The 61,904-nt window shown below is 38.8% G+C and overlaps 4 protein-coding genes across 8 annotated transcripts; all 4 read left to right on the top strand.

Annotated features, from left to right (window-relative positions):
• Nucleotides 1–1,224: 1,224 nt before the first annotated feature.
• LOC120478832 (uncharacterized) lies at nt 1,225–22,195 on the top strand. Of its 4 annotated transcripts, none has more exons than XM_089121260.1 (32): nt 1,229–1,648; nt 2,438–2,655; nt 2,887–3,042; nt 3,371–3,559; nt 4,536–4,653; nt 4,743–4,853; nt 4,933–5,104; nt 5,194–5,356; nt 6,560–6,748; nt 6,834–7,008; nt 8,326–8,465; nt 8,744–9,045; nt 10,034–10,191; nt 10,440–10,667; nt 11,696–11,857; nt 11,935–12,309; nt 13,285–13,455; nt 13,529–13,686; nt 13,780–13,917; nt 14,088–14,247; nt 15,578–15,711; nt 15,944–16,069; nt 16,869–17,049; nt 17,127–17,192; nt 17,283–17,423; nt 17,504–17,563; nt 18,356–18,472; nt 18,711–18,862; nt 19,791–19,877; nt 20,142–20,288; nt 20,367–20,525; nt 20,653–22,195. In XM_089121260.1, exons 1-32 carry the CDS (start codon nt 1,441–1,443, stop codon nt 20,809–20,811), a joined length of 5,220 nt encoding a protein of 1,739 aa, XP_088977386.1. In that variant the 5' UTR covers nt 1,229–1,440; the 3' UTR covers nt 20,812–22,195. The 4 variants fall into 4 exon arrangements, with proteins under 4 accessions (XP_088977385.1, XP_088977386.1, XP_039526921.2 ...); XM_039670987.2 differs by having other exon boundaries at nt 11,522–11,857; XM_089121259.1 differs by lacking the exon at nt 18,356–18,472 and having other exon boundaries at nt 1,225–1,648; nt 11,522–11,857.
• A 352-nt stretch (nt 22,196–22,547) lies between these two features.
• On the top strand, nt 22,548–34,498 carry ttc12 (tetratricopeptide repeat domain 12). Its single transcript, XM_039670863.2, has 21 exons — nt 22,548–22,668; nt 22,861–23,024; nt 23,259–23,289; nt 23,521–23,598; nt 23,701–23,822; nt 23,943–24,002; nt 24,899–24,970; nt 25,105–25,165; nt 25,567–25,755; nt 27,078–27,147; nt 27,407–27,495; nt 27,837–28,005; nt 28,667–28,756; nt 29,422–29,485; nt 30,827–30,958; nt 31,207–31,299; nt 31,490–31,558; nt 32,166–32,267; nt 32,776–32,875; nt 32,980–33,205; nt 34,029–34,498. The coding sequence occupies exons 1-21, from the start codon at nt 22,611–22,613 to the stop codon at nt 34,096–34,098; spliced, it is 2,109 nt and encodes a 702-aa protein (XP_039526797.2). The 5' UTR covers nt 22,548–22,610; the 3' UTR covers nt 34,099–34,498.
• A 1,189-nt stretch (nt 34,499–35,687) lies between these two features.
• On the top strand, nt 35,688–43,455 carry LOC120478507 (uncharacterized). The gene is made up of 6 exons (XM_039670424.2): nt 35,688–35,727; nt 36,417–39,498; nt 39,965–40,198; nt 42,351–42,507; nt 42,841–42,970; nt 43,072–43,455. Exons 1-6 carry the CDS (start codon nt 35,688–35,690, stop codon nt 43,215–43,217), a joined length of 3,789 nt encoding a protein of 1,262 aa, XP_039526358.2. The 3' UTR covers nt 43,218–43,455.
• A 2,409-nt stretch (nt 43,456–45,864) lies between these two features.
• On the top strand, nt 45,865–53,021 carry ankk1 (ankyrin repeat and kinase domain containing 1). 2 transcript variants are annotated; one of them, XM_039670470.2, is made up of 8 exons: nt 45,865–46,167; nt 46,557–46,836; nt 47,101–47,252; nt 47,361–47,410; nt 47,745–47,900; nt 48,465–48,556; nt 50,787–50,811; nt 50,919–53,021. In XM_039670470.2, the coding sequence occupies exons 1-8, from the start codon at nt 45,971–45,973 to the stop codon at nt 52,172–52,174; spliced, it is 2,208 nt and encodes a 735-aa protein (XP_039526404.1). In that variant the 5' UTR covers nt 45,865–45,970; the 3' UTR covers nt 52,175–53,021. The 2 variants fall into 2 exon arrangements, with proteins under 2 accessions (XP_039526404.1, XP_039526403.1); XM_039670469.2 differs by having other exon boundaries at nt 48,465–48,565.
• The last annotated feature ends 8,883 nt before the right edge of the window (nt 53,022–61,904 follow it).

The raw sequence follows: 61,904 nt of genomic DNA, 5'->3' as shown, positions 1-61,904 counted from the left end.
GTGAACTGAACTGCATGAAATTTGGCTTAGTTTTATCAGTCGTGTTGAGTCCTACTTGGCTTTCCACACAGAAATGACATACACAGAGAATGAGCCCTTCAGCCTGTGGTTGCTTCATTATCTCTCACTCTGTGAACAAAGGTGCTGTTTGTTTTTACTTTACTGAATGGATCCTGTTAGATTTGCTTTGAGTCTACATGGCCAAAGCTAGTGATAAACAAAGCCAATAGCGGGATACTTTGAACATTTGATTATTTCAGTTTACACCTGGCCTACTTTCTCGCAGCTGTTTTTCTATGTAATTTTGTGAAAGTCGTTTTACACTTGTATGCTGCACAGCGGGTCATCTTAAGTTAAAAGTGCCGTCGGAGATACCGATGTCTGTACGACGGCCATTGGAGCCCTCTTCTGGTAGGGAATCGTAAGATGGCCGCTCTAACACTTTAGGTGGCTTCACTGCATGGTGGCAGTTTAGAACGTCATGAGCTATCCAGTCATTATATAGATTCTAATGAAGGAATTGCAGGACAACTCTCCATGTTTGGAAACACGATATTGCAAGGTGTCTTGCAGGATAAGAGTACATCAAATGTGCAATAAAAAATTGCAAAAGGGTGTTTTGTGGAATTGGGTATCAGTTAGGCTTACTAAATAAATGTAATTCGAATGTCTTTATTACATTTTGCAATTGTAACACAAACTGCTTTGTCATTTGAGTTCATACTTGCGTCTAAAAGTGTGTGAAATGTTAAAGTATAAAGTCACCATGAGGTCAAAGTCCACACAAACTCTGCTAAGTATTCAGGGTCCAAGTTCATTGATTTTGAAGCACTATAAAAAATAAAAATTTCTGAGGTCATTATAGCATGTGTGTAATCTGTTCACATTCATGCTTTCTAAATTTTATACAATTTTATGACCTGTTTACATATTTTATTCAGTTGCACAGTTCAACGATTGTAACAATTTTAGCTTATGTAAGTGTTTTTTTTTTCACCTTCGTTAATTCACCTTTGTGTTGTGAGATAGGGCTCTGATCCTGCAGATTCAACTTTAACCCAGATAAAGCAATTGGTTTACTAGGCTGACCATGGCCTTCTCGCCTATGGGGTGCATCAAAGGAATGAATGCAAGTAATGTGAAAAACAAGGTTTGTTGTTTTAGTGACCGATTGCTTGTTTGAATACAGAGCGCCTGCAATGTTCACTTCTCCTGCCAAACTATTTGAGAAAGTGTACACTAGTAGAAACTGTCTGATGGGACTTGGATTTTTCTCATAAACTTGCAACTTGTAAATGATTGCTGAAAGACATTTAAAGCACTGCCAAAATTAATCAGTTTCATAGTGACACTGTGGCCCGGCCTGTAATCTAAACTGGTAGCATCAGGTTGCATCTTTCTACCTATTGGCATGTGTGATACTTTATCTCTAGACGGTTCATGAATCATTTAGCGTGGCAGGGAAAGAGCTTCCTGTATGCCTCCGGGCTGTCTCTGAGCCCTGGACAGCATAATGAAATGATGTTCTCTTTCAGGGTTTGTCTCTGCTGGCCTTCTGTACTTTGCTGGTTCTTCAACCTAAGACTGAGCCCTGCTGATGGATCAAACATTACTCTAAGACTTCCGGAAAGATCTTCCTGCAAACCAGGTAACTTGCACTTTTCTGGGACATGATGAGGTGAAAGTTCATCAAATGGGTGTCTAGTCCCAGAGGTTATTTATTTATTTGAATGAACATCACATTAACTGTCTTGATCAATGTGTTTTGGCTACTTTTTAAATACTATTTATGTATATGTTTTATTATTGTTATTATTAATATTGTATCCTTGTTCTAAACCCAATCTTTCAATGTTAAACTGTAAAAATGAATTATAAAAATTATTACTGGAATTACGATGATTTAAAATAGTAAAATAATGTATTATTTATTATTTATGATTATTTTATTTTGTAATTATACAGTACCAGTTATGGAATTAATCAAGACAAAAAAGTAATTTTATCCCAAATTATTTTACATATTATTCCACCATGGTTGACAATGTCAGAAGACAAATTAAACTAGTAAAAAACTCATTGTCTACACTGTAAAAAAATATTGTTGGTTTAACTTAACAAAGTAAGTAACCTGGGTTGCCTTAAAATTTTAAGTTCATTGAACTGGAAAAAGTGAGTTAATGCAATGAAGGAGATTAATTTAACCATCAGAAACTCAAAATGATATGTTATCTGAACTAAATCAATTATTTAAGTTGATTTGACAAAAGAAATAATGTTGTGATAACAAATCTTGAAAATATTTTTTACTGTGTAGAAGTCCACTGGGTCCAATTTACATAGTTGGAAAAAACCTTAAATATGAAATGTAAGAGTTTGGTGTAGGAGAAACCAAGATTATTGGTTGGAGAACCTTCAATTTGTATGCACTGTGAAGGCTTTTACTGCCCGGAGGGAGATCCAGTTCCCTGTCCCAAAGGAACATTTGGACCAAGTTTCTGGGCCACAACCATAAACAGCTGTATCAGCTGCCCACCACATCACTATGGACCTAGAGAAGGCATGAGCAGTTGCCAGCCTTGTGGGCCATGGTCACAGCAGCCTCTGCCAGGACAGGACAGCTGTACCTGTCAGCAAGAGGGTCAAATCTTCCAGGTAAGAACTTATTGCATCGTTTACATAAGTTCCCAAGCATTAGCTAATTGCGTCCATGTAAAAAACAATCTGCAGACCTCTGCTCAGACAGAAGCTCATGTTTCAGCCCAGTGGGAATCTAGTTACCACTCTCACTGACTGATGAATGATCTTTTCATCAGTTACAGTACTAGGGAAATAGTCAGGATTTGTTGTGTCTAACTGCTGACATCTTCCCAATCCTGAATATAGGCAAGTGACGGACAGTGTCCTTGTAGTTTAGGATACACACAGAAAGGAGAAGCCTGTCTGTTGAAGGTCTATGAGATCTGCAAGGATGGAAGAACACGTAACCAGCATGGAGAATGTCTGGACCACAAGCAATGGAAGCAGTATTGCTCACAGCAGGTGAGCGTCCACATAAACGGAGAAATTTGAACTACAATCATGCTGTTTGACATATATGCTTATTCGGTCATCATCAGCATTGAAAATTTTATGAATGGTGCGACATTCTTATTTTGTTCATGAAGGCCATCCAATATGGGATGTTTTCTTAGTGTTGAATGGTTGACCAGTTGCCCTTTAAAGTTAAATACCTTCCGTGAACTCTTACTATGCACATAAGGGGCCGCACGTGTACTGTACCTCTGAATGTGACGAGTGACTCACCCTTAGACTCTTGCTGCCCAATGACCCCGTTGATCAGTAGGTCAAATTTTGTTCCTGCTTGCAGGTGTGTCCATCTCCTGAGCTGTATGAGGGCTACGATGGCTCTCTGGGCCTGTGTGTGTGCAGAGGTCTGTCCAGACCTGAGCCAGACAGGGTCGAGTGTGTGGGCTGGTGCCGGAACACCCCGAGTCCAGTTCTGCAGCTGGTTTGCACTGGAAGCCTTTACCTGCTCTACACAGAGTCTAATCAACAGGTCAGGTCATCAATATCGTGGTTTGGTGTTAGTGAGGAGGCCCAAAACATGATAGTAATGTCTAGTCTGGGGGGGGGGGGTACTAAAAGTACTAAAATTCATTCTAAATAATGTTGTGCATTGATAAATCATTTATAATAAACAACACACATTCTGTAAAAAATTAAGAATTGCTCATTTTGATTTGATGGTGACTTTTACAACACTGCTGTGTCTGGGTATAAACCAACCCGATCTCACGGGAATTCGTACGAATTTTACGAGGTGGCTAATTCGTAACAATTCGTACGACCTCACTCGTATGAATTAGTACGATTTTGCTAAATCGTTCATATTTTACGAATTAGCCAATTCGTATGAATTCTTACGAATGACCTACCCCTGACCCCGCCCCTAAACCTAACCATCACGTGGGTTTAGACAAATCGTAGAGGTCGTATGAATTAGTATGAATTAGCCACTTTTGAATCACTCGTACGAATTCGTACGAATTGGTCATGAGTTAGCGTAGGTATAAACATATGCAAAAAAAAGTAGAGCAAAAAGTTACTTTATACATTGCTTCTGATAAAAACAATAAATAAGTAACATAATTTGAAATACAAATGTAATAATTATTAATACTAAAAACATTGTAAATATTTCCATTTTTAGAAAAAAAAGAGTAACATAATGGAAACATCAAAAGTACTTTCACTGTATAATATGACTGTGTCTTCAACAACAAGGGAAAAGTTGATCTAGTTTTTTTTTATTCATTCGAGTATCATAATCCATAGGATGTTTAACAGCAAAAAAAGGAAGGTAACACAGTATGACTGGATAACTTTAACAAAGTACACAATGTGAGGGACTTGCACAGGACATTGAGAGTGTAATACAGCCCTAAATACACAAGTGAGAGCTCAGCACAAACAGCGGTAAGTTAACACTCTGACCTATTTGCCATTAAACTATCCTTGTGTTTTCTTAAAAGGTGAGCATGTCGGGAAGCATGCTGGAGATCGTCCTGAAGCACTGGGACTCCCGTGGGAGCTTGGAATGCAATCTGCAGCTCAATTTCTCCAGGCCTGTGTATACGGTGCAAACAGGGGGTGAGTGGCCAGAGACAAGGGCAGGAAGTACAGAGGGTTACATGACAACGGTTTATCAGCAACCTGCTGTTTTGTTTGCTGTTGTACAGAGGCGGGCTTCTTTGGTCTGCTCAATGCTGTCCCCATCGAGGTCCGGAGGTTGATTCTGGCCCACAGCCAGGAAACCAACCACCATTTTGAGCCACTAGATACAGAAAGAGGTATCTAATACATCAATATGTATAAACTGTATATATTCCAGATACCGTATTGGACAGCTAATGAGATTTGTTTTGTTAGGAAACATCAAAGACAAAGAGGAAGATTGGGACTCTCACTGGTCCAGCAAATCATCAGCGTTCGGTACATCCGACATGCGGCCTGGAGGAGTCTTGAACCCAACAGCATGTCTACATCCTGGGGATATTCTTCTCTTTACTGTGACCCAGCAGCACTACCCTCAGTATGATGTGTAAGTACATGCTGACATGTGATTCATGTGCTGCCCATTAATTTTCACTGTCCCAGATTGTCACAGAGGGAATCTTGCTTTTTTCACAGAGACAGCTTGTACAACACTAATGCTGCATTTGACTGGGGACCCTTCAGACTACTGGCTCAGGACCAAGAACTGGCAAGATCTGCACACTCCCTTTTCTCCACGAGTCTGCATGATCCTGGGGTGTACGCCTTCAAACTCAGCAGCCACCAACATAGGCACATGGTATTGTGATCTGTTTTTTATGTCGTGGCCGATAACCATTCACTATAACTATTCACTCTAAATAACTTTAAAAATAAAATGCCAAAATCAATTGTTTTAAATGCTACAAGTGAAATAGGCATCACAATTTGTTCAAAGGAATATAATTTATTCCTTTGATGGCAAATCTGAAAATTGCATTTTTAGGTTTACTTATCTGTTCTACAAATCCATTCAAAAAATGTGATGATGTCACATATTTTCATACTGCCTGAGGAGCTGCTTTACAATTCAGTTCAGCACTTATATAACGATATGAAAATAAGTGCCCGCAGGAAAATATAAATACAATACACAAAAATGTACTTCCACAGAAAGTCCTCCTTAAGATATAATGTTTCTGATTCAGCTTTAGCTACGTGCCATCAAACAGGATCTCTGGTCAAAATCAGTCGCAAATCCGTCTAGCAGAATGCTAGCGTGTTCCCAACCAACAACAGCCCAACCAGTAAAGGACATGAGTACTCATTCATTCGTCTTTTGGCCTATAATTTATATTGAACTTGTGGAATCAACAATAAAATCTATGTTGATTCAACAACAAGCAGGAGAAAGAGATACATATTTTTAGCCGTCTAGCTCCATATACTCACATTCAGTCTCCACTCACTCATGATCACCTCCAGTGGAATTCTAATGGAACTGCAACCAAGACGACACAATGGGGCTAATAGGAAGTGCCAAGGCTCTCTGTAGACGGGCTCTTCTATTGCGCATAATTTTACTTATTTTGTGCTTACACACACCCATGCACATAGAGCTGCCTCAGCACTTAAACAATCAAATACACACAAAATAATGTCTAAAGGCCTGTCTTGGCAAGTATTCACCATAGAGGTATTCACGTAAACGCAGTCAGTTATGCTGAGAAAGAAAACACATGTGCAATAACAATTATCCGTGCGTCAGGTCTTAAAGTGACAGCACCATACCTGCTGCCAAATTATGAGATACTATAAAAAAAATCTATTCGGCAGTTGTTCCCCATAATATCGATGATAAAATTGTGACCAGTGAAAATGCTGAGGGGTTAGTAACTTTGGAAAACCACTAGCCACTGTAGCTAATGGGCTAACATTTTTTTAATGACAAGCCCTGGTTGTTAAAAAATAAATCAACCTCCATGCGTATTTATTGGAAGATGTTGTTGTCTGGTCCTTTCAGTATGTGAGGGTAGTGCCTGCAGGTGGAGAATGTTATGACACTGGAACCTTCTTCCCATCTGACCCACATCATTTGACTCGCATGGGCATCGCGCAGAGGCGCCAACTGTTGCTCCGCCCCGATTGGCTGATGATTGGTGGTCTTTTAGTTGGAGCTGTGGTGATCTTGTGCTTGTGCGTGACAATATTGGTAAGTGATAACGGGGGCTTAAACAAAAACTTTGGGGTTAACAAATCTTGATGTATTGAAGTGACTGGGCACTGTGTCCTCACAGATCCTGTTCAGGGAGTACGGCTGGCCTGAGAAACTGCCTGCTCAGGCCAGATACCGTCATCTGCAGCTCAGGTACAACATGGATGACTATTCATCGAAGGGCTCCAGGGTGGTGGCTGTGAAAAAAACACACCGAAACCTGCAGGTCGGGTTGACAGAGGATTCAGTGCAGAGAGGTAACCTACTATAGACACAAGTAAACCTTTTTTTAGCACTACCAGGGGCTATTCATGCCACATTCTCACACAACTAGAGCTGTCACGTGTCACCTCTATCACCACTGAGCCTGAGATCCTTGTCTATTATGCCTCATGCACAGCCATATTATGATTGGAAAGATTACAGACTTCACATAATCTAACAAACAGTGCTAACTACAATAATGAACTGAACTCTAGGTTATTGTTCATTTTACATAAAGTAAACTACAGGTTAAAAAAAATGTTTTGAAAGAAGTCTCATGCTCACCAAGGTTCCATTTATATGATAAAAATATGATCCTTCAGAAATCATTTTAATATGCTAATTTGCTGCTCAAGAAACATTTCTTATTATTATCAGTGTTAAAAACAGTATAGTGCGGCTTCACTTTTTAACAAAAAATCAGGATTCTTTTATTAATATAAAATGTAAAAAAAGAACAGCATTTATTTGAAATCTAATTTTTGTAACACTATGTAAACTGTAATTTTTGATCAATATAATGCATTCGCAAAGTGTTAATTAAAAAAAAAAAATCTTACTGACCCCATACTTTTGATTAGTAGCCTAGTTTAGAATCTCATTGTGAAATGTTACCCAAACATAGATTTGAAATTTTCGGATTAAATTAAAAATATGTGTATTATTATTATTAGATGAATTCTACGTACATTTTTTTTACAACCATGCAATTTGGTAGCAGGTAATAACACATTTTATATTAATGTTATATTACAAAATATACAATTGTTGTATTTAGAATTTAGAAATAAAAAATTGCATTTGTAATGGGTGTCCAACAACCAGAAAAAAAAGTTATAAAATGTTATATTAACGAAAGTTTTCCTATAGATTCCATGTTAGAAAATAAACAATTGTATATTTCATTGCAATTTTTGAGTATTACAAGACATATAATTCCCTTATGCTTCACAATAAAGGAGAAAGCAATTACACCAAGATGTCAAAAGCTCTTTTATTTGCTCCAAGTAGCATTTGAACATCCATTGACAAGATTCTTTATCTGCTTAAGATCAGGCTACATTTGTGACGCCAGTAGTAAACTGACTCTTTTTACACTGATGTCACGTTTTTAGGATATCCTTGCTGTTTTGGCAGGACTACATCTCTGTTTGACAAACACTAAAAGTCTTTGACAGCATCGTACACAGTTACCAAAGATTACTCTTTGCTCTCAAAGCAATAATTGGGCGTGACACATGTGGCTTTGGTATTATATCGGCTCCGTCCAGAGTTAGAATTCCCACAGATTGTGCTCGCATTGCCCACAGCGGTGGCTCTGGTGCCGAATGAGTTCTGGGACTATGAAGAACAAGTGGATCTTGAAGCCTTCAGTTCCAGCACCTTCTACGACATCCTGCTCAAGCACAGCGTGTCTGTCACGGTATGCCTCGGACAGCTCAGAGGAGAGGTGAGACTCCATGAGAACAAGTCTTAATTCCCACCCCTCAGAGCTTCAAATATCACCCTCGTAAAGTTCAAACATATTTATAACATATTTTGAATAGCACCACCGATATTCTCGGTTGCAATTAACAGTCTCTCTTGTTTCACTGTGATACTATGTTAGGATAGAGAAGTGAATTGTTACTTCCCTGGGGCGAAAAGTGTCTGGGTAAAGTTGTAAAATGAGTTGTAAGTATAGCGTTCCAAGCTCGTTTCATTGAAGGAAACGTGCACCCTGTCTAGGTGAAGCAGCTCTACCAGGGGGTGCTGGGGAAGTTGAGAGAGCTCCACCCTGGCTGGAGGATGTTTGGAGGGAAAACTGAAGGGTTGGAGAGACAGGTGGAGCAGGAGATGGTGCGACGAAGAGCGCTGGGGAATCAGCTGACACAGCTACTGGACAGTCAGCTGCAGATCCTGCGGGAGGAGATGAGAGCGCAGCAGGACATGCAGAAGACCTTCAGAGCGCGAGTCAGGGAGAGTGCCAGGCTTCTAAGACTGCTGGCTGAGAGTCAGACCTCGCTCTGGGATAAACACATCAAGCAACAGTATGTCATGGAGAGGCATATTTATCTGTCTGGTTTTATCTGCTTGATAAAAAAAAAAAAAAACTCTTCAAACAAAAATGTGGTTCATAAATGCTTTTCGGTTTTATTAAAATCGTCAGATCGTTTTTCAGATCTGATCTTTAGGATTGATTGTACTTTGATGATATTGGACCTGTATTTTAGAATGTGCTGTCTATACTGTATATATGGCTGATTTATATGTTATTATCATGTTATCACACAAGATTTGTTATCACAACATTTTTTCTTTTGTCAAATCAACTTAAATAATTTATTTAGTTCAGATAACTCATTATTTTGAGTTTATGATGATTCAATCAATCTCCTTCATTGTATTAACTCGCTTTTTCCAGTTCAATCAACTTAAAATTTTAAGGCAACCAGTTTACTTAATTTTTTAAGTTAAACCAACAATATTTTTTTACAGTGACATTTAGCCTCAGTTCATGTCTATGACCTCAGTGTTGAACTCATGAGGCACATCAGATAACATAAGCATCAGAGACAGCAGCAAGGCGTCCTTAATCCATGAACTGCATGAAACTGCCAGGCCACCACAAAACCAGTGTTTGCCCACAACCCTTCAATTCCCTCAGCACCTCCATGTTTTCACAGTGCATATCACATGGGCACTTCAAAGCCCAAATCCTCTCATCCCTGTCTGTTGGCATTCCTTAACCTTAGTTTTTGCATATTATAGTATATAGTATAATAAAATAATCTTTAGTTTATTATGATCTTACTATTTAATTATAAAATATGTACATTATATACTTTTAGAAGTAAGAAGCCTCTTTATGGTATTTTCATTTAATTTTTGGTTGCTTATACATGTTACAATAGTTTTACTATTAGTAGTGTGTGTGTGTTTAAACAACTGAATACAATATTTTAAAAAACAATACTTCTATTACTTCCTTAGAATCTTTCTTCATCCGTTTCCTTGGGTATATGTTGTGCACTGCAGTGTTCTGGAGCGAGTAGCTGTGCTGGCTGATGAGATGACTGAGATGGTATCAGTGGAGAGCCAGAGGCTGGGAGCCTGGGTTGTGCTTAAAGAAGGCACTGGAGCACAGCTGTTATGCCCTGCTACTGGATCGGTCCTCAGTAGGGAAGACGCCATTTGTAAGAACTATTTAAAACATTTGTGCGAGAATATATTGTATATGGTGAGAATGCTTTCAGTCAGCGACTGTGCAATCACGCCCCCTAGTGGAATTCTAACAGAAAATAGTCAGCTACACCACTAGGTGGAAGTATTTTACAACATAGCACACGTTTGGCTGGTCAAATCCTGACAAATATCCTCTGAGGCTCAATTTGGCATGTGTGTGGCATGACTGATTAAGATTGCACTCCTTTTCCCTTCACAGCTCCTGATGGATCTGTTAGGGCTTGTGATGCTGTTCATATAGACCCACTCACAGGCCTCATTCAACCCAACTCAAATGCCCACATGTTACTGGCCAGTGGGCACAGCATGCCAGTGCCCCCAGACTTCTTCCTGCACCCCCAGACAGGCAAACTACTGCCTGTGGCGGGAAATGTGGGCTTTGATCCTGCTTCCTCCACCCTTGTCTTTACAGCCGATGCTTGTGTGGGTGAGCCACTTAACATGCTAGTTATTATGTTTATATAAATATTCTGTGTTCAGTACAAGTTAAGCACAGTCAGCAACACTTAGTTACCAAAAAAGAGAGAGAAGACTTGTTTACTTTAAATAAACTAAAATCGAAGCACTTGAAAGTAAATAGGAGGCATAAAAGCAATAAATGTGAAGCTTATTATTATTATTATTATTATTATTTAAGCTTACTGTTTTTTAAGTATATGAAGAGTTCAGATGCAAAAGCCTCTAAATGCCATTTGAAATTTTCTTCTTTAATGATGATTTTTATCAAACTTGTATATTTAAGTTCAGTAATTTCACCTAAATAACAATTAATAGGTAATTATCATTGCCATTTAAGTGAAATTACTGAACTTAAATATACAAGTTTGGTAAAAATCATCATTAAAGAGGAAAATTTCAAATGGCATTTAGAGGCTTTTGCATCTGAACTCTTCATATATGTCTATTGGCTATTAGCTGTACTGTAGAGTTGTTCTTGTAATTTTATGGTCATTTTAGGTGTTATGTTGTTATGGCAATGAAGAAAAATGGTAAGGAAGTAGTATAAATATATATTATTTTTTGTGAATATTTTGAATATTGAATATGAATATTTTTCATTTGTTGTAATGTTTATTAATTGTAATTTTTTTTTAAACTTTTGTCACATTTTTATTTATAATACTATTTAGTATTTAATATTTATAATATTGTTTAGTTATTTATATATTATAAAAGTTTTTTTGTAACTTTAATGTTTACAGTAGTCTGAATAAAACTTTTTTTTACAGCGTTTTGCTAAATCAAGTTTACGGTGAGGCACTTAACATGGTTTTCTCTTAGGTGAGGTGGGAAAATGGGAATCACCCCTGCTGCCTTTCATTCCTTACCCTCCATCCCGGCATGCTGAAATCCATGCTGCTTCCAAACTACGGGGGCTCCGTTCAGGCCAAAGGCTGGTGTTTGGAGGACCCATGTGTGACTATGACACTGGTGTTCTGGTGCCTATTCTTGCAGTCACCATCCATCCACAAACAGGACTGGTTTATCCTTTGGGCGGCGTGCACACGTGCCCCATTTTGCGCCTGCGGCTGCCCATTCAGATTGGCTCTCCTATGCTGGACCCACGTACGGGCAACCTGGTGCTCATCACGGGGGTCAGTCTTGATCCCCTCACAGGTCCGTTTTTTGTATGTTGAAAAATTCTTTTTTACAGCCACATTTGAACAGCCTGATTGATGATTGTGTCTGTTCAGGGGCTGTACTTCCAGTTGGGGGGCTTCTCCTGTGCGAGTCCTTCATTGAGCCCTTGAGCGGCCGGATGGTGCGGGTTGGTGGAGGCAGCGTGCGAGGAGGGAAGGTGGTGCCTCATGCTGGGGGTTTCCAGGCTCTGTTGGACAGCCAGGCTCTGGGCGCCTGCTTGCGGGTGGCAGAGCTCATGCAAGGTTGCTGTGATGAGTGGAGCTCAACAGCCGCAGATCTACAAGGTGACCTCGATAGACTCTCGGCAGGAACATCTGAGCTGGAACAGGCCTGGAAAAGCAGCCAACATTGTATGTTGCAGCTGCTGAGTCGACTGGAAGCCGTCCAGGAACAGGCCAGGGGTGTGGCGGAGAATGGTGGTACTGTGGGTGGGTAGGAGCTGTTTACTACAAAACATCTGTACAAAATTAATATTAGGTCAGTACAAAAATGTTCCATTCTGCCAAATGGTTACTGTTGATACTTTCCAAATCATGATCGATTTACCCTGCGCTGCTGCACAGTTGTAGATAAGCATCTGACTATTTTTTACTTCACAGATTTAGTGGAAATTATCCAAAAATGTTATGTAAGTAAGTAACTTCAGAGTACCAAGATTTAATGTTATAAATATTTGTAACTTCCTTTATTCTAATGCAATCTGTCTTAATCTCTAATTTTTTTCTTATCTGTTGACTCTGAGTGTGTGCCTTCATTCTGATTTAGAGTCTTTGGAGTTTTAAATCAAGTTTATGCGTAACTGAACAATTTCTTTCAAGTAAAATGGCAAATAAAAATACTTTTCTATGTCAAAATGTATTCTAGTCCATGTAATAATGGATTTTTACAGCTTTATGAGCAAATTTTACTGAAAACCAACCATGCTGCTCACAGACATCTCCAGTTCATTCTTAACCAAGGGTTAAACCAAGCTTAGTGAAGGGTCATTTAATATGGGATGGATCTCATTCAAACAGGGCAAGAGCTTTCAGAATGATCTTTTATGATTACAGTCGTGTTTAATAACTGTCAATAACTTAAAGTTATGTAAAGAAGTGTTAATAATATTATGAGAGAGACTATACCATTCAAAAGTCTTAAGATATATCAAGGCAGAAATGATTTGATAAAAAATGCAGTAAAATAGATAACGTTTTCTATTTTAATATATTTTAAAATGTAATTTATACTGTGATAGAAAAGCTGAACCTTTTATTTAAACTTTTTATTATTTTTGTATTTTATTTATTTTTTGGTATTTTATTTGTATGCTCAACATTTACACTAATCTGATTAAAGCAGAAATTCTACTGCATTTATTAAAAATGTTTAACTTTGCCCCCTTGCTGCTTGTGCTCTTTAAGGGGAGATCAAGCTGCCTGGCATTGAGCTCTCCTTGCCAGCTCTAGCCGGGTTGGAGTATCCTGACCCTGGAGGCTCGGGTTTGCATGTCCCAGTTCTCGGAGCTCAGTTGGACTGGGTTTCTGGATGCATGGTGCCTCTGGCTGGAACCATGGAGGATGCAGATGGAAAAGGTAATGGAGGTTACTAGGAATGTTTAAATCCTGTTACATTAATCCCTAGGTGTTAACCTATTACGACTCTCAGGGATGGTGCCCATACGTTTTGGATCACAGACGGTGGACCCAGTGACAGGGGTGCTGGCTCCAGTTGTTGGAGCTAATCTGGATGTTTGGAAGCGGACTGTAATTCCTGTAACTGTGTCCCAGATTCTGACTTTAGGAGAAAACCCAGACAGTGTAATGGTGTGCGAAGTCGAACTAAATCACAGCCACATTTAAGCTCATTTGGCTTGGGGGTGTTTATATGTTTGCAAAATGTATTTTTTTTTGCCTCAGGTGGAAACCCTCCAGAAGGAGAGCAGCGCACGGGGCAATTACTGGCGTGAACAGACACTGAAGGAAGAAGAGTTGGTTCGAGATTTTGAGAGAGCCATTAAACACTATCTGTCCACATCCATGCACGAACCTGACTGTGTGAGTTGACTCCACTGAGATGGCGCTTCACTCTGTGGCCTATTTAAAATGCAAGTCTTTTGACCAAGTGTCTGTTTTTATTTCTGTGAGTGTCAGAGTGATAGAAAGCGTTTCCACCATCCTTGCATCTTAAATGAGATGCTGCGCATGTTCGTGTGTGTGTGAAACAGATAGACTGGATGGACACCGACAGGCAGCAAAGGGAAAGGCTAAGGGAGATTGCAGCTGAAGTTCAGGAAAGGGCTCAGTGTGAGGCCCAGAGAAAAGCTCTCCAGAACTCAGAGTTATCTCTGCTTCTACCAGCCCATGTGTTACATGCTCTCACAGGAGGTCAGTCCTCACGCTCATGTGATCGCAAACGGTTATGCTTTAAAAGATTTAAAAAATAGCATTCATGATTCTTGGTCGGTAAATGTCTTTTTTTTTTTTTGAGCATAATAAATCTCTTATGCTCACAAAGACTGAATTTATTTGATTAAAAATACAGTAAAACAGTAATACTGTTAAATACAATTTAAAACAACTATCTTCAATTTTATTTTACTTTAAAATGTAATTTATTTCTGTGATTGCAAAACTGAATTTTCAGCATCTTTACTCCAGTCTTCATTGTCTGTCACATGATCCTTCAGAAGTCATTCTAATGCTGATTTGGTGCTCAAGAAACATTTCTTAGTACTTAAAAATAAATAGCTGAAAATTATTTATTTGAAATAGATTTTTTTATATATAAAACATAACATAAATGTATTTAGTGGAACTTTGAAAAAAAAATTCAATGCAAAATTTAAAGCATAATTGCTAAATGTATTAATTTCTTTTTTTTTTTTTTTAAACGTAATAACCCCAAAGTTTTGAAGGTAGTGTATGATACAGTCTAGGACAGTTCTCTTTTTATTTACTCACCTTCTTGTTTCCCTAATAGGCTACTGTATGTCTGTCTTACTTAAGAGGGAAAAAAGTAATAATTGTAAAGAATCGTCTTCACACAGGTCTTTTCCATACAGTGACAGGTCAAAGTGACTATGGGTGCTCAAATCAAATCCCCCCCTAATTTGTCTAAACTCCATGTGCAGTATATTCCAATTCCTCTGAAGTCATACAATAAAGTATATTTGTTTGAGGAGCAGACCCAGATTTAGGTAATTATTCACAGATATTCATAATCATATTCACAGATAACCAGTAAGCAGGTAGAATCTAATCATTTAACCAGTGTGTCGAACTCTGATTCATGAGCAAATCAATAATATGTTAATCAGTTGTAAAAAAAATGTTCAGTCCCAGTATTGAACAAGGATCAGGATCACAAATCAGTTCAAAATAACAATTCCTTTACTTATTCAGTTTTTGAGGTCAACCCACTGATTCAGTGATCTGTTTGCAGCGGTTCTCGAGTGAATGACTCACTGGAAGAGAAAAATATCAATGAGTAACATAACTTTAAGAATGTTCCTCACATAAAACTATATCATATGACTTCGGAAGAATTGAAAAAGTCACCAGTTTGCCAAAATGTTAAAAAGTTACAAATTGCCTTGAGAGTTTATTGGCTAGATGTTACTGTCATTTTTTGGAAAACCATATTTCCCAATTTTAATTTCATAAAACAGCTTTGTTTCATAAAAGGCTTAATCTCTGTGCAAACTCTTCCTTTAAGGAGACGAGGAAGAGTGGGAACAGCAGTGTTACTGGCACACCGCGCTTAAAGACGTGCTAAACCGTGTGAGTGTGTCCATGGAGAGATTGAGGATGGACCGGGATCAGCCATCAGTCCAGGAAATGCAGCATCTGGTCAGCTTGTTTTCAAACTGAAACTCTCACCCTCAAAGAGAAAAATACAAATCTGCTGAGCTCATTACTACATTGTTAAACAGTTGAATGAGCAGATCAATACATTGGAAGGATAATATCCTTCATGTGACTATTGGTGTGATTGTCAATACTCTTGCTTTGCACTGTCTATTTTCCAGTTTAATGGAGTCTGCTCTAGGATATATAACTCAATATCTCGTGATCATCACAGGGTGAGAAACTGAGGGAGCAGGAACTGTGGGAGCAATTAATGCAGAGACAAGCAGAGCTGGACGCTGTGCTTTCGTCTCTCCACAGTGCTCGACTGGTCTGCCAGCTGCGTGCTGACATCGCGCAGGTAACACGTGCCAGAGGCTAGATGTGTAATGCTTGCTCGTGGCACTGACCGATAATTGTGTAGCGATGTCCTTGATTTATCCTCGTATATACAAAAAAAGTACAAAATGTTTAAGAGTCTGTGATTGGATCTAGCATGTATATGTTTGGCAACAGTTCTCCTAACCCTAATTGATGGATTGTGTTGCTTTTCATTTCTTAAACCACCATGTAGGAAGAGACATCATGGCCATATTCCAGGTCGATAATGTCAAGCTTCATCCAGCTCAAATTGTGAAGGAATGGTTCGGAAGAAAGAAAAATATTGACCAAAAATGGATGCACCTCTTAATAGAAATAAATGTTGTGATGGTATTTTCATCAAGAGTTGCATCGGTTTTTGTTCAACTCTAAGTCTACTCCAGCACATCCCAAAGACTTTCCATGAATTTAAGGTCTGGACTCAGAGGGACCAATTCATGTGTGAAAATGATTCTTCATTCTTCCTGTCAATCATTCTTTCACAATTTGTGCATGATGAGCCTCGACATTGTCATCCTGGAAATATGGCCATGATGTGTCTTCCTACATGGTTGTTTAAGAAATGAACAGCAACAAACTCCATCAATTAGGGTTAGAAGAACTGTTGCCAAACATTCATACATTCAACATTCTAGAGACATAATAAACACTGCAATAATGATCCAATCATAGACTTGTTTGCTCATTTAACAATCTAAATCCAAACTCCAAATAGAGAAAATGAGACTTCATTCCATTTTTTCCCTTGACAGTCTACTAAATTGATTCTCTTCCTCCAGTCTTTGGTGTCTGGTACATTCTGGTTTAAAGATTTTGGTGTGCTGAAGCCTAAGGGTGTCAGGAACCCTCTGAAAGTAATTGCCATGACTCAGCAGAAAATCGTTCCTCGGCTTGAACGACTTATTCAGCTGTTGGAGGAAAACAAAGCACTTGGCCAGTCTACCGGCGCACAGAGCTCTGGTACAATATCCTCATTTATGCTTATTATAGAAAAGTTAATCATGTTTTTGTCTCAGTTGTGAAAACTATCTCAAAAGGGAAACAGGCGTTTGGCCGGGAAAGCGTTTCCAGAGCATGGACCGAATCTGTGTCTGTTATAAAAGGTATATTTAAATACACAGAATAAATAGCAAGATTCTGGTTGTCAAGACTGTCGAATTTCACCGCTGTGTTCGTGTCTTCTGCTACGCCAGGTGTCTCGACTCAATCCCTTAAAGATCAAATGAAGACTCCGCCTGCGAGTGAACAGAATGCCACGGTGCCTTCTCTTTCTCTGTCAAACCCATCTTACACTCAGAAAAAACAGGAAAAAACGCATCTAAACCACAGCCAGGGTGAGGTTGTCTTAAGTCAGAGATGTTACCGGCATCCTCATTTCAGATCGCGACATGATGTTCTCTCTCGTTTCATTCAGATGTCCAATCTCTCCAGGAACCTGGTCTGTCCGCGTACATCAGTATCCCAAAGCTAGCAGGTCAGAGGGTTTTACTGGAGCACTTTGTTTGTGTTCAATAAAAGTTTCCTTGACATTGAAGCCAAGTTTTAACAAGAGGAGAACAGTGAAGAAAAAAACGTGATTTATTACATTGCTTTAACACATGACCCAAGCAGTTATTGAGGCTATTAGCGTATAAACCATACTTAATACTTATATTGTCAAGAAGTTTGTTCACATCCCTAACCCTAAGTATTAAACTTCAACACATAACTGCACCAACTGTTAGTGTTGTAGTATTCAAGTCCGGAAAAGAACAGACTCAGACTCAAGTCCGAGTCAAAGACCATTTTTTCTATGACTAGTTGAGACCAGCTCACTTCCAGGCCGAGTCCAAATGCTCCTGAAAAGAGTCTTGGTCTCTAAGTTGAGACCGATTAAAGTCAGATCTGGTTATCTCTGTGCTTTAGTACCACCACACCACTGCAATTTATTCTATAGATATGAATTATACCTTAAATAGTGGTGTAGTATTAACAGAACTGTTTTTGTTGGAGTGGGTTTTATCACTGAAAATTGTATCATACTTTGTCTACAAAAATGGAACACTATGGCAATTCATGTATCTTTTTTTTTAATTCATTTTTTGTTTTCATATTGAAAGTAGCTGCGATAAAAGTGAAAAAGCAGTCAATAAAATGGCCAAAAAAAAAAAAAAATCCTAAACACTGAATAGAAGAGTCAAGTCATGTAGTGTCCAGAATATTAAAGTGACTTGCGAAACAAAAAGTAATTATTTGACTGTTCTGTATTTGTGTTACGGTGTTGCAGGGGAAGAGTGGTCCAGACTATTAGCGCTCTCTCCTCTCTTCCATCTGATGAAGGAAGTGGAGCAGCAGCTCAGGGATAGTGCCAGAGATAGAGGCCTGCTGAAGATCCAGCCCTTGGGTCAGGCTCTAATTATCACCACTGAAACATGCAAAGTCATTAGTGTAGCAACAGATGACTTAAAGCCATGAGAATCATCAACATGTCAGTCGAAATATAATTTGAGCTTTATTTTAGCATCTTCTTAAAGGTTAAAGGGATGTGAGAATTTGATTAATTAACAACATTATTTTGTGTTAAAGTTTTCAAAGATGCAGAGTGATCAACGTGTGACACATTGAATGGTGTGTGCATTCAGGTGCAGGTCGGTCGTTCATGGATTTCATGGATGCCCAGTGGGAGTGCGAAGGAGAGCTGATTCTAGTGAGCTCTGAAATACTCAACCCACGAGAGCTTCTGCTCTTCCAGCATGGACAGTTTCTCCTCCAGCACCTTCACTTATATAAAATGGTCTGGATGTGTCTGTCTTTCTCTCACTTGCTTTTACAGACTGTCTTGGGTTTTTTAAACGTTACTTAATTTTTTTAGTGACACGTTGTTGTGTTGCACATGCAGCTTATCTTTGATTTGTTCAGGTAGATAATTTCACCACATGGTTAATTATGACATTTTACGAATGTATTTTTGGCGATAATCAAAATAATAATTAATGAGAGTCTTTTTTAATTTAGTCTAGTATGGATTTACATTTATCTGACGATTTTATCCAAAGCGACATACAATTGCTATATATGTCAGAGGTCGCATGCCTCTGGAGCAACTAGGGTTAAGTGTCTTGCTCAGGGACACATTGGTGTCTCACAGTGGATTCGAACCCAGGTCTCTCACACCAAATGCATGTGTCTTATCCACTGCGCCATCACCACCCCACTAAGGCTTTATGCCCACTGAGACATAAATAATATTGTGAACTATTATTACAAATTTTGTATTTGAATATATTTTAAAATGTGATGGCAAAGCTGAATTTTCCAGTAACACCTCATTGCAGTACATGAGATCGAGGGGGCGGAGTTGGATCTACAGTAGATCTAAGGGGAGGTATATGTAATGGATAGGTTTAGGTATATTTAAGATCGGAGGAGTTAGATCTGGGTCCAACTCCTCCCCTTGGATTTCGTGTTCTGCAGTGAGGGCCATCTCGAATTTTCAATACTGCAGTCGTCAATCATGATCCTTCAGAAATACGAATATGCTGATTTTTTTTTCAATTAATTGATTAATAGAAAGTTTAAAAGAACAGCATTTATTTGAAACTTTTGTAACATTATAAATGTCTTTAGTGTTACTTTTGTGAAACCTTTGAATGATTGTGCAGTGGTTTCATGTAAATTGCCTAAAAAAATATTTGTTCACAGCTTTGATTTCTTCATTCTAGATACCAGCAGTAACACTTCAACTGGCTTCTAGTCTTCCTTTCAACAACTATAATAACAATGCCTTCTGCAACTCTTTCTATTATCAGGTATTTCTAAAATTATGCATGTAGATATTGAACCGGGGAAATGTAGAACATATGGAAATTCATTAATAATATAAAACACTTTGAGAAGTGAGAATTAGCACCACTTTCCATGTGATATAATTGGTTTCCCAGCTAGTTTGGTTGCCGTAAGGTTAAATGCCCTTATTTGTCAGTCACCAAGTGAGCTATAATTTATTCATGTTAAGCACACTTAGAGCTCTATCGTACAAACCCCTGTGCACTTAGCACTTCTTGTGTCTTCAGGAGGGGGAGAGGACTCTGTTTGTTCGCCGTCTGAGGTTGCAGTCGGTGGGTGGCCTTTCTCTGCTGCTCATGCACTGTGCTGCACACATTTCCACCAGTCAGATGAGAACAGACTCCGATCCTGCCTTCCAAAGGGCCTTTTTCAAGGTGCCGTATACACCAGCGCAGCTTGAACAAGACAAGAAGGAATGTGATAATGACCTCATGTCCTGTTCCCATTTCCAGGTTTTACAGGTGGGCCTAAGTGAGCTGTTCCATGCCAGACTGGGACAAACTCATAGTCCAGATGACGAGAAGGCAAAAGATTTGACGTCAGATGCAGCTCTCGATGGTCTTCTGCTGGAAAGAGTGCAGAAGCCAAGTCCTGGGATTTTCACAGAGGATGTAAGTTTGATTTATTTTGCCGTATTCGCCCCTTACTTTCTCAGTAGCTGTTGCAAAGTAATTCACTGGGATGTAGCAGATGCCATTGGATAGGACTAATCTTGAATGTGTGCTGTTTTCTGGGCAGGAGGTTTTGGGGCATTTGCACAAATACAGAGAGGCTTCAGTGTTCCGCCAGGTCGAGAGTCTCCTGAAAGAGTCTCCTAAGAGCCTGGAGATCAACCACTTCAACACCGACCCGTCAGTCAGTGACGGCCCAGACAGCCAAGATGCCGCTCCAACATGAACTGACATTTTAACTTTGAACAGCACTGTCTTTCTGGCAGCAGTAAATCCAGCTTTCAAAGGCATGTTATATACTGCAGGACATCTCTCGGCCTTATCGTCTTGGACAGTACACAGCCCTTGCACCAAGTTCGAGCACCTAGTTTTGCTTCAGGACCATCTAATGATGACCAAACACAGCTAGCAAGCTGTGACTGAAAAACTTGCCTTAACTAAAAAATGATCTGAAAATCAAACATTGAAATGGTTAATATTACCATAGGTCCAACAACTTGACAATGTTACACAATTTAACATTGTTGGCATCTACCTAATCTGACTAGCATCTCCAAAAGATGCAAATTTGCACCAAATTACCATACAGTTTGTTTGGACACACAAACTTTGATGATAACCAGAGGAGCAATGGTGAAAAATTGAGAGAGGGATATTTGAATGAGAATATCATCATGACATTTTTATGAAGAAATTCAGAAATAAATGTAGATTCAGAAAAAATAAACAGGAAAAATACAGGGAAAAACAGTTTAAACTGAATTTAAATGATTTTTTTAACAAATATTAAATATATAGCTATATATTTATAGTATATCTATAGTTATAATAGCTAAATTTCCAACTGCAGAAGAAAACAACCATGATGGTGTTTCCACGCCTATCTAAAAAATAAAAAAATAGATTAGTGTTAATCACGGCAGTCAGAAAAAAAGACAAAAGATAGATGTCAAATTTAAGTAATGGTGTAATCAAATGTTAAAATACAACTTCACAGAATTTTTTTTTTAATGCCAGGACAGTATACCTTAAAATGTATGACTTTAATAACTCTGGAAATTATGTCAAAACGGACCATACACAATTATATGAATTTTTTTCCATTCAATTTATCTGTGTTTAGAAGGTTCAATTCCCCACTGTCCGTGACCATATCAAAACAGACCTGCAAATAATTTTAGGGTCATGACCTATTTTTTACAGAGGTCATGACTCATGACCCACCAGATGAGACCAATATTAGATAGAAAGAAAGACACGCATATGTAGCATGTAGCTATATAGCAAAATAATAAGCTTTGAATTTAAAATGGATTTAACTTTGCAAAATGCTCAGGGCAGAATTGCAATGATGAAAGTTTAGAGCTGCAACAATTAAACCTTGTTCTGTTTACTATAAAATGTATAAGATAGCCCGTTTGCACTTCTCAGATGTCTCAGAATGCAGCGTCACAATCTTTACCAAATTATGCATTGCCATTGTACTCTGTATGCACATAATTGTGCTATCTACATTTATTACAGCTGCTATTTTGTGACTGAATGTCCCTCTGGGATCAATAAAATATGCTTTAATGTAACAACCAGAAAAATAAAGGCACAATACAACATATCTGTGTAAGTGTGCATATTTTTTTAATTACATCTCAGTTGTTGCATTATACATAGCCTATTCACGAATTGGTGGAGCACCTTGATCTGCCCCCAAAAGATAAAGTAGTGCTTTATAGGCTATCTGTATACAATATTTCAACATTTTCTGACAGAATGAGTGCGTGGTAGTCGTTGTAGGCTACAGGGGAAATGGTGGTATTTTCACGTTTCTAAACATTCGTTAAAACAAAGTTAAAATTGATAGGCTATAAGATTGTACCATATCTTTTGACCGCGTAATGTCCAGCAAGAGCAAACTATTCATTTGCACATGGCTGCTCTGTTGCTATGCTTACGGATACACTTCCGTAAACAAAACTGCCTCACTTCTCTTTAGTAAACTCCTTTTGTTTTGTGAACTCGTTTCGAAGCATGGCTTTGCCTGATAGCGACGATATCGAACGGTTTTTGAGGAATGTTGACCAGATAGGTAAGTGCTGTTTGTTTACAACCCATCTTCATTGATGATAGATCGCGACGTGACTCTTCCGTTATAACGGAATGTTAAGTCAGTGTAGACGGGACGGGACTCTTTCAGTAAATGTGGAATTAACATAACTTGAAATAAATGTAATTCGATTTTTATTTTATTTTATTGAATTTTGTTGATACCTGATTGCAGATGAGTTGGTAAAAGAGTTAAAGTCCAATGATATCTCGTGTCAAGAGAAAACATTTGCGAAGGTGGATCAATTTATTTCATCTTTGGAGGAGGTGGAACAATGTAAAACCACAATCAATAAGACGGTTATTAACAAACATCCCTCATCTGAAAATTTGCCCCAGGTACAGTATTCATTCTGTATTAAAAATGTAACTCAACAAGTGAATAAAAACATTAATGCATTTTCAATACATGTTACAGACTCGGGAATAATAATTGACTTTCATGCTTTGTATTCATACGTAATATTTGGGGGAGAAAAAAAAGCATGCCTCTTGGAAAAAAAAAAAAAACATGGAAGAAAACATGTTTCTTCAAAACTAACTTAGAGTTACTACTTCTCCCCTTCTTTTCAGAACATCCAGAATGGATCAAATCAAAATCCAGGTAGGCCTAGGTTTGTGTATTTGAGTCTTTTATCCGTTCTGTGTTCAGCAGTTGACAAGACTTCTTGGTCTCTGTTGAATAATTTGGTTTCAGGTATAAAACTTGAATGTCTGCCCTTGAAGTCTTGTAAATGATTCATAAATCAATACAAACTTTCTAACCTTCATCTTCACTTCTTGTTTTTTTATTATAAATCTTGCAACGGATTTGTTGTACCCTTCGATTCATCAGAGAATTTCTTGAGGACATTAGAGAAAGATGCCGAAGAGCGACGTCATGGAAGAAAGATGAGAGAGGAAAAAGCCAACGGTGTGTATACTGAAGCCTGAGAGCGAAATGTACACTTTTTGGGCTATTTTGCACTGTCAGTTTGCAACGTCGAGATTTCCTTTGTCCTCGTTTGACCCGCAGCGTTAAAGGAGCAGGGGAATGAGGCTTTCACTCAAGGTGACTACGAAACGGCTGTCAAATTGTATACCGAAGGCTTGGAGCAGCTGCGTGACATGCAGGCTCTCTATACAAACAGGGCTCAGGTACTTCTACACTTCAGAACAAGTTCTTCTACAATAATCAGATGAGCCGTATCATAACTGATATTCCCGTGAGACTTCTCCTCTTGTGACTTTACTGTCTCACATTCATGTATTATGTAGGCCTTTATCAAGTTGAAGAGATATAAGGAGGCCATAAGTGACTGTGAGTGGGCTCTGAGGGTGAGTAAATCAGTTGGAAAGAGGTCAGAAAAATGACCCCTCATTTTTCAGTGTCAGCTGAACCGGGGAGTTTTTCATTCTACCTTGTCTGGTGTGAAACTGCAGGCTCCAAAGAGTGGGTTTGTGTTGAACTGGATAGTTGTTCAGCATTAAAAATTGGGTTGAAGTTCTTTCTGGGCTGTGCCGAATAGTCTTTGCTTTTGGAAAACTTTTAGAAAGTTAAGCATGAACTAGCTATAGATTCTTATTCTAAAGTGTGTGCACAAATCTTTATCATATAATTATTAAAAAGTAGTGGCATCAAGTCAATTAATTGCGGTTAATCAATTAATTGTGATGTTTGATCAATTAATTAAAAGTTTATAAATATAAAACTGCATGTGTATACACACACACACACGCACATATATATATATATATATATATATATATATATATATATATGCACACACACACACATTTATGTTAGATGTGATTAATCGCAATTAATCGATTTAACAGCACTATCTTTTTTAGCTTTTCAGAGGGTCGCATCTTGTCACGCAGTAATGAAGATCTACAGGAGTCACTTTATTATTTTTTTGTTTTATATGTTTTTTCCCTCTTTTTTCCTAAGAAATAATAAGGTTAATTAATTAAGGTTTTCTTTCACATATTTCATGATTTTTGATACCCCCTAAAAGATATCAAAATGAGTTTTAATTATAAGAAATGGAAAACATGTTCATTATTGAACAGTGTTGTAGAACAGTGTTTTCACCTATAAATTTGTATTTCATTATTTTTTGATAAAATAATAGTCTAGGACAGAAATGTGACATTACTAACTCTATTACTTCAATGCATCTTCTATTGTTTTCAAGTGGCTAATTAAAATTTAAAAATTTCATTTACAGTGCAATAATAAGTGTATCAAAGCATACATACACATGGGGAAATCTCACCTAGCACTCAAGGATTTCCCACAGGTATGTATTGTTCAATAGAAGTCTTTCTGTTCTTTCAAGCCTAATATTACACTTATATATGGAATACACTTATATTTCATTTCCTCACCTTATTTGACACCTGTTTTTTTTTTTTATTATTGCTTCACTCTCAGTCCAGGATTTGCTATCAAAAAATTTTGGAGATAGAGCCACAGCGGGAGACTATGGTCAAAGGTATGATTAAAGAATGCTATGAAGATCTGAGGCAAGGCAAAGTCAATATTTTGGACTTTAGATCCAAACTTTAGCAGCAGAAGTCAGATTACCGTTGTTATTAGTTTTTAGCACCTGCCTGAATATGTTGTTTCTGTCAAGCATCTCTCAGCAGTACCAGAATAAACTGTGTTCATTTGTAGTTTATACACAAGTCTGTCTTTCTTGTAGAAAGCGTCACATGCTTACACCTGCAGTTTTTAGAACATTAGTTTGCTCATTTACATTCATTTTGAACTTTTCCAGAGGAGTAATGGCATTATGGATTTCCATTCTATGCATTTTAATAGAGTATTTCCACATGAATTAGCAAAAAAAGACATATGTTCTTGGAGCAGTCACAATACATTACATTGAAATAGCTTATCTGAGACAAGTGGATTTGGAAAAGAAGGTGGCTCTCCAGGAAAAGGCGGCTTGGGAAGAGTTACAAGCGGGAACAGGACAGGCCATGGCAGTAGCAGAACTGCTGAAGAAACTCGACAGACCCAATGAAATCCATCTTTACTACTGTGGTGGATTGGAGCTGCTCTCACAAGCTATTAAAGATTGTAAGTTCACATGATTAATTCAGATTCCTTTTTTATTTGAAGCTGCTGTTGTTTCTCATCACTAAACTCCAGCAGTTTTTTAGTTGGACAAACACATTTTTATGGCATTGTTGAACCTCTGATTTGTCTGAAATATGCCTTCGGTGTGCCCTGTGTTGTTCCAGCAACCAGGGCGATATTTCTTGCACTCGGGATCGATATTGAGAGGAGAGTAGTGAGGAATTTTGTGCGGAGGGCTCATTGATTCTGCTCTGCAGTTCATTTGCAGTTCATGATGAGGAAACTAATCCTCATGATCAGCCACAGAGGACAGACACAGTCCAATCACAAGCACATGTGCAAGCTTTTTACACTTTATTTGTGAACGTGTGAATTACCTGCCAGTTTTGTCTGCTCGGTTCTGATTTTTTGTCAATATAGCACTGCACAGATCATATATTTAGATTGTGACAAAGTACACTGAAACCAGGGCTACTTATCACACCTCACAAAAGAATAAAATATTGATGTGAATATATCGATATATACCCCCTCCCCCCTCCGAAAAATTTATTACCTTGATTATGTAGTTGATTCTTGAAGAGATTTAAAAAATTATTATTTTTTGAAAGAAGTCTCTTATGCTCACCAAAGCTGCATATATTTGATCAAAAATGCAGAAAAAGTGCAGTTTGTGAATTATTACACTGTTTTCTATTTGAATTTTAAAAGATAATTTATTCCTGTGATGGCAAAACTGAATTTTCTGAAGGATTATGTCTCACATAATCCTTCAGAAATCATTCTAATGCTGATTTGGTGCTCAAGTAATATTTTTTTTTTTATTTTTATCAATATTCAAAAGAGTTGTGCTGCTTCATTTTTTTGTGGAAACCATAATACATTTTTTTCAGGACTGCATGCATGTTTAAATCAAACTTCCTACTTCCCAGTCCTTTCCAACAGAAATACTCTATTTAAAGCTTTTTAAAGTGTCAGAAGTATTCCGCATGGTAAAATATCATGGGCCTGCACAATGTGAAGCATAATCTTGAAAGTTCTCCAAGTTTGAAAGCTTTGCGCCAATGTTTTGTTCAGATGACATACCTGAATGGGTCTTTGTGAACTAATTTCTAGTATTTCCCCAGAATGAACACTGCTTTTGTGTAGATAAGGCAGTGCTCTCTTATTCTTGATGAGCTTTTTGTTTATTCTCCTACTTCGCTCTTTTGCCCTTGAACGGAGCATATTGTGTGTCTGGGGCTGACTACTGTGATTTAGTGTTGATAAATGGCTCTCACTACACACCTACTAACACTGACCTTATCTGGTATCCCTCACAGGTACTGGGCAGACATTATTCAGATTAAACAATGGCTTCATTATCATTAATGGCAATAACATTGTAAGAAGGTAAGGTTGCTAAAGAAGTGAACCTGACAGTTTGTGGTCAGAATGTACTTTAAACATATGAAAATAGCTGTGTAAAGCTCTCTAGAGTCTAGAAGATGTATTTCAATGAATTTTTTTTTGTGTGGCGTTCTTTTCCATGCATTTACAATGAAACAGGACATCCATTTTTTGGGTGAACAATCTCTCTAACTCCATTTGGTCTACAGTGCGTGACTGAAGTGTGTTTACTGCATTACAGTTTTTCCCTTTCTGTTTTTAGCTGCCTCTCACAGAATTCAAAAGATCCATATGCTGTGGATCTATGCATGTCCGTAGTCAAACTATGGAGGACAGTATGCAGTGGAAATGGTAAGATACGCCTAGAAAATGAAAGGTGCTATTGCTGAGGGAAAAAATAGCAATCCCATTTGCACATTCCTTTTTTATCCTTTTAAATGGTCTCTCTCTGGAAAATGGAAAATGTATTGACACCACTTGGTACTAGTAATGAGGATTCGTGAAATGTCTGAATTCAAGTCAATATCAATTTATCCTGTTCTTGCCTGCTAGCAGTGAAATTGTTATTGCCTCCCACATTAAAAGTCTCTTTAGTAAATACTTTGTGCCCATTCAGTGGTAATCTCATTAACTGGTCATTTAAATTTGCATTTGTCTTTATTAAACCCTCTCCATTCATGTGCTCCTCCCAGAGCAGAACCAACAGCTGTTGATGGAGTGTCCCGTTACTAGACAACACATAGTCCAGATGTTGGGATCACCGGAATGTGAAATACAGAGGGAAAGCCTGGAATTGCTCAGCTTGTACTCACAAACTCGGCACGGAAGGGACGTGCTCATCGACAACCTTGATTTATGCCAGTACGTACGTTCAGTATTTTTGGTGTCATATTGAATGTATTGCATTGCAGTCTACAAAATGATGTGGCAATAATTAATTACTTACAACATAACACGTATGAGGTCAAATGAGCCATTTTGACAGGACTAATTACGTGAAACGAAATGGATTGGCGTGCCACACTGCTGAGAAATACTGTGATGGTTTCAGATCGGATGTAAAGATTAAAATACATTCTCGGAGATCATAATTAATAAGTAATAAATCACATCATTAATTACTGAGCATTTTGGTGCTAGTTTAAAGACACCATGTTTATACTGATACATTTTTAATCCCTTAAAAGTAAAGCTTTTTTCTTATCTTCTGTGAGAAGAATAATTGTTTGTGTCACTTAATTGAAAATTTAAACAGCATAATTAATTCATCATATCAAAAAGTGCATATTATATGTTTAAAATACATAAATGTATTGCTTTTACTAATTATTTTAATCCACTTTGATGTCAATTTCATCCCAGTTTTTTCAACAAACCAGAGCAGGAGATGGTGTGTTGCTACACTATCTGTGATTCATCTCATTAGCTAGCATGCAAAATGCCTCCTACTGTTATAGCATATTTTATTAAAGTACTTTCGGCTTTTAATGAGCCCATAACGGATGTGGTCTGTCTCCTGTAGAACGGCTGAGAACCTGGTGAGCTGCGTTTGCCGCGATACGAGCTCCGTGACGGCGCTGACAGTTCTGGAGGACTTGGCTGCAGAAAATAAGTATGCACAATCAATATAGTCGCCCTCGCCATATGAATGCCTGTGAGGGAAACAGCCAAACTGATTCTTTTTTACAAAATCTTGGGCACAACCCACCTGAGAGTCTAGCAGATTCCCATACATCATAGTCGCTTGCACGTATTAAATCGAGGCGCATTCAAATTCATTCAGCTCAACAGCCCAGGTCTCTTGAGAACGCAAAGTGAACACATTTAAGACAAAACAATCCATCACATTCACGAATGCCTCCATTTATCTCTGCGAGAGAGTGACGTTTCTAGTCATTCACCACCTTACAGATAGAGAAAGGTGTTCCCAGTGACCAGGAGATGGAATTAAGCAGACACTTCATGCACAAAAGGAAATGAGAACGGTTTGATAGATAGTCAATGAAAAGTGTTCAGTGAATTCAAGCCGCTCTCTCGTTTCGAGATAAGGGTGATTAGCCATATTGGTCTTGTCTCGTGTTGTACGTGAAACCATAGATCTGCTTGGATCAGTGCCCACCACATTATAACGCATTTTTTATCTTTTTGCCTCCATTGCTCTTTGCACATTACAACAAGAGGGTTATCTTTAGTCAGTTAAGCTTTATCCTAGTTAAGTAGCTAATATCGTTATTTTCTAATTTCTTTTTTGCTGTTTTTGTTGTTTATCTTTTTCAGATTTAAGATTCAGTCAAGGGAGATCTTCACAGCTGTTTTTGCCCTTCCTCTTGAACATCTGCTGGTAATGTATTATGAAACATCATGTATAATCATCCTCTTAATAATCATAATATTATATTTTAATGCTTTATTGCCTGATTTATCAGACATTTTGGCACTGGATTGGAGATTGCTGGCTTTTCAACTTAAGACATATGACTATATTACCTTGTAGGACTTGTTATAACAAATAGTCACATAATTAAAAATTCAAATACTCTTTATGCATCTTAGCATTGAAATGTCTTCCGTCTGACTCTGTATTATGCCATCCAAAACCCTTTTCCTGAAGGTTGACTCCACATGCTAAGGACTGTATTTAGTTTTGCTTTAAGCTGTACAAAGTTATTTTACCATACTACAGCATGCAAATATGCTTCATACAACATAGATTACTGTCCATGTAGACATCCAATTACTGAAATGATTAGTATTAGTAATTATCATATGAATACTAGTAGGGTTGGGTATCGTTTGAATTTGAACGATTCTGATTCCGATTCCGATTCCTTGTTTCGATTCCGGTTCCTAACGATTCTCGATTGCGATTCTTTTAAGAGGCAGGGTCAAAAAAGTTTAGCTAACCTTGCTAACCAACGGCCTTTCTGAAGGAAATAATCCTTTCTGAAGGAAATACTCCTTCTGTAAAAATACTCCTTTTGTCACAAATTTTGCATTTTTGCCGAGATTTCGTTATTTTTAGAAAAGTGAAGCCACACTTTGGATCATTGACGTAAGCTACTCATGTTCGACTCGCGTGGTTATGCCAACACTTCTGGTAGACGCTTCTTCGTTGGTGTTGTTCAGCGGTTTCTTCTTCCGCTCGGTGGACTGTGAATATCAAAACTAGGAATCGAAATTTTTACTTTTGAACGATTCCGGGAAAAACGAAAAGTTAGTCTCGGTTCCAATCGATACTCGATTCTCGATACCCAACCCTAAATACTAGTATGGTGAGAGCTGTTTCTTATTATAAAGGTACTTTATAATACTTATCCTGTTATACTGAAAACCTTTCAATCCCACTTTAGTTTAGGGTCCAGTTCCTCAATAAACTCATAATTACTGCTTAATAACAATTAGTAAGGTAGTCGTTAAGTTGTTGGGAAGGATTAAGGGATGTAGAATATGGTCATGCAGAATAAGGCATTAATATGTGCTTTATAAGTACTAAGTATAAGTCATATGCATGCTAATAAGCAACTAGTCAATAGTGAGAATGTGACCCTAAACTAAAATGTTATCAAACTGTCTTCTTTCCTAATTTGAATATGCTGATTTCACCAAGAAACATTTCATATTTTTTTCCAAAAAAAAAGTTAAAATTGTCCAAAATTTGGCTAATGCTGTTTTTCCAATGTAGTCAAATATGACAGTTGACTACAACATCCTGGCTTCTGTGATTTCTGTGATCGGGACCATGGCTCTGGATAATGTCATCAATAAAAATCTGGCAGGACGTAAAGAATTTTGGAGATGCTCTCTTCAAGCAATGGTAATCTTGGAGACGATAACCCTTTACATCACGACCAAGCTCCCATATACTCCGTCCTTGAACATTGCTGAATTATGTATGATGTCTTGCACTGGGAATTTTGATTCCAAGGGTTTGTTTTTTAAGCTCCTTTTGCTATCTTGCTACATGAGGTGTGAAACCGCTATTTCCCACAGACGCTAAAACTGAGAAAAGGACATGAATTTAATTTCCGGCACTGTCAAGATAAAGCTCTGTTTTGGTTGCAGGAGCGGTGCGTCGCCTGTGAATGTAGAAGTGTCCTCTATCCCCTCCTGGGTTTGATGATCAACTTAGCCTCAAATCCCTCTCAAGTTGTCCAGGTAAAGCAGGAAGTTTAATATTCTGGGCTTTTGGCCAGGCCTCATCCAACATCAAGCATTTTTGTAGCCAAAGGGCCTTGGCTAGGCTGAATGTTCTTCCAGTGCCTTTTCTCTCCATATGTTGCAATCATATCTGAAACAGCAATGGAAAATTGGAGAGAATGCTTTTTGGCTCTCTTTTAACACACAGGAGTACGCTGTTCTGGCCAGCAGCAGGTGCTTGGACCTGCTGAGCGATTCCTCTGGAGGCATCATCACAGTGAGTTGAATTCGTTTTACCAGGGCCAAAGCGTGCCTCAACCCACCCTCTGATGATGGGAGCCGCCAGAACGTTTGAACTGGAGATTTCTGCTCTTTAATTATTAAAATGTTCATCCTGCAGGATGTGGGGGGTTGTGGAACCCTGTGCATTCACATCTCTAGAGGATCTCTAGACTTACACACATGGCTTTTACAAGATCAAAAATGAAAGTTTAAATATATGGATGTCCTTAGATGACCAACATCCCCAAGAGAAGGATTTTGCATTCACGGAAGCATTTACATAGTGATTACTGTTGAAGCCCCAGGCCCTATTGGGGACTATTTTTTCTGACTATGTAAATCAGGTTCCAGGTTGTTTGCTTGGGTTTTGCTGCCTTAGCGCTTCATATCTCTCCAGTCAGGCTGTTTCTCTGAGTACATTTAAGGTGAAAGGGTTTATTATGGATTTGACTGAGTTTTACTGCTGTGATACAGCTTGATCTGCATTTTTGACTAGCCACCTTGAAATACATCGCAGTACAGCCTTATCCTGTTGAAATGTCCCATCTGCCATAATGACGGGAGGTCTGGTATTAAACATATTGTTTTGTCTTCGGCTTCAGAGAGCTGCAGGTTTGCTGAGCGTTCTCCTCCCGATGTCTTCTGATGCCACTCAGGAAGTTGTGCGGAAGGGAATAGTGAAGAAACTGCTGAAGATTCTGAAGGTGGAGCCTATATCAGGTTTTAGTAGTTGATATAGAGTCTGTAAGGCAATAAACTCAAATTAAATTGGACACAATATATTGGAGAGGGTAGAGGTTATGCCCCTTGCATTTAATTGGCAATGTAAATCATTACAGAAAAGCCAAATTTCCAAAATTACCCAAACTGAATTAAAATAATTAGTTTTGCTCACATTGAAACAGTTTTTAATAACCACAAAGCAAAATAAAAAAGTTTCCTGTTTAAAATTTGATCAATATAAATGTTTCAAAGAACATAACGAAAGAACAAAACCTAAATATAATGCATATTTTAATAGTAATTGTTTATTTTAAAAAATATTTTAAAATAGCAGGCTTTACAGGGTTAACTTAATACAGAGTTTAACTTTGCGGGCTGCCTCCATTACACATTTTTGTATTCTGGTGACCAGCTTTTTTTTTTTTTTTACATTTGCCGTGGCAATTGTAGAGATTTAAATGAAACTCGCTTGTGTGTGTGTCCGGTCAGGTTGGAGGAGAGATGAGCTCCAGATACTCCATTAAAGCCCTGACAGTCTGTACTGCCTCAATCCCACAGGCTTGTGAGGAGCTGGTTAAGCTTGACAAACGTGAGTACTAAGGGCCAGGGAGGCAGAGGATTGGATTCAATAAGATGTCTTAAGCTCTATGGCCTTACGGTGACTTTGTGTGCTACAAACATTTATTCATTCAGGACTGCACACTTTGAGAAAACTCCTGGGCGGCATTGACGAGTTGGTGGTGGGGAACGCAGCTTTGTGTATGGGGCATTGCTTAGAAGTGGATGGAGCAGCCAGTGGTCTCCTGGGTACAGACTGCGTGCCGTTGCTGCTACGCCACACCGCTGGTGATGCCAAAAGAGCAGCCGTTCGGCAAAACGCAGCCATCACCCTTGGGAAGCTGTGCAAAATAGAGCCCAGGTATAATTAAGTCTGACTTGACTTTTGCGGTCAGATGCATTATATTGATTAACATTCATGCTGATGTTCTTGATACATCAAGGTGAAAAGAAAATGCCTCTTCATAATCGACCTTAACAAGATGATGAACTTTCTGAATGAATAATGAATTAAAAATTCCACAGGGCATAAACTGATTCAGATATAAACATGTTTGTTTGTTGTATTTGACATTTGTTTATATTCTAGTCTCATTTTACGGCTGTTAACAAGCACTTTTACAGATGGGAGAGAGAGAGAGTTTCTTTTGGATATTTACCGATTGCACCGACCTTTATACTTTTATTGACTTAAAGAACTATCGAGTTTTTTCCCTTCATCTTTAATTTATGAAGGGTTCATAGGCTCACACCCGAGAAAAGTAGCTCTGTTAGTTAAGTGTTTTTGAGGCGTCTTATTCTCACAGCCAGCATCTAACAAGGACTGTCCTCCAAAGAGGAGTCAGAATCTTATGGCATTCAACTTTGATGAGCTTTCAACTTCTCAGAGGTAATGCTGCCCCGAGCACAAGTCTTTACAGTGAGACTTCAAACCTTTGAGATCAGAGTGCAGCCTAAAAAAGACATTCTAGACAGAAACAGTGGAGGGTACAGACACTGCCAAAAATACTAAACATAACCGATGAACCTACTTTACATGCAGAGCAAACTGGCTGATGTTTTAATTCTTCTTTGCACTTCATATAGCTTGTTTGGTTGTTCAGAATACATTGTGTGGTCAAAATGAGAAAAAAAAAAACTAATTCTGTTGGTTTGATAAAGCTGTTTTGATTTTTTTTTTTCAGGCACATGAACGAACTCAGGGAGCGTCATGGTTTAGAAATCCTTCATTCCTGTGCGAGATTGATCACGTGAGCCACTACCCACATTCGGTTCCTCAATAATTGACCCCATAACTCAGGACACACATGCAAACGCACACACACACATACAGATGAATGCTGTCCTTTGGTCCTTTGGCTCATCTTAAGTGAGGCCACAAATTACTGTCATGCCTTAAGGCCTTTCTTGATTATACAGCTGTTTCTTGTGTTCATTTTAATTAGAGAGAATTCGCATTGACATGTGATTCTGTTATCTGCTGTTGTAGAGGACATGTTGCCCCGGGACGATATTCGAAACGTTTCAATATCCTTTCATCCCAAATGGCTTACTTGGGAAGTGTGTTGGCTTGATTACATTTTGTTCCCTGTTTGTTGATAAATGGATTAATGCTAGCTTTCATGTGTTGAATAAAAAGATTAATAAAACTGCATTTGAAGATTATTATGGTTAATGCCGGCTCATCTTTGCAGACTTGATAGCTTTAGAAAGCATTTGATGATGTACTGAGAAAAAAGTTAAATTGTCACAATTCAAATAGGTTTAGCAGAAATGAGCCTGACCGTGTAATCCAGGGTTTGGAACAGGATTTGACAAACAGACTGTGAAAAATGAAACTTTGACACTTAAGGTTTGTCCCAGAGTATATTTTGTTTCAGATGGTGTATGTGCTGTAAGCTATTTTTTCATTGCTTTTTCATCATTTAATCCTCATGTTGTTCTAAATCTTGTGGAACACAAAAGAAGTCAACGTTGATGACAACTGACTTCAAACTAAATGGTTTTTTGAAAGCCTATCACTAATGATTTTTTAGATAATATAGTATTTTAATAATATTAACAATAGTATTTTACCAGTTTCCAGTATTATTAAAAGCCTAAATTCAATCTGTTCATCATTTAAAGCTACCGTCTCTTCAAAAAATGTGGACTGAACAACTCAATTCATATGGATTAGTTTTACAATCTCTTTATGAACTTTTTGAACAGTCAAAGTAGTTGTGTGTACTGTCAGTGGAGGTACAGAAATCTCTCATATTTCATTAAAATATCTTCTTTTGTGTTCCGAAGATGAGCTAAAGTTTTACAGGTTTGGAACGACATTAGGGTGAGTGAATTATGAAAGAATTGTAATTTTTTTGTGTGTGTGAACTAAACCTTTAAATTTCCATTGTTGCATTCCTTAAAAACTTAACATGATTTTGCTCATTGTTAACATTTTTGAATGTTTAAATAGAGGTCTCCTTGTAAAAAGGTTGGGAACCACTGCTCTACACTTTATTTGAGTCTCATCTGAATCTATTTAATAATGGATGACTCGGATACTAGCTTATCATAGCAGTTCACGCAAGCCGACACGCGCATGAAAAATTATACACAGTCAAATACGATGAGGATGATGAGGGATTCTACTGACGCAGAAATCCGTTTCATTTTCTCAGCTTGCTTTTGTTCACGTGTCAGTAATCTAATCTACTTATAAATGACAAGAGAGGAAGGTAAAGCTCACAGTAGGTTCCTTCAGAGAGTGTGGTGTGAGCTCTATGTTGTGCATCTCAATGTAGTTTCATTATAATGTTATGTATGTGTAGCTTAAAAGAAACCAAGAGAGAAGATTAAGCATGGGGATTGGTTACATATTTTTCATTTTTGGACTCACAGGTATGTACGCTAAGTTTGCCTTCAATAACTACTGTGATTAGCACAGTAATGTCAGAGACATGATTTATTAAAGATATTATAGATTAAAAATATAGCTGTAGTTTACAAACTTTACAAATTTTTATTTCAGACTAAATATGTAATAAATGAATATGTTTATATGTGTGTAAATATATACATATATGCATAATTACAATTACATTTTTTTTAAAAAATCATAAAATACTGTAAGTAAGGGGTATTGATACATTTTGTAATTTATAATTTTATATATAGTATATCGTTTTTTAAAGGCTTACCCATTATACCCGCCGATTAGGTATCAAAAAAAGCACTATTGATTAGATTCAAAGTGAATGTTTAAATTCAGTACACTGTTATGGTTATGGTTTCCTGTCCAGATGTTGCAAATGTTCAGAGATCATTTAATTTCCCAAATCATTTAACACATTTCTGTCTAATAAATAACACTGAATTATTCATTAGATACGGCAAATGCTGCAACTCACTCGTTTGTACTGTTACGGAACCACCCGTATGCATGCAATCATTTTAACTGTATCTATATTTTTCTGTGTATTCGGTCGTATAATTTTAATGCCTTGCGAATTGTTTATAGTAACTATAGGTATTCATGTGAATTTTATGAGCCATCTCACAAGCAAAATTGCAACTCTGCTAATTTTCAGTGAGTGCTAAGGAGGAGGACCTGCCAGGCTTTCAGTCCCTGCAAGCCGAGAGCACAACCTTCATAATAACTATGCCATCAGAAGAGCAAAACAGCACCAGTGACAACAGTGGAAAAGTTTCCACTGAAAGCCCTGCTCGCCTGACTCTGCCTGTAATCAGTTCTCCAGGGACAGATTTGTTCCATACACCACACGAGAGGCAGCACTCAAGTACAATAAATGCAACTACAACCACTGATAAAGATGCAATTACCTCAAATGGGCCTGTCTTGGCTTATGGTACAGGTTCACATTTCACGGGTGAGGATGGCACTGCAGTGAAGTCGTTTCAGTCCAAAGGAGACCACTCATTGATCTCCAATGATGAGGGAAGGCTTCATCTCTCAGCTGAGGCTGAATTTGAGTCAATGATGAATGACACCGTGATGCCTGCTGCTCATCTATCCAGAGCCAGGGAAAAGATTTCATCTTCTTTTCAAGCTTCACTGGAAAGCACGAATCAAAGAGTCTTGGAGTCTATTACTCCTTCACCCACAAATGACATTCCCATGGTATCAGCTTCTGATCCAGCAGTAATTGATAACCTTGGGGAGTCAAACGAGAGTGTGGAAAGGCAGGGCGAAAACAAGAGTGAAAATTGGACTCTGGAGTCATTTGGAGCTGATAGTCCTCCGAATCGTTCTGAAGAGGCTTCTTTAAATAAGAATCATTCGACCATTATGCATTTTACAGTTTTGCAGGGTTTAGGGCTTTTAACCACTGTGCTTGGTCAAAATCCAAAAAATGGATCTGAGCATGAGCCAAAAGAACAGAAGAATCTACTTTCACCAAGTTCAGTGATCCTTGATACTCCATTACAAGTGAAATCAACCAGCCAAGTGATAGTTAATAAAATGACAGAAAGCAGCAAATTTCTCAACACCAATGGACCAAAACCCTTCGGGGTGTCACTAAAGCACCCAGGCTCAATCTTTTTATTCTCTGCTTCAAAGCTGACCCCTACTAAAATTCCAGACGCAACCACGCTGAATTATTTTTCAAACATGGAAACAGCTGCTGGCGAAATGCACACGACAAAACAATTTGTGGACCCTCGGTTGATATCTGACTCCATGCATAGAATTGTTTCAGCGAGGGATGGACTAGAAAGCAAATCAATTTTTTACACCAAATCAAGTAAAGAGCGTCAAATTAAACCAACGCTCCAAACCTCACCAAACAGTTTCGCTCATCGCCTGAATAAAAGTGACCTTTCTTTGGTCGCTCAAAACTCTTCTCTTCTCAAAACGTCAGATCTTTGTACCAAAGAAGCCAGATCATCAAATATCTCTGTGACAGAGAAACGTAACCGAATGGATAATTTTCCAGTTCATCTGAGTGAATTGATAGCCTTTAGTACTGCCTCATTTACTAACGCTGAGGAAGCAACTATAGCAAATAAGCGAATGTTCATGAAACAGACTCAAAGTTCACTTGCCACTCTCCGAATCAAAGACATTTCAAAACACTTCAATCAGTTTGTTAAATTATCTACTGCAGTGACTCTTCCACCTTTGACAAAGCATAAGAATGTGTTTCATGTCTTCAAAGTGAATGATCATCACCCTCAACAGCCATTAAATCTTTTCCCCACAGAGAGATTAAAGCCTTTTGTATCAGTTCAAGCTCATGAATCCATTCCACCCTCAGTTACGTCTGCAACTGTGAAGAGATTTACAAATATAGAAAACCAAAACCAACAGTACGGTGGGTCACAAAAAGTCCCATTCATCATATCACTTGCCACCAGACACAAAACAGTAAATGCAACCACAAACGCCCCACTTTCTAACAGCAACACATTCACAACAAAGACCTTAAGTACAACAACTATATTTTTAAAACCACGGGTGTCTTTTGCCAACATCTCCCATCTTGCTCGTGCAGTTCCACAAAATAAGTCCTTTCTGCTACCAACACCTTTTGGTGAGTCACAAAATGCTGTGACAACAGATGCTAAAGTTCTCTTAAAACTTTTGTCCATCTCTAAGAAAAGTAATAGCCAGGACGTCTTTTTAAATCACTCGCTGACAACTGGAAAGATTGCTTTGCCATTAGACGACAAGCAAAAAGATCTTAAAAACCCAAGAGGGACTGTGATGCTGTTTTTCGACAGCTACACAGTTAGCAGTATTCCATCAGTCCAACGGCTTATTGAAGCTCACCCTGGAGAGATATTTCTCACACAAACACCGCAAACACAATCTGTACTTCGGATTGAGTCATACTTTAAAAAGAGAGATGACATGGTTAAACCAACAACTCTGAAACCCCATGATCAGAACAGTCGTTCAGTTGGAGGCACGAATCAAACCTTGTTGACGTCAATTCTGCACAAGATTGTTTTACACCCAATTCACACATCTGTTTCCCCCAATGTTCACTTGATTACAGAGTTGAAACAACATTTGACCCTCTCTGCTGCACCTTCTGTGTCTATTGGGCCAGCAATAGTACATAAAAGTGGAGAAGACAACCACAAAAAATCACTTTCATCTCATTACAAGTTTGTCAATTTATCAGATGTTAAGGAGCATCCTCAGAACATGACATCCAGACAAATTTCTGGCATCAGTTGGCACACAACACATCCAGAAGGGGCCCTGAACACGTCACCCCTTGAATCATCCAATGAAACAACTTTTCCTTTGTTTCCCTCTCAAATGCAGAATGTGTTTCGTAAAGAGCATTTGACTTTAACTGAGGACCAGACAGATTTTTCCTCAACAGTAAAACAGCATTCACAAACGACACAATCGAACTTTCCATCTGATGAAATGTCCAAACTAGGCGCAATAGATGTACAACAACACATTGGGCGGACTGTGCTGTCTACTGTTACTGGGGAAAAGTTGAGTTTCTCAAGTACAGAGAAACAATTGCTCCCCGATGGTTCATTAGCCTCCAGAGGAGGGAGTGCAGATATTTCACATGTCACCACTCCATTTGCTGAAAGTGACTCATGGAGATCCACTGAGTTTGTGTCAGACCTACCTGTAATAAACAGGAAGAGGGCGGCTACATCATCCGATTCTCTCAGTGGGTAATGATCAGAACTCTTCAATCACTTTTAATGTGGAACAGAAACAAGTATATTAGCAATTGTGCTGTGCTAGATCAATAAGTAGATAGATTGGTTGACTGATTAAAAACTAAATAAAAATATCTGATTAAATGGACTATTTTGTTTAATGGGAATAATGAGACACAAAATGGCAAACACAACCACAATGAAAAAATCATGTCACATTTTAGTGTCCCACTTGCGTCAGTTTTATCTTGTTTGTTTGTTTAGAAAATTACATTCATTAATTTATTTATTTTCTTTAAATTTGACAAAGAAGTATGGATGATGATGTTGTTGTGGATGGAAAGATACTGAACAAACTTTAGCTCTACAAGTACAGATGCAATCTATAGAGATGCCAGCATGGTGATAAACTGTAGTCAACGTGATTAATTTTCACCGCACTCAATTGGATTTTGACCGTCTGATTGTCTTCTTCCAGTCAGGCGCAAATCTCTGATGATATCTGCGGCACTGGTAACTACACAGCAGAGATGAGTCTGAACTTGGAGAGAGATATCATGCCCGGAGATCTCATCCCTGCCCTAGGAAACCTGCGTGTCGTCATCAGCCTCAAAACAAATAACAGTCAGGTCAACCTAGAGATAAAATCCTGCTGCCTCTCGCCTACTGGCAGACTAGATGAATTTAACACCACCTGCTGCATTTTTTCCAGGTAAGGTGCTCCTCTCAGGTTATTTTAGATTAACTCAAATCACATGGTGCCCTTGAACCAGGCCACATTTCTTATTATGGTACCAAATCAGCTACGTGGTCCGAGCATGGCTGGATTATACGGATCCCATCTCCCTCGTTTTTATGTGAAAGTTTAATACTTCACCATTCGTTCCTGTTTATATGACTCAGCTGCGTTTTAACTGGTCACCTTATCACAGGGGAACAGCATTATAATGACTGGCCAAGAAACATTCCCTCACACTGTTTAACTTGGGAAGCTATAAATATCCCGGGCGAAGCATGTTACAGATTATCGAGCTGAAAGTTGTGTTGTTAGAGCAGTACAGTAAACTGCTGATGTCTGTTTCTCTACTGGTGTGTGAAGTATTCACTTTCTGTGAGTGTCTCAGCTCTGTTGCCAATAGCACACCGACACTAATATCCAGAGAGAGACAGTGTGTACTTTCAGTAAAGTCCTGAACTAAACCTTTTATCAAAACAATAATCAGTAATGTACTTTTGTTTAGCAAAATTGTCTCTCAATCAGGGAGGTAGGTAGGATTACCTCAAATATAATGTACAAAACACTTTGTACAAGTATATAAAACATAACAAAAGTGTGTAAACCACCCATTTTTGGAAATTTGCTCTGGGGAACATCAACATCTGATAAAGGTTCAAGCCGGGGTTTCCTATTTTGCATACCTCTGCACTATATGGTGTTTGTAGTAACGTTACATAAGTTCAAGTAGTGTTTTCTCACTGACACTGACACAGGTACACTGTAAAAAGTAATTATCTGACTTAAATTAAAAAAGTGAGGAAACCTGTCACCTTAAAATTATTAAGTAAACTTCATGTGTAACTGAAAAAATTAAGTTTTGAAGTTCACGATTTTTTTTTTTTCGCATGAAGTTTATTTTTTATCCGTCGAGGGCGGGGAACTTGATTCTATACATCCAACCCGATCTCACGGGAATTCGTACGAATTTTACGAGGTGGCTAATTCGTAACAATTCATATGACCTCACTCGTACAAATTAGTACGAGTTTGCTAAATCGTACATATCTTACGAATTGGCCAATTCGTATGAATTCGTACGAATGACCTACCCCTGACCCCGCCCCTAAACCTAACCATCACATGGGTTTAGACAAATCGTATGAATTCGTACGAATTCCTCACTCGTACGAATTAGCCACCAGTGCTGTAGTACTCGAGACTCGGACTCGGTCTCGAGACCATATTTTAATGGTCTTGGTCTTGTCATGGACTCGTGTCCATTTCGTGTCCACTCGTACTCGAACATTTTTTTTTAGGACTCGGAATTATTCCAGAGTCCACTCCAGTTCAATTCAAAATATTTTTCATGATTATTAATGTATGTTAATAAAACATTTCTTTAAATTGATTGACACGTCCAGTGATTGGTGATTTTCTAGTGCGCAACTGCGCATGACAAATTGTAATAAAATTACTTTTTACACCACCTACTATGTGGCCTTTTTACCATAAACTGATCATATTTTTTAAACTCTGAGTAAATTCAGTAAAAAAAAAAAAAAAAAAAAAAAGGATTTCTCTAAGTATATAAAAGTAAATTAGGTAATCAACCCTCTCTGGTATCGGTCTCGACTCGGACTCGAGCGTCTCTGGTCTCGGACTCGACTCTCTATGGACTCGGTCAACACTGTTAGCCACTTTTTAATCACTCGAATTCTTACAAATTGGTCGTGAGATAGGGTAGCTACATCGGTTGTTGATCGGATCCGGATGGAGGCAGATCTAAATACAAGCTTTCAGTTGATTAACAGGAGGGGGCATGGTTTATGAGGACCAAATAATTGGAGAAGTCCGGCATACATCACCAGAGAGAAGTCTGCCATTTCACTTTGATCCCAGTTATGACATTTTGATTTTGAGGTCTTTTTTTTAAAATGTTGATGAATGCATGAATGAACTCTTTCACAATAACATCAATAAGACGAATATCCTAACATAGAACTATCACAAATCTACATACAGTAATCCATCCACTGGATTTAATTGTCATGCTTTCACCTCTGTTTGCATCACTCGTCAAGTTCATTATTTTAGCAATGCGCGTGCCATCAGATCTAATGCGTCTCTTTGATTTGTTCTCCCTCAGGCTGCCTACAGAACCTCATGGCATTAGACTGCTTCCTAGCGTCCTGTCAAAGAGGGCTAGCTTCACCATCAGTCTTTTCCAGATGATCAATTACTCCACTGCTTACCTGCACTGTGACCTGAGTGTGTGCTTGAGGAACCATTCTGAGTGCGAGAGGGTGAGTCTCAACCCGGCCCCACGAATGAAAACTTGGGGATCATTTTTCACGTTGAAGAGGTCTCAATATTTCTCTTGAAAAATGTCCTACTTTTCATTACTCTTCCTCTTTTGATGACAGCATCTGCAGTTTCTTAATAAATGATCGTCTGCTGCTTGTTACTCACTGCATGACAGAAATTGAAGTGGTCGGCAGTTCGTAGCTAACAGAATAACTCGCTGAGTCTGTAAACAAGTTTAAAGTATGCAGAAGTTCAGGATTTTTTTTTTCTGCGTTGTATAATGGCTAGATTTCAGGATGATGACATTATTGGTTACCCATTTCACATCTCAGCAGTGTATGCAGCGTCGAAATGCACGTCTCGGAGAGGAATCGAGGGCCATCTTCAGCAGCACAGGAAACCGCATTTCTTTCGGCCCTGTTTTGAAAGGAGCAGACAATTCAGCAGCCTCTGAAACAGCTGGTAACGTATATATTACAGAGTTGTTCTGGAGGAGTAATAAAACAAACTAATGGGAAGATATTTCAGCTGAACAGTCGGTCTGATTTGGTTTGTTAATACAGATGACCCCGAAGCCATGGTGGTGATTATCAGCTCAGTGGCCGGCTGTTTGCTGGCGTGTTTGGCTCTCTTGCTTGTCTGGATTGGGAACAGACGTTGTTTGCAAAGGTCTGTCTACTGCTGGTCCAAGGGCCGTTGTGAATGCTAACAGAACAGAGCTCACTGCAAGCCAGCCAACCGGATCTGCAACGAGCAATCAAATCATTATCTGACAGTTTTTGAATTGCTCATCATTATGTTTAGTTGCACTGGGAAACTAATGAAACTTTTAACACTGTTCTGAATTTTCATTTATTCTGCATCATAGTGTCAAGCTTTGAGTATTACAATAGAGATGTTAAAAATACAAGTGAATACTTTTGTCACACAGCTATTTAAAGGGATAATCCACATAACTCACCGTCGTTTCAAAACATTATAAGTGCAGTCGCATCTTTGTTCTGCAAATTTTCTCAAACGAAATCCATTCATTTCAGTGGGAATCCATGTGAATGGGAATTTCTTTTGAGGGAAAAAGTTTTACCCACACAAATTTCGCAACAGTTTCATGCAGATTGTCCAACAGAATGCTCACCTTTGAAATCTGACCGCATCTTAACACAAAATACCAATGTTGTAGTCGAGACCAGCCAACTCGGGTCCGAGTCGAGACCATAAAGGGGTCGAGTCCGAGTCGAGACCAGGTTGGATAACCCAAGGTTGGGTCTCAAACCAAACTTAAAGATATCTTTAAGAATACGTAAAATATTTGGTGGTAACAATAAAATTGGCACCATACTCAAACAGTAAACCAAATATACCATAGAATCATGTACACTGTAATGGTAAAGGCCACATAGTGGTGTAAAGGTAATTTTATTATAATTATTACAATCAGTAAGTGCTCTTTCACATAACATTATTATATACACGAATTGTGTGTGGCTCTTATATGCAAACTGAATTATGGGTGTAAGGCAGATATTTTCAATACATAGTTGAGCCAGAGGCTCCACATCACATCTGACCTGGGTCCTGCTGCATTTGCGTGCCGCGAACGTTATAGTCATGCGCAGTTGCGCACAAGAAAGTCAGCAATCATTGTACGTTTCAATCAAACAATTTAAAGAAATATTAACATGCAGTAATAATCATGACATATTTTGAATGGGACTCGAGTGGACTCGGTAATAAGTCAGAGTCCTAATATGTTCGAGTACGAGTAAACTCCGAGTCAAAATGCACACGAGTTCATGACAAGACCGAGACCAAATATGGTCCAAGTCCAAGTCTTGAGTACACAACACTACAAAATACATTTTGAAGAATGTATATAAACATCTGTTAAGTCATACACAGGATTGGACTCCTTTGACTTTCATTGTATGGATAAAAAACAATATATATATAAAAAATTCTCAAAATATCTTTTTTTATCCATTCTTTAATGCTGGATGTGCAGATGTCAAAGATGTACATGAACGCTTTTCGTTATGTGACTAACCCAGCGCTCACAAAAGTTAGATATGTTGTTCAGCTGCTTATTAGATTTCACTCCATGTGTTTCGTTCTCAAGGAATCGCCGTTGGATGAAAAAAAGAAGCAATTAAGTAGTAACAAGAAGACATTGCCTTTGAGATGCATCTCTATGTAAATCTCACCATCAGGCTGGGACAACCTAGGGGCGAATCAGATTTACTGTCTATGAAGATCACTTAATAAAAAAAACATAATAGCTTCTTGTAATTGAAAGTATCGAAATGGGCCCATATGTCACAAAAGTGGAAAGAAACAAGTTTCAATATTAAATCTTTGAAAGTGCCGAACTAGGCCGTTAGAAACACTTGAGGTTGTTTAATGCGTAATTACTCCCTCAATAATTGAGGTAATTAGCTTATTGATTGCATTACGTTAAGTGGTAAAAGGTAATTTATAACAGTTTCAATTGCTTTGCGCACTGTACACTGAAAATTACAGACACTTTCATAGCATTATTTCAAAGTAGAACATTATGGCATGTCTCTTGACTGTGAATCTGGTCCATCAATATATACCAAAGAAGAAAATCAACAGATTCTCTATTCACGTTGAAACATGGTGGCTGGATTTGTGCACCTTTTAAACGATGAAGTGTCTCTTCGAGTGGAGGACAAAGCCTGATGCAGTGGCTGCATGCCAAGTCTCTCCTTCGAAGCCTTACAAGAACGCTGAAGAGGCATGGCATCGTCCCCTCAGATGGTTCGAAAGTGCTGCTCACCGCTTGATTTTTAATTACTGTTATTATTATTATTACTTTATTTTTGAAAACCTGCCATTAAAGGTTAATTTGCATCACACTTTGACTTAGAATAACAATCACTTCATAGGGTTTTTGCTAATGTGCCAAGAAATTCAAGAGGCAGTGCTCGAGAGATTAATGAACAGTGGGAAAACGTCCAGAGCTCAACAGTAATTATATTGAAAATGTGACATGCATTTTTTTTTTTTTGCACTAAATTGTGTGTTTAAGTTGTGTTGATAAAACAGTGTTGATCTGTAAGATAATTAATCATAAAACCCTTTAATTATATATTGAGCATAAAATATCTTTGGACATGTAATTCAATTATATGAAAGAAAATGCCGCTTCTTCCCTAACAACAAACCACAAACATGCCTTATGATGAGGCAATCCCTTCTGTGAAAACATAAACCTGTATATCCAGTTATCACGTGTCCTGCATAGATCTGATAACCTCACCTGTGTGTAACTCATTCAAAACTGGTTGTGTTTCATTTCTATTCTAATAATCGGTGCTCTGACACCTCCCACCAAAACCAGCAGTCCTTTTTGTTTAATATGCATTTCCTTGACCTGGTTTCTGTGTGCCAAGAAGAAATGTTGAAGGACGGAGTCTTCATTTCCTGAGCCTTGGAAACAAAATGACAACAGATAATTCCAGTGTAAAGGACTCTTTCAGAGATGGCTGCCAGGAAGGAATTACTCATTTTAAAAAAGACGAGTTTGAAAATGACTGGGAGAAAGTGGTTGAGCGCAAGTTTGGTCGAGTCTATAAGGTGAAGCTTAAAGTCTGGCGGGAAACGTGTGCCCTAAAGACGACAACCAATGATGATTACAGGTACAATTACACGTGAGAGTAGAAAAAGATATACTATTACTTGTAAGTAGTTGGCAGTTAATAACAGAAGTATTATAAACTAACAGTTTTATTGAAAGCTAACAACAGTAGATTTAAATATGTATATATTAAACTGTATGGTATATATGTATTTTTGTAGTTCTCATTGTATTTGTATTTTTTATTGTTATTGTAACAATATAAAAAATGATGGGTTGTTTTAACCCAACTTTGGGTCAAATATGGACAAACCCAGCCATTGGATCACATTTTTAAATTATATTTCGATTGGGTTTGACCATATTTGACCCAAAGTTGGGTTACAACCCAGCAATTTTAGAGTGTATATTATTTTATTATCAATTATTTGACATTTTATGACCCAATAGGAACATGATAGAGATGTCCAAAATTGGAAGAATGAAGTTCAATTATTTAATCTCCATTTATGGAATAAGCAAAGATCCGCCTGCTTTAGTGATGGAATATATGAGAAAGGGATCCTTGGATAACCTTCTCAGCAATCATTTCCTAATGTGGCCCAAGAAGTTCCAAATGATCCATGAGATGACGATGGGCATGAATTTTCTGCACAGCATGAAACCGCCCATCCTTCATTTAAACTTGAAACCATCTAACATTCTTCTTGATGATCATCTTCACGTAAAGGTGAGTCAGATACTATGTCATGTTTTAAACCGTCCGTATCTGAAGTCATTTCAGGTAAAAAAAAAAAAAAAAAAAAAAAAGCGACTCTACTAGAAAGAGAGCTAGTGGTTTTGCTAACTCTTTAAAATAAGGTTGTGTATAACATTTGTTACAGCTTTTAATACTCTTGGTTGATGCCATTTTCTACATTTATGCAATATGTTAATTTAAAATATACAACCTCAAGGTGTTGTTGCCATTTTAGGATATATTTTCTCTTTAAAGATTTCAGATTTTGGCCTCATTAAATGGGAGAAGTTCTCTGGTAAGAATGATTTTATTGAACACCTGACAGCACGAGGGAACATAAACTATGTGCCTCCAGAGACCTTTACCCAGAATCCTGAACCTCCCGAAACAAAGTATGATGTGTACAGGTGAGAGTTTATAACTTAAAGAACATTTCAGTATGTGCATAATTTGATAATTTGACAATAAGTTGTGACGTGCCATGAAATAATCATCTAACCATTCTCACTTTGCAGCATTTCTATTATTATATGGGAAATTCTCACTCAACTGCGCTCGTATCAAGGTAAATATGGTTCCTAATTTTAATACTTTCCACGGATTTTCACACAAATTGTAATGTTGCATTTGTCATACAACCCAAGTCATTGTAAGAAAGTAGAGTTGATTACAGGATTGCCAGGATTTAATCATATAATATTTATTTTGACCACCTGAGGTTGATAGTCAAAATTTCCCCTGTAGCTCCTTTCACCTACCATTTTTTAAAGAAACGTTTTTTTTTCTTGTGAGAGTGCTTGAAGCACAAGCTGTGTTTGTATTGTTAAACCTCAAAATAAAATATATTTGTAAAGTTAATTTAACACTCCAAGCAATTTGTTCTGTTTTCCTTGCCACAGGTCTGACTATGACAGAAATATTAATCAAAGTGTCATCTGGCAAAAGGCCTGGTATAGAGAAGATCCCTGAAGTCAAGCCCCCTGAGTGCGAGGATATGATCGGTATCATGCAGCAATGCTGGCACCAAGACTGTAGCCTGCGACCTGCTTTCTGTGGTAAGAAACCTCGTTTTTTTCTTCCTTCTGTTTAATGAAGAATAGTGCTCGATTATAAACAGACAAAATGCATTCCTGAAGCATCAGTAGAAGTGTTCTCGGTTGTCTCTCTGGTGGTTGTATTACTTCTAAAATAACAATGAGCAATGAATCAAATTGTCCCTCCCTCCCTGTTCCTCTGCGATTTAATGAGGTCACCTTCAGTGAAAGGTCTGATTAATAGTGATAAAACTTGTGAATTTTAATATTCAATGTTTGTTCAAGCATTAGTTTAAGCTTCTAATTTTGTTGCAGTGTTGAATTTGTGTAATGAGCTAAATGTAATCGTGTAGTACATCAGATTACTAAACGTGCAGTGTGATTAGACCAGTTATGACCCCTGAGCTACAGGTTTATCTCACATTTTACACTGCCAATTTATCTGCTCCATAAGAGCTGTCAATCATTGGCTGGCCATTTGCAAAATTTTTCCTAAATGATCTTGTATGGAAAGCCTTTAAAAAGGCAAGAGCAGAAACGTTTCCCAAAGTGACATTCAGCTGCATCATCTCCATATTTCTGCAGAGATCGTTCGGGTAACTGAAGTCCTCAGTGAAGTCTTGAAAATACCAGAGACGGTTTCAGGGGGTGAGATAAGAAAGCGTCTGCCTGAACAGGTATTGAATGTAAGTGACTCTTCCAGTGCATGTTTAGACCACACTACACCATCAGCACATAAGGTGTCAGCATGAGTTATATTAAACAGTGTAAAATATTCATATGCAAACCTTTTTACACCAAACTGAAAATAAAAATGTTTTTTAAATGTCATAACCACATTAGTCCAACTGAAATTGGACTAACACTCGGACAAACAGACCTAGTCTTAATGCGACTGCAGCTTGGTTTCATTCAGCATTTATACACGTTAAAGGGATACTTCACTTTGAAATACATTTTTGGTACGTTTTAGCTTACCTCAAGGGCATCCAAGATGTAGGGGTCTTTGTTTCCTCAGTAGTTTCAATTTTTATATATTTGGGTCAAACCGTTCTTGTCTGTCAGTCATATAATGGAGGTATATGGGGTCCTCCTCAAAGAGCAAAAAAAGTCCAAATTAAACATGATTTAATGACTCGTAAATGTAAGTACACATTGATGGCCTAAGACACGAAACGAGTGCTTTGTGTGAGAAAACGAACAGTATTTATATTGTTTTTACCACATGTAACCACAGCCACGTCCAAGTGATCTGAGGGCGTGGACGCTTTGGTCTGCCATCCCAGCTAACAGGGAACGTTCCCAGAACATTCACCAACGTTCTTTAAAAGTTGTGTAAATGTTAGGACAAAACGTTATTAAAATAATGTTTTCGGAACGTTCATATAACGTTATTAACGTTCTTGTAACGTTGAGAGAAAACGTTCTTAGAACAACGTTCTTGGAACGTCTTTATCACGTTATTTGTATTTGATGAACGTTCTCATTACGTTGATAAAAAACGTTCTTAGAACAACGTTATCGGAACGTCTTTATCACGTTATTTGTGTTTGATAAACGTTCTCATAACGTTCCAGCAACATTATGCTAACCTTAGGATAACGTTCTAACAACATTATGCTAACGTTCCAGCAACGTTCTGCAAACATTAAGACACCGTTCCAGCAACGTTAAGCAAACTGGACATTTCCACGTTTTTAGAACATTTTAAATTAACGTTCCCACAACCAAAATGGAACGTTAGAAAAACGTTCTCAGAACCTAACTTTGTTAGCTGGGATGTTTCATTTGGACTTCTCTGTGCATGCTCTTTGAGGAGGACCTCATATACCTCCATTATATGACTGACAGACAAGAAGACAAGATTTGACCTAAAAATATGAAAATTGAAAATACTGAGGTAAGCTAAAACCTCATTTCAAATTCATTCAAGTGAACTATCCCTTTAATTGAACGACATTTGGCGTCAGTGTTGTATTATAAAGATTATCTGGTAAGATTGCAACCGGCGACCTGCATTCTCTGGTAACAAACATCAGCTTTGTTCTTGTTTCTGTTTAATAAAGACTATAGCAGTGCTTGATTATAACCGCTTTAGTCTGACTGAAATCGTATTATTCCGGTTTCTGCAAAGTCGAACTAACAGACCTAGAAAATGCGATAGCAGCTGCTTTGTCCAGCATTTATATACGTTAATCGTACTTCATTGTGCCTTAGTGTTGTGTAATTTTCATTAATTTCAACTTTTTAGAGATTATGGACCAGATTTACTAAACTGGGTAAATTAGCATGAGAGCGCAATTCCAAAACAGCGCTGATGGGAGTGGAAAGATCTACTGACGACGCGCAAATTAAAGAGCACAGATACAGCCTGATCATTTCCATAATGACCAATGCAATATACAAAGAGCAGCACAACTTAGCGTGTCTGGTTTAAGACATTCTTTTTTTTTATGGGGGTAAATAATGGTGCAAATACCAGTAAATTGACTAGTGCAAACCCAAGTAAATCACATCACATACATTCGTCCCATAAATTTTGTGTCTGAAAGGGAAACTCTTACAAATGTACATGCAAGGTCAGCCACAAAAATAACTGTCCACGCCTTTTTAGTGCTTATATTTCACTGCGCGACTTTAGTAAATCCTGACAATAGTTTTTGACGCCAAAAGAGTTTGTTCTTGCGCAATCAGTTAGTAGATGAGGCCCAAAGACTCTACCTCAAGTACGCAAAAGAAAGCACTGAAGTTCAATTATAACTGCGCTTGTAAACGCACTGCCATATCAATCACCACAACAAAAACTGCCCACAGACACACGTTTTTTTAAATCCATGACAACAACTATATATTTGCTAGTCACACAATAGATGTAACATGACTTTAATTTTGCTTTCTCTCCATTAGCCGAAGAAAACAGCTGACGCTTCAGGCAAGTATTTTGTTCTCAAAATCAATGTCTTTCTTACTTTCTCTACAAACTGTACAAACAGACTCTCACTGAATATAAAACTGTCCACCATCCCATTTTGTTTACAGACGATTCTAGCATTCACTCTCTGCTTATAAGAAAAGACTTTCAGAGCTTTAAGAATGTTCTGCGAAAAGAGCATGTATCGACGCTCTTCCAAGACAACAACACTCTCCTTCATCACACCGTTGCAAGCGGGGACAAAGAAAGCGTGCGGATGGTCCTGGATCTAGGAGCTTCTGTGAACTGCCAGAGTGTAAAAGGCTACACCCCACTCATTGTTGCAGTTCTCCACAAGTTTAACGACATCTACAGCTTGCTGATAGAGCGCGGGGCTGACGTCAACCTCAGCGATGGCGACCAGTGGACTGCCCTGCATTTTGCCGTACAGACTGGCGACGACAGAGCCGCTCGCCTTTTGTTGGAAAATAAGGCAAAAGCCGATGCCAAGGAGAAGGACGGCTGGACGCCTCTGCATCTAGCCGCTCAGAATGGCCACGAGAACATTGTGAGAATCTTGTTCCCGCGCCTGGATGCCGTGGATGAGCAGGAGCACCAGTCTGGGCGTACGCCACTTCACGTGGCTTGCATTTACGGACACTTAGAGATCGTCAAGCTCTTGCTCAAAAAGGGAGCTGATGTCAACAAACAGGACAACCTTCAGTCCAGTTCCCTACACTTAGCGGCAGATGAGGGGCACTTCAGGGTGGTTCGTTTGCTGCTTAATAGTGGCGCTGATCTGAAAACAGTCGATAAGCAAAGCTACAGTCCCCTTCATTTTGCCGCTCTGAAGGGTCACACGGGTATCTGCAGACTCCTGTTGAGTAACGGACTTGATCCCAACATCAGAACCCATCAAAATTGGACAGCCATGCACCTGGCAGCCTTGAAAGGCCACCCGGAGACTGTCCTTATGTTGGAAAAGCACCATGGCTTACTTAACGTCCAAGGGAAAGACGGCTGGACGCCACTGCACCTTGCCTGCCATCATGGACAGGAAGAGGTGGTGATGGGGCTGCTAACAGCAGGTGCTGACCCTAACCTGTCCGAGAATAAGGGCTGGACACCCCTCCACTTAGCCTGTAATATTAGCTGCTTCGCTAGTGTGCTGCAGCTGATATCCCATAAAGCCAATGTGAACGCACAGAACAACAGCCAGTCCACTCCATTGCATTTAGCCGTCCAGCTCAGCAACATCCCCATCATCAAAGCACTGCTGATGAATAATGCACAGCGGGGTATAAAGGACTCGAAAGGATGTACCGCTTTAACCTTGGCTCAGCGGTGCAAAAATACAGAAGCTGTGGAGCTGCTGAACAGCTAGGTTGAGACTCTGGTGGAGAGCGAGCCGTGTTTGGTGACAGATAACTCTACCATTAGAGGGAGTCTAGCATTGATTTCTGCTATCGATTTCCCTCCTCCTGCAAAGCCTGTTCTTATAAACACTCTCGCTATTGTTTTGATTTAGATTCCTAGAATTTAACGCCTTTGTTTTGGTTTGGTGCTCAGGTGTGTTCTGGGAATGGAAGTGTTATGAATGAAGGATTTTGACTAGCAGCATGTAGTGAAAGTCAACAAAATCATAATTGTGTCAGTTTATTTATAGTGAATAATTCATTAGAGCATTTTATTCTTACAAAATCAGTTGTTTGTTTGTAATATTTCATCAAAACAAAATAACTTGCTTCATCCCTGAAACTACTTTCCTTGTCTGTTGATGACAGGTTATTGAATAATGTTAAAGGGATAGTTTACTCAAAAATGAAAATTCTGTCATCATTTACAGTCCCTTGTGTTGTTCCAAACCTGTTGGATGTACTTTCTTCTGTGGAAAACAAAATAAGATATTTCGAAGAATGTTGGTAACCAAACAGTTTTGGCCACAAGTGACAATGTCAAAATCTCTTCTCTTAGAAGAAAGAAAACAATACATGACTGTAACATGAGGGAGAGAAATTTTTGAGTGAACAATTTCTTTAAATACATAGCCAGATTGCAATACCTTTATCAAACTCACATCCGTCTGGCTCCATTCTGATCTGTAACACCCACATTTTTTTCACAATCTATTTGCACACTTTTTTGTGCCGAATATCCCATTCAACTTTAAAACACATCATATTAGAGGAATAAGGAGGAATATTAATGCACAGTAAAAAAAAAAAAAGAAAGAGAGAGAAAAGGTCCAACACAACGTGAATCATCATGATTCAATGCATTCATGCTAGTATGAATTGTATTCCAACAATGTCAAACATACACATGTGTACCGTAATATTATAGGTAAAAAAAAAAAAAAAATCACAACCATTTGTGGCATTCAAATGGCATGTTACATTCACAGACAAAAGCCACAAAAAAAACCTGTTTGACAACATGCTTATCACTTCCCAGCAGGCTCCCGTTCGACAGCTTTGTCCAAAATACAAAGGGCAAAAAAAGAAAAAGGAAAAAGGTTTCTATGTTATTACATGCATTTCAGTCATAAGTTGGCATCAGATCACACATTATATATATATATACTGTATATATATTTATAAATTAGGGCTGTGCAAAGATTAATTGCGATTAATTGCATCCAAAATAAAAGGTTGTGTTTACACACAGTAATACACTCACCTAAAGGATTATTAGGAGCACCATACTAATCCTGTGTTTGACACCCTTTTGCCTTCAGAACTGCCTTAATCCGCCTCAAGGTTGGGCGTGTTGTGGCTTCACAAATGCTTTGCTGCATACCTCGGTTGTAACGAGTGGTTATTTCAGTCAAAGTTGCTCTTCTATCAGCTTGAATCAGTCGGCCCATTCTCCTCTGACCTCTAGCATCAACAAGGTATTTTTGCCCAAAGGACTGCCGCATACTAGATGTTTTTTCCCTTTTCACACCATTCTTTGTAAACCCTAAAAATGGTTGTTTGTGAAAATCCCAGTAACTGAGATTGTGAAATACTCTGACCGGCCCGTCTGGCACCAACAAACATGCCACGCTCAAAATGGCTTAAATCACCTTTCTTTCCCATTCTGACATTCAGTTTGGAGTTCAGGAGATTGTCTTGACCAGGACCCAAACTAAACACAAACTTTTATTTTGGATGCGATTAATTGCAATTAATCTTTAATCCAGATCCAATAGAAGTTTTTTTCTTCTACCTAACACCATCCGTCATCCAAAAAACCTCTGAATCACATTTTTGGGAGAGTAGTGGTGAACAAAGGTGCTGATGTAGGGTTCATTCCCAAATGTTGTTTTAGAATGAAATAATGGTTTACAGATTATTCGTCATGTTGATTGAAACTGGCTTTGTGAACGTCTTGCGGAAGATCTTCTTCTGCATATGATTCAGAATTCCACAGAGATGTGCGTATTGTCAGATTTTGTGTCACTGATGTTTATTCAACATTGAAGTATGATAGAATGGGGTTAATGTCAAATTTCATGACAAAGCCATGTTTATAGGAGTTTTAGAGGGAGTTTGTCAATGTGACATCCTGATGTTTGGAACACCAAAGAGACAACCAATTGTCCTTCACTAATCTTGTCACATGCTGGACAAAATAATGACAATCACCTTTCATCCACCTTTCCCCCCAGATCTGATATCAATTTAATAAATTGCTGTGGCTCACTCTGAACTGGTTGCATCTGTCTGAGTGTATACAAAATTTGGTGGAATTCCTCTACATCTAAAAATTCTTCCATTCAGGTCCGTCCATCAGCAGCTCATATTTGCCACAATCAAATTATTGCTTTTGACATTTATCACATCCAGAGGGCTGGCTTACTGTCAGAAGTGTCAAGCCCAACCTTATTTGCTCTCTCTGGTGTGTATTTTAAAATGAGAAAATATACATTGTCGAGGAAAATGTGTTTGGCCGTGAATATTTCGAACGGACGAAGGTTTCGAAGGTCCAGGATTGGCCTTAACCCACTGGATTTCTTCAGTACAATGAAGTAGGGGCTGTTGATTCCAGACTTCATTTCAGCTGGAGGGACAATCTTGATCACACCTTTCACCAACAATGTTGCGTCTTCCGTACACATGACAGGGGCATTGCCACCGGCCATAGTGTAGCGGACTCCCCGGAAGCATTGTTCAAACTGAATCGCATATAATAACCATTGAAAATTTAAGTGTAATGGGTATAATAGCATTTATCCACGGCTTGTACCGACTCAAAATAATCACATTTCTGTGTTCATCAAAAAAAAAGATACATAAACATATTTTATAAATGACTCTATTATTATAGGACTTTAACATTGTAATCAGTTTGTAGCAGAGAAGGGTATATGACCCCCATTCATTTTTCCCCCTCTTGCATGGCATAAAAATCACACCACATTTAATGAATGGCTATAAGAAGTTCTACTTATTTTTGTCATTATATCTAAATATTAACATTTGTGAAATTTAGTGTCTCTAAAAATTAGTGACACTGTATTATGCCGAATATCAACGTTTTTTTCCCTCTATTTGTTAATGACGATTTGTGGACACATTAAAATGGACTACTAAAGTAGTGGGACATCACATTTTGTAAAACGACAACTAGCAGATTAGCAATTTTTTCCTTAACTCATATGATGTATCATGTTAAACTTATACCTCTATATGTTACAATTTAAAAGTTAATGGACATTATTCTTAAGGGGGCATCTTCCCAACTTACCCTACTCAAGCAATTACATTTAACCTTCTTTCCTGTCAAGTGCTTTAGTAGAAATGTGTTTACTTCGAAATTTATGTAAATGTGGTGGCTCTAGTTGATCAAAAATTCCCTCAAATCGTAACAAGGTTTTACTTTGAGCCAAAGGGATAGGAAAGCCTCGGTTCAATGCTATTTCCTCAAATAATTACATAATTGTGTGGACAAATGACTTCTATTTGCAATTCCTGACAGCATTGCCCTGTTAAATGAATCAGCGCTGTGTGGTTTGACTAGGTGGGGTGTGTGGCATATGGTCCAGTAGGCAGCTGAAGCACTCTTATTAACACATCAGAAAAACAAACACAGCACCTGCCTGTGGCTCAGCTGGTCCAGCTTAATTCTCTTTAGTTGGGCTCATAGGAGTGGGGGTTACCGTGCCAAGCAAGTGATTATAGCTTCAGCGCTTTGGGAGCCATCACACACTCTCTCTCTCTCTCTTTCTCTCTCTCTCTCTCTCTCTCTCTCTCTCTCTCTCTCTCTCCTTGCCTTCAGAACTCATTCTCAGCCCAACATCTCTAGCAGTCCAAATATTGAAGTCCAATAGATGACTTGAAGAGACAAATTAGTCCTGCTGTCTAAACATGTACAAGCTTGAATTAGTCAAGTGAATGACCACATTTTAATCCTTGTGCATCAATATAAAAGATTTTCTGAGGTCCATGTATAAAAACGGTCATAAAAATTTGAGGTTTTGGAGCACAGATTTAAGTTTGGTCTAATTTTAAAGAAAACCCTTGACTCGGTAATGGTTTTTAAAGTTTTTAAAAATGATGATAATATGAAAATGATTATGATAATTATTTTATATAAAATATAAACTTAATAAAACGTCTCAGGTTACGTATGTAACCTTGGTTCCCTGAGAGGGAACGAGAGCTGCGTTAGCTTACGTGATGGGGAACACTCTGCGTAATTGCGTCGTGAAGAATCTGTACAATCAGAGAGTGGGACGTCATGTGACGTCATAGACCAGAGAACTATAAAGCACCCTTGAAATCAGACCACGACAGCTTCTGAAAAGGCCTGAAGCAAGTCTATCAGGGCATGCAGAAAGTATGGCAGGCGAACGCAGCTCTCGTTCCCTCTCAGGGAACCAAGGTTACATACGTAACCTGAGACGTTCCCCTTTCCATTAGCTTACGCGATAGGGAACCCCATACCCACTACGCCATGCTGAGAAATGCCCGTTCTCTGGGAAGTCCTTGCGCATACTAAGAAGCAAGCAACCTAGCCCCAGGAGTGGAGAGGTCAAGGTCATAGAATCTAACAAATGTATGCGGAGAGGACCATCCTGCCACATTACAAATGTCAAGAAGGGAAACACCCGAAATTAAGGCCGTAGAGGCCGCCATATACTCCTAGTAGAATGGGCCCGAAACAGCCATAGGTGAAGGCTGTGCGGCCGCTTCAGAAGCCAATGATATAGCCTCGACTATCCATTTGCTCACAACCAGTTTAGATGCAGGGGACTCTTTCTTGAGTGACCCAAAGCAGATAAATAATTGTTCAGACTTACGCCACAGGGCAGCTCTGTGAACATAGGCATCTAATGCCCAAACTGGACCTGTTAAAACCTGTTATAGGTTTTAAGTTTTTAACAGAGAAAAACTAGTAATTAGAGGATCTCTCCCGATAGAAGTACCCCCCAGAGAGGTGTGGTAGGCCGATATAGCCGCCACGTAAACCTTTAAGGTAGAAGGAGATAATCCAGCAGAGAAACGGTCTTGCAGAAAATCAAGAACTGTACCAACAGGGCAGTTAACAGGATCTTTGTGGAGTTGGGTAACACTTGGGTAACACCAGGTGGAGAATAATTTCCACCAAAAAGCAGAGCTGGATGTGTGAGGGAAAACCAAATAGAGCAATGCGTTGTACAAACGATGTGAAAGGTCGACTTGACTTTAGTTTAACCAAAATTCTCCCTAAGAAGCTCCACCACCTCGGGGTGAAGTCTCCATTCCCTGGGCCTCAGCCCCTGCCTCAACAGGATATCTGCTCTGATATAAGAGACCATCAGTGTGTTATCCGAAAGGACAAACACATGGTGACCTCCCGAGTCTGGCAGGAAGTAATGAGAATTTCGGGAATACCGCCATCACTTTTAGCCAATCATGTGCTAAAAGGTAGATGATCCTGCCAAATACCAGGATCACTCATCATCACCCCCAACTTGTGAGGGAAGCATCCGTCGATAACATTATTCATCGACAAGAAGCCCCCAACACTGGGCTCGGGCGAGGGACCAAGGTTCTTCAACATGACCGAAGCACGTATGCAAAGACGCATGAAATTGATCATGTGAAAACGTAATTCTCCTCGGAGAAAACCCCTTGGTCCTAAGCCATCACTGCAGGGGTCTCATGTACAAAACGCCAAAAGTAACTACGTTGGACACAGCTGCCATGAGATATACCCCATATATACCCCAAGAAAAGTGGTCCTCAGAGCACACTCGCGTTCTTCGCGTTGAGCGACAACCCCCAACATCTTTAAATGAGACAGAACAACATCTCAATGCCGAACTGCCACATGCTCAGACTGAGCTAGGATCAACCAATCATTGATAGTATAATACGCGAATGCCCTGGAATCCAGAGGAGCCAGAGCTGCATCCACGCATATTGAAAAGGTGTGGGGTGATAAACCTAGGCCGAATGGGAGAACCCGATATTGGTGTGCTTCGCCCCCGAAAGCAAACCTCAGGAACCTCCTGTGTTGAGGATAGAAAGATGAGTAAGCGTCCCTTAAGTTTATTGAGAGAAACCAGTCCTCGGACTGAATCTGTGACAATCATATTTAGAGTAAGCATACTTTGAACTTAAAATTCTAAAACCTGCTGTTTAATTGACACAGGTTTAGAGTAGGACGCAACACCTCATCCTCTTTCAGAAACAATGAAGTAATGGCTGTCTGCCGGGAGGAGGAATCCCTTCTAGCTCATTTTACAGAAGTGTAAATACTTCCTGCTCCATAACCACTGAATTCTGAAACCCCTGCAGGACCCACTGAGAAATGTGTGGCAGTAGTTTCCACGCTGCCAGAAATTCTACTAGTCTCTTAAGACTGGCCACTGGATTTGCTTGAATAATCATTTCGGTGCCCTGAAGCAGCAAACCAGCAGGGAACAACTGAACTGACCGCTCTACGACCCTCCTCGGATCGTATGGGGTCGCTGACACCTCGGTGCCCTGAACGGCGAACCGGCAGGGAACAACCAAACTGGCAGCGCTGCGACCCTCCTCAGAGAGTCGCACCCCAGAGGTCCCCGAGGAGAAACGATTTCTCAAAACCGTCCCTGCCCCGGAGGAGCCTTTAGAAGCCTGATAGCCTCTTTTTTTTGCGACAAGACTTCTTGTCTAAGCTTTATTAGAGATGATGACAGTCCTCAGATCTTGCCTACCTCTTAACTAGCTTAGGAAAAAACAGGCACCTAAGCGCCCTGAAACGGCGAACCAGCAGAGAAACCGAACTGGCAGTGCTGCTACCCTCCTCAAAGAGTCGCACCCCAAAGGGCGCTGAGGAGAAACGATTTTCTCAAACCCGTCCCTACCCCAGAGGGGACCACCCTTAGAAGCCTGATCGCCTCGGCGTCAGGGCTTCTCCTTTGTCCAATCTTTTTTAGAGATAAAACAGTCCTCAGATCTTGCAGCATATCTCTAACTGGCTAGACTGTTCTGTTTTGCACCTTGTGCTGCGAGGAGCTTAATACGCCGAGACTGCTCCCGCCCAGCAGTCTCAGGAACATTAGATTGGTGAGGAAGAAACCTCTGGAACACCGCTGAATGGATTATTTCATAGTTTTCTTGAAAGCGGAGCGTCCAGAAGAACAGACAGATTTATATTTTTATTTTCCCTTTATTTTTATATCAGAAAAAACATAAATATACACATATAGTTCTGTGGCCACCAGTGGGAAACAACCCAACTGGCAGCGTTGCGACCCTCCTCAGAGAGTCGCTCCTCACACTTATTCATGTCCTATATACCTTACCCACCAGGGCTGCCTAATAAAAATGTATTCATTATTTATGATGGCTGGTGGGTAATGTCGGGGTTAATAACAATGACACAGACTCAGGAGAGAGAAAGCTCGCAACCGTCTCTTTAACCCGAGGCACTGACATACCATAATACTTAATACCCAAATACTGTAGACATCTGGGGATTAAACACATAAAATACGAACCAGTTTATTCCACGATCTCGAGACCTCAGTGTGGAGATAAGGGAAAAAAACGCAAACCTCGATGAGGAGGCTGAGATACAGAGTTTTCTTGTTTTAAGATAAATTTCATCTAAAAACTCTTCTTTATTTTCAATCTCATAATGTTCAGCTAGACAGTAAAATTTTAACTGGCAAAAGCACAAATAAAATCTCCCTTTAAAAGCTCCTCTTTATTCAGCAGAGATATGAGCTGACTTATTTATTTATTCATTGAAAACTCAAACATCTGCCTTTCTCTTAACATTTTTATTTGTTTTGTACTCTTTCTTTTTTAAACAAAACACTAACGATACCAATTCCTCGGAACTGGAAATCGCAGTCACACTAGATCTGGCATGTGAAAGCTGAGATAGGGCTGAGCCCGTCCCAACCCCCGCTGTGAGATCCATTTGCGAACCCCGAAATGCGAGTCGTCTCCGTGCCTCGGCAACAGAGAGACCCGCGCGGGGACGGCGAACCGAACCGTCCTCCTCGGAGAACGCCCGGCGAGAGCGGACCGTCCTCCCGGACATCTTCTCGCAATGCCCACAGTCAGCTCCATCGAGAACTGACTGCTGGCATGCTCTACTCCCAAACAGCAACAAACAGCTGATGTGTGCCCCCACCCGTGATGTAACGAGGGCAGGGAACAACACACCGTCTATAATCTTGCTTGCTCGCTCTATATATATATAAGTCTTTGACAAACAACAATAAATAGACAAGGACAGAGAACATAGATCGCTTGCTGAAGGCAGCAGAAGCTGTCGCGGTCTGATTTCAAGGGTGCTTTATAATTTCCTGGTCTGTGACGTCACATGACGTCCTACTCTCTCATTGGACTGATTGTACAGAGGCTTCACGACGCAATCACGCAGAGCGTTCCCCATCGCGTAAGCTAACGGAGCTCGAAGTTCCCTTGAAAGGGAACATCCTGAACAAATAAATAAATAAATAATAACAGCTAGAAAATGAAAGCCATAAATCTTAAAAAGTTCCAAACTTAAGTTTGATATCTCAAAAAATGTGATTTCAGTAAGAGGATTTTTTTTTTTGGGCAAAGTACCAAATTTTCCCCATTAGATGCTTTTGGTAAAAAAGCTCCATAGGTGCACACAGTGGTTGGATTTGTGATTTTCGGTTTTTCTCTCTCAAATATTACACACGCCCCCAAACACATACAAATCACACTCTGACATCCATACAAAAAAAAAAAAAAAAAAAACACACACACACACACACAAAATTATCATTTGCATAATTGATCTTATTGACTATAATATGGAGAAGCAGAAAACAGGAGTATTTTGCTTTATAGGCCAAACCAGAGAAAATGGCACCATCTGGAAAAAAAATAATAAAGATTTTAATTTTGAAGCCTTGCCAACAGAATGAAAGCCGTTTTTTTTTGCAGTTTTAATGGGTTTCAATGGGGACATTTTTGTCCTTAAGGTCTTAAGTGTGACTATTTTGTGTACCTAGTCTAAAATAGATTTATTAAAGAAAAAGGGGGTGACATAGCCTAATCAAATTCCAATAAGAATGCATTCTTTTCTTTTCTTTCAGTTTTTTCAGTTGGCTATTACTGTAGGCAAAATTATCAACAACAACAACAACAAAACTAGACAAAACTGAAAAAGACAGAAATGTTCACAAGGACACACAAGGGTTACATTTTCAGCTGTTTTAGAATAGCTTACAATGATTTGTAAATGTTTCCCTTCCTCCTTGTCACTTTCTGTTACCTTTCAAATTTCCAAAATGACTTGATTTCCCATCCACATGAGCCCTTTCTTGTTAAGTGCCGACAGCAATCAAGAGCTGTTGAATACCTCGTCTAATGTCTTTGCATTTGTTTTTCATTGACTCTCAACAACAGTAGACCTGATTGCAGGGTATCAAAGGAGCAATTTGGTTAATAAGAAACTGTCCAGATTCATGGCGTTTCTTACACGGAATGTCATTTTCTTCCAGGAATATTTAGAGCAATTTACTAAGCTGACGCCATTTTCCCACAGGTAATTTAGTCAGCTAATGAGGCTTGAAGACTTGTAAATTCTTAATCTATGTCTATTGAAAAGTCAAGAGTGGAGTTTACTTTGCTCAAGTGTTTCTCATTTGTCAGAGCAAAATCATTATC

The sequence above is a fragment of the Pimephales promelas genome, chromosome 16 (genome assembly GCF_988280905.1).
Source record: "Pimephales promelas chromosome 16, fPimPro1.hap1.1, whole genome shotgun sequence".
Classification (NCBI taxonomy): domain Eukaryota; kingdom Metazoa; phylum Chordata; class Actinopteri; order Cypriniformes; family Leuciscidae; genus Pimephales; species Pimephales promelas.
The sequence above is the reverse complement of the archived record's forward strand: the minus strand, read 5'-3'. Positions and strand labels throughout refer to the sequence as shown.

Bases quoted from the DNA above. Each gene is read 5' to 3' on its own strand.
- ttc12 (XM_039670863.2), top strand. From the start codon at position 22,611: ATGGCTTTGCCTGATAGCGACGATATCGAACGGTTTTTGAGGAATGTT. The intron at 23,290-23,520 runs GTAGGCCTAGGT...TCGATTCATCAG, and splicing joins TGGATCAAATCAAAATCCAG to AGAATTTCTTGAGGACATTA. The intron at 23,823-23,942 runs GTACTTCTACAC...TGTATTATGTAG, and splicing joins TCTATACAAACAGGGCTCAG to GCCTTTATCAAGTTGAAGAG.
- LOC120478507 (XM_039670424.2), top strand. From the start codon at position 35,688: ATGGGGATTGGTTACATATTTTTCATTTTTGGACTCACAG. The intron at 39,499-39,964 runs GTAATGATCAGA...GTCTTCTTCCAG, and splicing joins TCATCCGATTCTCTCAGTGG to TCAGGCGCAAATCTCTGATG. The intron at 42,971-43,071 runs GTAACGTATATA...TTGTTAATACAG, and splicing joins AGCAGCCTCTGAAACAGCTG to ATGACCCCGAAGCCATGGTG.
- LOC120478832 (XM_039670987.2), top strand. From the start codon at position 1,441: ATGAATCATTTAGCGTGGCAGGGAAAGAGCTTCCTGTATGCCTCCGGG. The intron at 4,654-4,742 runs GTGAGTGGCCAG...GCTGTTGTACAG, and splicing joins GTATACGGTGCAAACAGGGG to AGGCGGGCTTCTTTGGTCTG. The intron at 20,526-20,652 runs GTAAGTTTGATT...TTTTCTGGGCAG, and splicing joins CTGGGATTTTCACAGAGGAT to GAGGTTTTGGGGCATTTGCA.
- ankk1 (XM_039670469.2), top strand. From the start codon at position 45,971: ATGACAACAGATAATTCCAGTGTAAAGGACTCTTTCAGAGATGGCTGC. The intron at 46,168-46,556 runs GTACAATTACAC...ATGACCCAATAG, and splicing joins ACAACCAATGATGATTACAG to GAACATGATAGAGATGTCCA. The intron at 47,411-47,744 runs GTAAATATGGTT...TCCTTGCCACAG, and splicing joins TCAACTGCGCTCGTATCAAG to GTCTGACTATGACAGAAATA.